Source organism: Mytilus californianus, unplaced genomic scaffold (genome assembly GCF_021869535.1).
Source record: "Mytilus californianus isolate M0D057914Y unplaced genomic scaffold, xbMytCali1.0.p SCAF_10, whole genome shotgun sequence".
NCBI classification, from domain to species: Eukaryota; Metazoa; Mollusca; class Bivalvia; order Mytilida; family Mytilidae; genus Mytilus; species Mytilus californianus.
The window spans coordinates 60,651,351-60,711,169 of record NW_026262582.1 but is presented as its reverse complement, the minus strand read 5'-3'; the positions used below and the strand labels follow the sequence as shown (position 1 = coordinate 60,711,169).

At 30.9% G+C, this 59,819-nt stretch overlaps 2 long non-coding RNA genes across 5 annotated transcripts; one reads left to right on the top strand and one right to left on the bottom strand.

Moving 5' to 3' along the window:
* Positions 1–4,270: 4,270 nt before the first annotated feature.
* On the bottom strand, positions 4,271–19,476 carry LOC127718319 (uncharacterized). Of its 2 annotated transcripts, none has more exons than XR_007989732.1 (7): positions 19,349–19,476; positions 15,838–15,985; positions 14,867–15,041; positions 13,723–13,935; positions 11,055–11,167; positions 7,545–10,333; positions 4,271–5,587 (listed from the first exon to the last, which is right to left on the bottom strand). It is a non-coding gene; the product is annotated as an uncharacterized LOC127718319 (long non-coding RNA). The 2 variants fall into 2 exon arrangements; XR_007989733.1 differs by having other exon boundaries at positions 11,061–11,167.
* A 15,921-nt stretch (positions 19,477–35,397) lies between these two features.
* On the top strand, positions 35,398–51,081 carry LOC127718320 (uncharacterized). Of its 3 annotated transcripts, none has more exons than XR_007989735.1 (5): positions 35,398–35,668; positions 38,976–39,164; positions 39,586–40,018; positions 40,942–41,004; positions 50,954–51,081. It is a non-coding gene; the product is annotated as an uncharacterized LOC127718320 (long non-coding RNA). The 3 variants fall into 3 exon arrangements; XR_007989734.1 differs by lacking the exon at positions 50,954–51,081 and adding an exon at positions 41,592–44,889; XR_007989736.1 differs by lacking the exons at positions 38,976–39,164; positions 50,954–51,081 and adding an exon at positions 41,592–44,889 and having other exon boundaries at positions 35,402–35,668.
* Positions 51,082–59,819: the final 8,738 nt, after the last annotated feature.

Below are 59,819 nucleotides of genomic sequence, written 5' to 3'. Positions count from 1 at the left end.
TGGTGTTTATATATCTCAACTTGTTCGATTCGCCCGTGTATGTAACAACGTATTTGATTTTAACGAAAGAAATCTCTGTATTACTGAAAAATTATTACATCATTGTTTTCGATGCCGCAAACTAGTCAAAACATTTACTAAATTTTATCATCGGTTCAAGGACATCATTCGTAAATATAAATCAACATGCAGACACCTTATACGTTCAGGTATTTCACATCCAATCGTTTATGGTAATATTCTATGAGCAGCACAAAAATGTCGTCATTTACCTCAAAAGGTAACCAAACCAGTAAACAGACTTATTCAGAAAGGATATAGTTACGATACTGTTGTCAGGTCATTAAAGATGGCATATGGCATATATTTTTGATGGTATGATACTTAACCACTAACGGGAGGGGTTGTGCTTGATTTTCATATGATGAAGACATAATCTTTCAATCAGTTTAATTGAGGTTTGGAGCTGGCATGTCAGTAACTGTTAGTAGTCCTTTGTTAATTTATGTATCATAATCATTTTGCTTAGTTTCTTTTCTTTCCTATTCTGACATCGGATTCTGACTTCTTTTAAACTGAGTTTTACTGTGCGTATTGCTGTGTGTTTGTTTATTCTACATTGGTTAGGGGTATAGGGGGAGGGTTGAGATCTCACAAAACAAAAGCATTTTTGCGCCTGCCCAAGTCAAGAGCCTCTGGTCTTTGTTAGTCTTGTTTGCTTTTCTAATTTTAGTTCATTTATATGTTTTGGAGTTTAGTGTGACGTCCATTTTCACTGAACTAGTACATATTTTTGATTATGGGCCAGCTGAAGCCCACCTCCGGGTGGGGATTTTTTCGCTGTGTTGAAGACCCATTGGTGGCCTTGGGCTACTTTCTGCTCTTTGGTCGGGTTGTTGTCTCTTTGACACATTCCCCATTTCCATTCTCAATTTTACCCATTACATTGTTTTTAAATGTTTCATGAGTTTAAAGATTGAATAATGTCTTATTATGACTATCATTGATTAAAACGGTATTATATTACACATGAAGGCATACATACTTCCCAAGGACTACAAGATGCAATCTGGTGTGATACTTGTCTCTGTCACCACACACATGACATATATTCTTATAATTAACAAGCTGAACGTTTCTTGAGAAAAAAAAAAACATTTACAGGACACAGATAGTGGTACATAAAACTCGTGTCATCGATCTTGCTTATCAACGGAAATGTTTGGTTATTATAGTGTTAAAACTTTAGCAACTCTGTGCATAAAAAAACCAAGTGCATTGAATAAACTATAATTTGATGGTTGACTATACTGTTCAATGATTTTTTTTACATTAAGACATTATTGATCAATACTTTTACAACTTATACACATTCTAAATTCAAAAATCAAAATGTTCGATTTGCAAATAGTTAAAATATTGTTTGTTTCAATATGTCTAATGAATTAGTAGTGTTGGAGTTAACATTATTATGTGTTTTTTTTATACTTTTTATGGCCGTTTGTATTTGATCTTAACTGTTATGATTCGAGCGCGTCTTAAGAAGACAAAAGCGCATCAGGCGTACCACCTATGAACATGACAGCTTTACGTGTTTATTCCTCCAAACACAGGTTGTGTAAAATGATATCTTATATACATCCCAATGCTGATATCTTACTTTTAGTTATTTTCTTCAATTTTGTCCCTTAAAGATCTTAGTGTTGAGAACATATTTCACATACATGCGGCACTATGTTACTTTTTTGGAACCATCTTACTGATATGTTCTTATAACGTTACGACACGACAGACAGAAGTCAGAACGAACATGAATAAACGGAGGGACGAATACACAACACTATTAAACTTATTTTGAACTGAAGCGGTCATTTTGATCTGAAAATCATTTAGAGACTGAACCATAAACTGTTGGGTTATATTCAGTCTTTCAGTCAATTGTCAGAAAGGTGTATGTAAAAGATAAGAAAACGCTCATTCATATTCCCGTAAATGACAACCCTATAGTAAAAACAAATGAAACGAGTATCCACTGAAGATGCTTTATCTTGTTTTAAGTTTAGCTAGCTATAAAATCAGGTTTATCCACCATTTTCTTCGGTAAATGTCTGTACAAAGTCAGGAATAATGATTGATTGCTCTCGATTTCATCAGTTTTTATGGACTTCCCCTTTTTGAATTTGGAGTTCAGTATTTTTGTTATACTTTTTTTTACATATTTAGCAGAAACAAAAGTGTTATCTAAATTTCAAACAGAAAAAACAATAAATCGAATTCATGTTATATGTTACCATTATTTAATGAATTACAATATCACTACACTTTTGTATAATTTACAAAAGTTATTAAACGGATCTCGATTGCAGAAAAAGAGATAATGTGTTATTGGTATCTGCTTTTTAATCAAACTTGCCATCTACATGTACTTATCTATCACGGAACTGCGATCTTTGCTTGTGATGGTTAATCAATGTTTTGTTCAATACAGTTTTAACGTTTAAATATAGTCAAATTTTACTAGAAAATAGTTTTTGACTTTTTGTCATAATATTTGGAATCCTCTAGAGAATGATTTCAATGTTGTCAGCACAATGCAGTCTCCACGAACATAGTCATTTATTTCTACGGAAGCAAAGTTTACTGTGCAAATGGTAACACTATACTCAATGTCACAGTAACAACTACAACGATAAAGAATGTTATATACTCAGATGCAGAAAGAATTTTTAGTGTGATTTTCTATAATGAAAAACGATCAACCAACTCGTGATGGCGTCCGTAAAATTTACGAAGGGATGATTTCAACTTCACCATTTGGAACTCTTGGTTTAAAAGCTTCCTTCTGAGCAGCAATCCTCTATCAAGGAAATCATGATAGGAAATACATCCCGAGAATATCGTATCAATTGGGAGATATATACTCCGTATGCATGCGCTGCTGGAATGTTGCTACATAGAAATGGAAAGTTCACAATTGAGAAGCTGAAATCATCTCTTTTGTCGTAAAGTTTTATTTTCAACCGACCCTCATTGTCAATTTCTAGATGTAAGTCAAGATATGAGGCAGACTTAACTGTATCTGTAGTATCCTTTATCTCTGGTTCGATGGGATAGATTCGTTCAACATAGTCACCAAATTTTGTATTATTTAGTGAGAGAACATCATCTATATAGCGGAACGTAAAGTTAAAGGATATTGCTAACTTCTTATCTTTCTTAATAATAAAGAAACAAGTCGGCAAGAAGTTATAGTTGATGTCCTCATATATATAACATGTATAAGGTGCCAATATTTTTATTCTTGAATTTATGTACCAGCATTAAAATTCTGTTCTTTTTGGTACCTCTGAATAGATAATTTTAAACACATTGATAGCCATTTAAGTCTACGGCTACTATCGCCAATGTTGAGAATAATAAAAGTACCAATATTTCTCTTTTTTTAAATGTTGTTGTACTTGCCTGATAATTGAATAATGTGTGTGCCTTAAAATGGATTGTTTGTTATTGGTACATAATATCAGGTATAGATGGTATAGATAGAAGTTCACATTTTTATTTAGCTGATGTCTGAGTCCTGGTGTGGGATTTCCTATCTGTGTTGAAGACCCATTGGTAGCCGTGGCCATTTTTTTGCTCTTTGTCTGTTTCATACATTTTCAATTTTATGTCATATTCTGAATGCAGGTAATTCTTAGCTATGCATATTTACCAATACAACAAAATTTCTACGAACACATCCTATTGTCTAATACTGTTTATGTACTACATATTGTACATTGTGTTCCCTGTCATGATTATGATAATAACAATTAAAATGATTTATTTTATTTTTAGACAATCTCGCTACAATTGAATTTTGCATCTTATTGCTAGAAATATGTAGGCGATATATACTGATTAAAATCATAATGTTTGAACTTTTGTCATCCTGTAATATTATCAATTACAATGTATACACAAATGTAAAACAGAATATGTACTTATCTTTGTAAAGATCATGCCGGGTCCTGTTGATTCATGATTCGTGACCCTTCTTCAAATGTCTTTATATTTTGTGTTTGACATACTATGACATAAAGTTTCTTTTATTTTTTTTTACTTACACTTGTTTCCAGGGAAATCGTCTACACAACATGTTGCCTACATGCGTGCAAAACGAATCATTTAAACATTTAAAAAAGGGAAAGTTAAAATGCAATGGACATAATGTTTAGCAATAAATAAAATATGTTTTACAATGTTGATAGACAAAGCAACAAACTACTCAACAATTAAAAAAATATATTCTAAAGTTTCATTCTATAGTAACAATTTTAAAACACGTTAAACATGTTAAAGTTCCACAATCAGCAAATTAACCATAGTTTATATACATGTATATCTATCACACAAGACCAACACTAAGCCATCATATGACTGAACATTTTTGAAAAACAACATGTTAGATCTGTATATAATGATTAATTACAATATCGTCCATTTTTACAATATAAAAATTGTCACGTATGTGAACAGTCAAAATTTTTGAACTTAAAAAGTCAAAATCTTCCCTGAAATGTACATTTCCAATATAATTTTAGTAATGATAAACGAGAACCTATGATTATTGATGTTATATTGGTTCATGATGAAAACTAGTCGATAATCACCAAGTCTGAATTTACATTAATTAAGCCTATTGTAAATTACCAAAATGAGACTGAATGATAATAAGAACTCGTATTCGAATATCTGATAAAGATATTGGTATATATATGTTCATGAAATAGCAATAATTAACATGATTAATCTCGAATTTTTGTCCATTCTTCAAAAATCGCAATATAATAAATGCAAGGAATAATTTCTGAATTTACATTATAAATCATTCCATAATATATTTTATAATATCACAAAATATAAGTATGACCTGAAAAAAAAATGTAATAACAGAGCTGAACTAAAAAGACGCTTCTGACTATAATCATAATAAAATTAAAAAAAGAATCTTTTTTAATATATCAGAAACATGACTTACAAACAGTAAAACCAATTTCAAGCAGTTGTATAAGTCACAATTACTTACTAATATTTACAATGTTAAGCAAAGACTGATGAATTTTTTTTTTAACATTATCATTAAGTCTTATTTATTGTTCTGATTTATTAAAAAAGTAAAGAACCCATTGCATCATATACATATGCCTCTAGTTTCTGCCATGTCGTTGTCGATCAAAAGTGTAATTGCTAGACTTCATATATGATAAACATTCCTTTTTGTTTATTGTCTATCATAAAGATTAAAATATACATATGTATGTATACATCTTCTGGCAGAAAAATATTGTTATTGTTCAGTTTCTTTTCATCAAAGTTACCAGTATGTCACTGAACAGATCCATTATATTACTAAACAATGATTGTTTATTGTATCTAAGTGCTATTAATATCACAAGAATGATAATGGTCACAATTATCGTTTTGAGCAATGTTAAGAATGTGCACCGAATGTTCAATATTTTGTCTCTGTCAAAAATGCAGCGTTGGTAACTGCATGCATATTTCATCCCATATGTCTGTGTTGGTGATTGCAACTCAGTCATTTCTGTAAAACAAACAAAAAATAAGTTTAAGTTTCTAAGGATTACTTCCATATGATTGATTAAAATTATAGATAGATTTATCATTGCTATTAATCATTTCGAGAGATAGAAACTAATATTCATTTGAATCTCTGGATAGACGAAAAATAGTCGCATACAACACATGCAATATATAAATTAAATAAACTGATGTGGAAATGTATAATTCTATAATATAGATGTCTTGTTCAACGGGAACAAATAGACAACACATGTATCAAAACACGCACACAATATATATGAATGCGCCAGTGAAAAGGAAAAAAAGGGGTCCTTATATGAGGACAATGTCGATTTTAATATGATCGGTTTGACAGGCAAACGGTGTGACATCAAATGCAAATTATCAATGTTATAATAGGAATATTCTCAAATTTGTTAAAAGTATTATGTTTTGTTATAAAAAAAATCTTGTTCTATCCGTTGAAGCATAAGGAATCGCTTTTTTGGAGTTCTTTAGATTCCCTCAGTTTGTGTTTGTTACATTGATTCGTCTCGTTCAAATCAATGAACGAGAAACGTTTTGTTCCAATCAATTTACGAGATTTGTCTCTTCCTGATACATTAACGAGATTTGTTCCTTCCTAACCGATTTGAAAGATTTGGCTCTTTTTGATTAATTAACGGGAGTTTTCTTTTTCTTATCGATTTACTAGATGTGTCTCTTTTTCTAATCGATCGACAAAATTTGTTTCTTTCTAATTCATAAACAAGATATTTCTATTTCTAGTCTATTTTTGACGTTTCTTCCTTCTGTAAGAAAATGCCTGTACTAAGTCAGGAATATGACAGTTGTTATCAATTCGTTTGAAGTGTTTCAGCTTTTGATTTTGCCATTTGATTAGGGACTTTCCGTTTTGAACTTTCCTCGGAGTTCGGTATTTTTGTTATTTTACTTCTTATTAGATTTACGAGATTTGTATATTTAAACCAATTTGCAAGACGTGTATCTTTAAAATGAAAAAAAAAAAAGATTTACAAGAATGACGTGTTTTCTCTTAAACGATTAACAAGATTTCTCTTCATAATCGATTACGAGTTGTGTATCTTCCGGATCGATTAACGGGATTTTTCTCTTCTTTAAATTTTTAGAATTGTATTTTCCCTATCCCCTATCAATTTTGACATTTATCTCTTCCTATTCGAGTAACAAGTCTAGTTTTGTTTTCATCGATTGACGAGATATGTTTCTTCCTGATGAATCAACGAGATTTGAACATTGATAAACTACCGTTGCCTTCATTTTAAAAGTTTGAACTTATTTCATAATGTTTTTAAGATTCACATTCCTGTATTTGTTTCAAAATACCTAACGTGTTATATCTATCATTGGCATTAAGATACAAATATAAAACTCTTTATGTTCAACATTGCAACGAAAATACTTAATTAGTGTATAGTTTTATTGGTGGCAACATTTAGATGAGATCAAGTATAATGTTGAATATTGCACCACCACAATAATCATGATAATATAAACTCTACATCTTAGTATAAGAAACAGAACGTCTTATCTTTATATTATCACTGTTATTACTACTTTTAAACAAATAACAATTCTACTGTCAGCCTTACTATCTTTTTTTTATACTGTAATCGGATATTCGTATCCGTAAAATTAGCACAGTTTAGTGAGGCACGAATGCAAAATTAATTTTAAAAAGCAAAACCAAAATCATGTTTCCTTTATGTTTAAAGTTCCACTTTATTGACTTTTAATTCCAGAAGGAAAAACGTATTCGAGAACGAAGCGAACACGTTTTTCGTGAACACCACTATTTACATATTTAATATAATTGTCATCAACTACGAGAAAGTTTTAAAACAGATATAGATAATCCGCTGTTTTTTTTTTTTGTATTATTCCTGAGACTTTAAGTTATAAAAAATCTGAGCAATATCTCTTTTTAAAATACTTACAATGTATTATAATAAAAAGCTTGATTTATCATTACTTTAACAACTGGGAATGTAAGTCAGGTATGTTCGTGGTAATCCCAATCTGAAACATACGTGGTCATAATTAATAGAATTGTTAAAAGATAGTTAATTACTATTTTGAATATACAAATAGTTTTAGTATGAACATACACATTTACTCTATCGATCAAAAACCTTTATATAATCCACTGTCCCCTTAATTGTTCAATTTCCAGATAACAAATATTATAACTTAAATATCTCGAATCTTCACCATTAAGCGATCCCGATGAAGGTTAACCCATGAAAGCGCTTAGACGTGTTACAGTGTTGTTTTCGTTTTAGTTCAGCACTTGGTCGATACGGTTTGTAGTGGATTATTAATTCTTGAAGTTATCATCAACGTATGAATTAAAACAAACCTTTGTAAAGTTTCCGTTCACGAACGGTTAAAATTGGCCGTCAGATTTGGATGTATTTTTTAATCAGGCCATAATACTACAATTTTTTCATAGAAATAGTTATGATATTACAATTAATACAACACAACTTAATTTTGGCACATCATATTAAAAATGACAAAGTATTGGCTCTTATTTGAGTTGTAACGTCATTTGAGGTAAAATTTTCAATAATTCTTGACAGTTTTTACCATAATTTACTTTGGCCGCCACCCAGTATCTAGAAGGTTTTTCTGTCTAGGGATTCAATATCATCATTGGCAATTCTTGTTTACAAAACATTTTGGATCCTAGGTTGCGGCCAAGGGTTTCCACAAGCTTTTAGGTCGGAAAAAGCACAAATCATTGAATTTCGAGAACATATTTAAAATGTGCTGATTTTGAAGTGTTTTTAATAAATGAATACTTAAAAGATAATTACTCACATTTGGATGCCCGTGAAGTCCAAGATAGCTAAAGGTTTTCAAACATATCTAATATGCAATTGAACATTTTTTCAAAGCAAAAAAAAAAAAAAAATAACAATGCGTTTTCAAGTTTGAAACAATTTTACTTAGATTAACTAAAACATTGATAGAAAGATGCATGTAACATGACAATATAAAATAGTTCTTTTCCTTTCTCTAAAGTTCGTTAGATTATAGAACTGCTTTTATGATTAAGTGAACCAGAATACAAATAACAGGAAAATTATGGATTATCGTTCTATTAATAATGCTAGAGCAGACAATTAAAAAGGTTAGTAAAGCTTACAATTATATGTAGTAACATCTCGTTAAATATAAAACTAATAATGATACCGATTTGTATGTGCAAGCACGTTTCTGTAGAGTAATTTTAGACAGCGGAACTTAAGTTACTGATCCTCGTTTAAGAGAATACAGAGAACTTGAGCGCTTTCTTTTTGTATATCAATAGGTTTGTAAAGGCAAGTTAATTGTAGCTATTGCGATACCTCACGATGTAATTTTTCGAGGTCGTACGTGGTTAGAGTCAAGTGAGCTGTACTTTATATGATTGCGTAGTAATTCCCCTTTTGTGACATTTTTGATCAAATTACCATTGCTGATCTACTATTACATACATTGGAAACAATTTCTTTCTTGGTGCACCCGGTCCTATTACATTTAACATCTTTCGCCCCTCTTTTAAAGTTCATATGGTTTCTTCATGTTTTATTGGTTTGTATATACAAAGATTGTTTACATCAATAAACTACTGTTCATCTTTTTCATGGTAATGAACTATAGCATTCAACGTACTTGATACATTTTGCGGTTTACCAATACGTTTCTCTTTGTTAAATCATGTAAGTAAACAGAAAAAAAAGCAAAATAACTTAATATATCAATTAGAACATACATAAAAACGCAAGCAGCACCCAACTATTGCACACAATTCAGACAAACATTTGTTTAACAATTCAATATAACAATCGTAATATCTTCGCAATGTCATATTAATGCAAATCAACAACAACACCATTTCTAGTGTTTGTTCATCTGTAACACATAATAATGAAATTGAAGAACAAATACAGAATTTAAAAAAAATGTCATCATTCGTTTTACCAGCTTGTATCGCGTCGTGCATTTGATAATCTATTCTAATTAAGTTTAAAATCCAATTTATCTAAATATTTTAACAGTTTTTATGGATATTTAATCATTAACATATGTCCTAATTGTTCCTATCATTGTCACCACAATCCCGTACCCGTTTCCTCGAATGTGCCTACCAAATTAGACTTATCACCAGATCTTTTCTTAGATTTGGAGAAGGATCTTCTTACCCGTTCGGAGCACCTGAGATCACTCCCGATTTTTGGTGGGGTTCGTGTTGCTCAGTCGTTAGTTTTTACTATGATGTATTTTGTATACTGCTGTTTGTCTTTTGGTCCATTTCTGTTGTTTTTTCTTTCTTTTTTGCCATGGCGTTTTCAGTTTATTTTCGTCTTGAGATTGAATGGCCCTTTGATATGTGTCGCCTCTCTTTCAAAAACAATTATAAAACAAAACGAGGAGATATGTTAGGTAATATCAATGTTTCCTTCATAATATTTAAATATATACCCACCATCATACAAAAGGACACCATGAGTTGTTGCTGTATCTGTGTGTAAAACATACGCCGTTTTTGCTGGCAATGTTGTGACCTTAAGTAGTTGGAGGCCATTTGTACAGTAGATATTGCTATCATGTACATAGATACCTATGCTTGTTGAGTTTTTCGTATTGAAAACTTTAATGATATTTGTTCCATTCAGAGTTGAGGATCTCAGTTCACCTATGTTATGTACCATCCAGTAAAGTCGCCATCCATTGGTATCTAATATAGAAAAAAATAAAATCACAAAATTACTGAACTCCGAGGAAAATTCAAAAAGAAAAGTCCCCAATCAAATGGCAAAATAAAAAAAAACCAAACACATCAAACGAATAGATAACAACTGTCATATTTATGATTTAAATGATTTATGCACTTTAGATGCATTCACCACAAAACTTTGATGCTAAATTACCTATCAGAAATTGTTTTCACATCTGTAAAAATCACATACCTGTCTTTGGGTCTGATACTTATTTGTATGTAAACGTGTATACAAACATTTCTATAACTATAGATAATACTATACTCTAATTAAAGGAAAGGGGAAATATCAAAGAAAGAACGACATACCAACAAGAACACTCTCTTCAAAACGACATTGAATTACGCTAGAACTTTTCCACGTAGAATAATACATTAAATGAGTTGTGCAACACATTTGATTCTTTGATTTGAACATAATATATGAATGCTTTGTTGAATATCAAAAAATTAAAACTTCTTACACAATTTAAGTTTAAAAGACTTAAAAATATTAAAGTACAATTATAAGTATTCCAAGAAATCACAAACATTGATAGTAAAGAAAATTTCATCTGCTCCCTTACTTCGTGTATTTTTCAATCAATTGCATCAACATTGTTTAGTCATTACTGATATTATATTTATTGCCCTTCATATTCCATATCATGTTCATTTTACAATCATAAAGATAGCATACTTATACCCAAACCAGTTACTTCTACTGAGTCTATAACTGTCCGTATTTCGGTACCATTTAACCTTGCTCGCCTAATTTTTCTTGTCGTTCCAAAGGTACTGTAATACAACCATCTGCAGTTCGAATAAAAAAAGAAAGGCTCAGAATGAGTTATAGTGTCTTGGAAATATATCATCTTAGGAATTTTATCCCGTCAATTGTTCGTTTAAGGCTAAAATTCAACATTGAGTTTAGGGGTCAGAAATTGTTATCATCCAGAAATTTATGTTTCTCAATAAAACATTGTTTAAATTGGTATTAGACGAATAGAAAAATACTTGTAAAGTCACTTTGGCCAAAAAGCCCCTATAAATCCCTAGATATTTATCTGAATACAATCATCTAAATCGATATATTTTGTTTCAATATTAGTGATTTAAGTGAGCTAAGTAAAATAAAACCATCAAGAAAGGTCTCTCACAATGGACATGTATGTGATTGGTCAGTGTTGATCACTTCCATATCTCTCTAAATAAAACTTTAGCGTAGGAATGACAGTAAAATTTACTTTATATAGATATAGGAAGATGTGGTATGAGTGCCAATGAGACAACTCTCCATCCAAGTTACAATTTATAAAAGTAAACCATTATAGGTCAAGGTACGGCCTTCAACACGGAGCATTGGCTCACACCGAACAGCAAGCTATAAAGGGCCCCAAAAAATTACTAGTGTAAAACAATTCAAACAGAAAAACCAACGTTCTAATCTATATAAAAACGAGAAACGAGAAACATGTATGAACTACATAAACAGACGACAACTACTGTAATCAGATTCCTGACTTAAGACAGGTGCAAACATTTGCAGCGGGATTAAATGTTTTAATGGTACCAAACCTTCTCCCTTTTCTGAAACAATAGTATAACATCACAACATAGAAAAACACACTATAAAATATCAATTGGAAGGCTTAACTCAATCAAAAAACGTAAATTAACACACAATGAACGAATAAATTTGACCTGTGACACCTGAATGCAAATACACAGTTAATAAAAAATTACAAGGGATAAATAATTAAAGTCAAAAGTAAATAAACAGGTTTAAACAAAGTTAGAGTATGTTATCACTGTGAAATTTCAAACAATTTATAGAAAATCATCACTTTTGAAGAAACCTGCGTCATTTTATACACAGGTAAATGAAAATAATTTTGTTGTTATGTATACTTCTTCTTCTGTGTGTATACAATCTTCCGTTTAGGAATACCAAGAAATTTCTTTAATATTTAGTTTGTTTTAATTCTGTTTCATGCATTCATTATTTAAGGTCTTGGTAGGCGTTGCTATTGTCATGTGTAGTACGAAATGAAGGAAAAAGTCATTTAACACGCATAATAAACAAAATTGCATTCAATACAATGTAGTTTGGTATTTAATTTGAAATGTAGTTAACTATGTGATTGTCTCCCAAATCAAGAGCCTGTAATTCAGTGGTTGTCGCTGGTTGCTTTTTTGTTTGTTTTTTGTTTTGTTTTACATTTTATTTACAGTATGAGTTTTACGCATTAATGAAGGCCGTACGGGGATCTATAGTTGCTTACATCCATGTCATTTGGTTCAAAGTTGTCTCATTGACAGTTATCATAGTTTTACAATATATCCTTATTTTATACATGTTTGACTTTTATCCGGGTTTTTGTGAACAGTGTTTGTTGAATAATCAGAAGCTGAAATCATTGTTTGTCATGATGTTGTTTTATATTCTCTGGAATGTTTTGTTTTCTTTCCTTTTTTTTTTTTTTTTTTGCTTTCTTATTGTATTAATATACATTAATTTAACAAAGTAAAGAAGGTTATATTAGTTGGGTTTGATGCAAAAAAGGGAAATGCCTAAACTTTTACAAGGAACCTCTAACAGTTGCTGATTTGTTAAATGTCTTTCAGTAAAAAAGAAGCAAAAATGAACAGGAATGCATTTTTAAATATATTTCTGAGAAGATATCAGCATGATCAGGGTCAATGATATTATACAACCTACAACAAAATGGAATGACAAATACCAATAACGAATAACAGTCGAGATAAAAAAAAAACCTTCATGATATTTGGAATATAAGTTAAGAAACATTTTGAGGGCATTGTGTGTGTAATACGCTATTCGTTCCCGGCTGTTACGGTTACATTCAATTTTGATGAGTTAACAACATTATTATCATACAAGCAAGTACTTGATGCTGGTGTTATTATGAATTTCACTCTTATCATTAATCGAATTACAATATTTAGTTAAAGATTCGGACATTTTCTGCAACGAGTAACTGTAAAAATTATCGGAAGAGGCGGTCGGCCTATCGTAGACATCTCGCCATGAAAAGAAAGTTGCATTTATAGCCGTATCTTTTTAATATAAAATATGCATATCACGTGCGTACATTTGTGCATATGTGTGAATGGACCGCATTATATTTTCTTTCGTGTTTAAAGAGGACCCTTTTTATTGTCTTGAGCAAAATTGTTTGATTTTGCATTTCATAATTTATATTTAACAATTCTGATTCCTTTGACATGTTTGGCGTCTAGTTTTATACAAACACGTTTCGGTATTTTATAAACGGTATCTTCAGTGTTTTTTTTTTTTTTTTTCTTCTCATAGTAAGCCCTTACAAAAATACATAGATACAAACCTGTTCCGATAGTCTAGTGTTATAGCATATAGTTTGTCATCTTGAAGTATAAAGGTTTTATTTAGGCCATTTAAATCACATCTATAAATCTTTCCTGTGTATAATTCTGTCCAATATACATTTTCGTCTAATGGATCAATCACTAGTGCTATTGGTTCCGCTGCAGTTATCACATTTTCTACTATGTAAGGTTCATCAGCTGGATAACGAAATCTGTGAGTAATTTTAATAATTTAACATTCTACGAAGTATTGGAAAATGTAAGAAATACTAGATCTAAAGCTTGAATTTGTAGTTATTACTTAGACTAAATGATCACAAAAAAGCCAAGTTATATGAACTCCGATTTTGGTACACCTGGCCCTGACACTATGAATATAAATAAAAGAAGTATTACAAAAATACCGAACTCTAAGGTAAATTCAAAAGGTGAAGTCCATAAAAATGACAAAATTAAACGTGATTAAATAAACAAACTCGATCTCCCTGCCTATAGATCCTATTTTCTATAATTTTCCTCTAAAAAAATAATCTGACACATTTAGTAGGTCTATCTAGATTACTATTGAAAAAAATTCTATGAATAGAAAGAAAAGTCAAATTAAACATTATTTAGAGAAAAAACGTTCAGCATTTAGATTCATTTTTCTGAAGCAGTATACAAACCTAATATGATATGGATCTCATATAGTTAAATACGTTAAATAATATGACCGTATATTTCACTGGTATCTTACCAAATTTAATTTTACCAACAAGAATATGTTTATACTAATTTGTATCGATGTTTTTGAAATTTGAGAACGTTTTATGTCCTATTTCAGCAGATCGCCTCTACTATAAGTTATATGGTTTGCTACGAGGGGGTCAGTTGTGAACTTTATAACAATTTTCTTGCACACGGGATTTTTCCTGCCAAGATTTGTTTAAAAATATGTTCAAATTGTATGCAGTATTTCATATGCATTTAACAGGTAGCAACTATCTGGAAGTATAACATTGTATAATAAGTATGTTTTTATGATAACAAAGTTAAGTACAAAATTCCTCAAGCTAGAATTAAAAGTAAAGAATAAAGCAAACTTGTACAATTTAAAAATATATAACATTTAGTATATACCTACAAAATACTCCTAGTACTTACCTCGATATGACGTTTAAATTATGTCTCGGAAAATAGATATACCCAGTTTTATAATCACAATCCAAAGAATAAATGTTACTCATTAAATTTGACAAGAGAACTGATACGTTCCCGGAGCGCAGGTTGATTTCTTTAATTGCATTTTCAGTCGAATAGATAAGCTTGTTTTGAAGACCTGGAATTTAAAATAAGAAAACATATCAGTTATATCTTTTCTCTTTTTTTATCAGTTATACATATATACATAACAGCATACTACGTAACGTTTTGATTGCATCTAACACATGCATAACGTTATTATTCCCTCTGTCATTACTTATAAATATAAATATAGAGAAACCGCTGATTTCTGGCTTTGTGAACTGTTTGTTTTGAAAAATAATAACGTATTGAAAGTTAATACGTAAAACTATTTGAATAGTCATTTTACGATAGTTTCCCTTGAAATAGTAAAGCGTATCGCCTGTTATGATGAAAGCACCGTATGTGGGTGAATGTGTTATACTACATGATTGTGTCCTGTGATTCTCTGATGGTTTATCTTTTAGCTGTTTATTTGTAATGTACTCTACGGCATCTTCTATTCCTTATAACTATCCTTTAAGAATTTTGGCGGTATATCTCCTGTGCTCTTCATGCTCCGTTTGATTTGGCTACCAAATTTTAAACTACTGCTGTTGGTTGTTTCAATTGAAAAAGGATTTTTGAGTTATTAAGATGAAAATACTGTAATAGACTCTGTACGTTATCCAGTAATCGATGTTTATTGCCACCATTTTATTTTATTTCGTTATGTCTTTTTTAATTAATCGAAAAATTGTTTTCTCTGTTGTTTGGCATTTTGTAATCGAGTATTTTTTCGTCATTTCTCTCTCTGTGGTTGTGTTTGTCAATTTGTTTGTACATCTTGTTTCATGAAAACACATTTAGTAATATTAAAAAATATGTTCGAAATAAGAGGAATTCCTTACCTTGACTAATTAAGCAAACAAATATAACCAATGCAGACAAGACCAAAACATGGGATTTCATGTTGATGTTATATACAGAACATAGACACAAATTAGGCTTCCTAGCAAAAGGTGATCATCTTATACATGTTTAAGGGATTAAATACTTCTGAAACATAAAATGAACATTTGTTAACGGTTTTGACATTCATTAACGTACATGGCTATACTCGACGTTTTAAAGTCTTTTATTTTCTATGTCGTTTAAATTAATTATTCTGTGACACCAATTCTTTGTTGACATGCAATATCATTGCCACGGTGATATTTATAAATTAGCTGTTAACAATACTTTAAATGAATCAAGATACTAAGGATTGTTTAACCTAGGAAAAGTTTACCTTACCTATATTTGCCAACATTTTTGGAAGTTTTGGTCGTTAATGCTCTCTAACATTGTTCTTGACTTTGACCTTTTAACGTTTTTTGATTCAAGCATCACTGTTGGATGTTTTGTAGAAAAAAAAAAACGTGCGTCAGGTGTACAAAATATAAGCCTAATATCTTTCATGAGATGTTTTTTGTTTCTAAGTTTAAGAAATTAATGCTCTTGAAAATAACAGACAAATATATGGTCCGAGTACACAGTTATCGTCCTTTGATTTTCGTTGTCCACGAATAAAGTCCCTAGTGTGGACAGTGTGTTGCTTGCCAATTATTTTATTACCCCTTCCAAATGTATTCCTTCATGTTTTATGCCTCAAATAGCAAGTAGGGGGATGAAATTACACTGTAAACAAATTTGGGTCATGAATTGTAAGGTAAAGTAGTGATTTGGTCCAGCTGAAAAAGGTTAAAAATTAGCACTTCGGAAGCTTTCAAAAGATTTCAAGAACCCCTTAACATAGAATTGTCCATATTTTGAGTTAGAGCCGATGAAGTTTTCTATAATTTTGATATAATTTGTCCCAAAAGTAGTACAACACACTGTAAAAATATTATTGAGAAAGCGCAGGTGGGATTTTTTTTATTTTCATTTATTGTCTAAAAGAAATGCACTACGAAATAACTGTGTACTCGGACCTAAGAGGCGAAATCAGTAAATATAAAATCTGTGCTTTGGCAACTTCCCTGAACGATTTAATGGTGTCAATTTGTCAGATAGCATGAAACTAAAGGATTTAAACTTTTATTTGATAGATATTCTGCAAAAATTACCCATTTTGGCATTATATGGTCAAAATAAGCATTTCAAAGCTTTTTCAATTTTGATGCATAAGTGGCATTCTGACTTTCTATGTGACAGGTTTTCCTGTGTCAATATTTGTGTTTCTATGCTTTAACCCAGTTGTATTACTCATTTGTGAACTCTGAATCTACAGAAAATAAGATTATTTCAGACAATATGTGCAAAATGTGTTGTATAAATGACCCTCGAGTAACGACCTGTTTGGATCAAGTTAAATGTGAGGACCTAGGTACATAAAAGTTGAAGTCAATAATAAAGATTTCACTAAATTTGTATTAAAAGCACTTCACAATGTCTTTTGTACCTGTTTCATTTCACATAGTATCTTTCTTTTCTTATGTTAAATAGCAAGTGGTTCAAATATAAGCCTGCTGAGGCTAAAATTGCATGCAAGTTTTTCACTAAAAAGTGAAAAATCTTTGTATCAGACCATACTGTCTGCAAAAAAAGTTGAATGCAAGAGTCCTTTTATGCTCAGATTTATTGTATCATGTAACCTGAGTATAGAAATTATAAAAAAGACACAAATTTTTATTTCCTATAGCTTCAGTATGCATTGTTAAATGTAAATATGTGCTACGGCCTAAATTGACCCTAAATTATTTTCAGTCTTACTTGGTTTAAGACCCTTTTATACTAATATGGTATGCTATTTGTAATTTTTCTTTCCATTTAAAGTACATTTAATACATATGTAAGGATTATTTATAACCAAAAAACTCCACAAATTTAAAATTGCTGGAAAATAATACATCTTCATGTAAGGCCCCCCTCCATTGGAAAACCTCCATTTTTTGGCACAGGCTCATATAAATTTGACTTTTAAATAATTGTGATAAGTCTGATAAATCAAATGAGTATTCTATTGCTTTGAATACATAATATGTCATATATTAAGGCCTTTAAAATGTATTTTTTTGCAATATTTTAATTTTTAAAGCCCCAAATGTTGATAGTTGAAATTTTTCAATTTAAACGTCAAAATTTAACACGCGAAGTTGAATATAGAATTTATCATATTGTCTATAATATATATCCTATTGCCATTAAACTTTGTCAGCAGTCTCATAATTTATTAACCTTTAGTCATACCAAGTTTTATTAAGATTGGTCAAATTTTTCTATCCTATTAGGTCCGAGTACACAGTTATCGTCCTTTGATTTTCGTTGTCCACGAATAAAGTCCCTAGTGTGGACAGTGTGTTGCTTGCCAATTTTTTTAGTACCCCTTCCAAATTTATTCCTTCATGTTTTATGCCTCAAATAGCAAGTAGGGGGATGAAATTACACTGTAAAAAAATTTGGGTCATGAATTGTAAAGTAAAGTAGTGATTTGGTCCAGCTGAAAAAGGTTAAAAATTAGCACTTCGGAAGCTGTCAAAAGATTTCAAGACCCACTTAACATAGAATTGTCCATATTTTGAGTTAGAGCCGATGAAGTTTTCTATAATTTTGATATAATTTGTCCCAAAAGTAGTACAACACACTGTAAAAATATTATTGAGAAAGCGCAGGTGGGATTTTTTTTATTTTCATTTATTCTCTAAAAGAAATGCACTACGAAATAACTGTGTACTCGGACCATATTATCTAAGATACAACTGCTAATTGTGACAGTGTAACGGTCAGATCATTCTAGCTTAGAATATTTAATTGCAAAAATAACATCCGCAAATACTATGGTTTGTGATTATACTTAAATTGTATAATAGTAAACATGTGTGAATATTTAACATCAATACAACTTGTGTTGTAAACTATATTTTTCCGTGTCAAGGTACACTCAGATCAAAGATTGACCTCATTTCTTTCATGGGGTTCTTTTGTATAAAATATGTTTGATATTCTACATCCTTTGTCGTATGAAAAGGTTTAAATTCATTGACTGACATGGAAACTTTTCTGTCCGTATTTTAATGTTATCGTACACTGTATACATACATGAATAAATAAATGATATGAAGATCACGATTACAATGAGGTGTTAAGGTTGTAAAAAAAGCCTCAAAGTCTACATCAACATGATCATGATCAAGCGAAAACATTTTTTTAATAATATAATATATATAGTAGCCTTATTTATTTAAATATAGTAACATACTATTTGAATATGAGTTATACTATTAAATATTAATCATGCAACAAAAAAAGACTAGGGACTAGCAATGTTACATTGTAACATCTATTACAAATTTACTTTTAGATTTAGTTTGTATTGTGTATAATGAACACAATTAAGTTAAACAAAGTAGAATACGACAGCTATTAGTATTAACAACTTACCAAGTTTCACGGCAAAGAAGTAAATAGTTTATTACTAATGCGTTCACAGCAGGTACACATAATTATTTCCCTAACGACAATTTCCGAAATATCGGATGACAACTTCGATGCGATTCAGAGAACTCCATTGTTTGTCAATACGTATGTTATAGATAAAAGATAGGAATATGTGCATTCATTTGATACTACACGTATTTTTTTTTATCCTTTTGTCGATTATTCACCAATACAGAAAACATATATAAAATTGAATACTGACAATTTTGATACATCTACTTGTAAAATACTACTTATGACAAGTTATTATGAGGGAAATGCATTGAAAGAGGTCGAAAATAAACTCATCATAGATACCAGGATTAAATTTTGTACTTACACCAGACGCGCGTTTCGTCTACAAAAGACGTCATCATTTCGAGATTGTTTTATTATAGATTAGGCGTTAGTTTTTTCAATTGATTTTTCATATTTTTTATGTAGGGCCTTTTATAGTCAACTATACGGTGTGTGTTTTTCTCACTGTTGAAGGCCGTACTGTTGCCTTTATTACTTACATCGATGTCATTTGAACTCTGATGGATATTTGTTTCATTTGCAATTGTACCACAACTCCTTATTTTTATATTTAACGTAAAAGACAGAAACAATCATTTCCTCCGTTTATTTGACTGAAATATCAGAAAATGCGTTACCGCACAGTTTAACTTTCGGAGCAAATAATGCTAGTTTTGAAACTAATTTAAACATATCGCTACAATATAGGGAGATACATTTAATAATGGAAAACATTTCATATAACGTTTTAAACAAACCAAATTTAATCACATTCGCGTGTAGGATTGTAAAATAATAAATGTTATCAATTGTGTTGCTTCACACTGTAATAGATATCGTATTAATTATATGTGCACGTTTTTCGTGTTACCATGTAAATTACGATGCTGGGCCCTCTTCCTGCTCTCCTTTTTTATGTTTATGTGTCATTGGCACTATCAAATTGACAAATATTCCTCTTGTCCCTCTTGTTCGAAAACAGCCATGTTATCCAAAAAAAGTGGGGTGTTTTAATATAGTATCCTTATTCTCAGTTTTGAAGAAAAAAATGCATTTCCAGACAAATAAGGGAAAAGAAATGTGCCAAATACTTAGTTTTTACCTGTTGAAAACATTATCTGCTTTTCCCTGTTAAAAATGTCTAAAACAAGATTAAAACAAATACCCTCCTTTGTTTAAGCTAAGAAAGTAAATGACTTACCAAGTGACTTGTAAATGTTTTTGTCATACACCGATATATTTAATTTGTTACTTGATTCAGACAGTTACAGAAACATGTGTTTTGTAACTACATAGTAATTTCTAACGTTTATATCTATAATAATGAATGAGTTTTAATTCACATTACAAATGAGCCATTGCGCGTGGTTATACTTAAACCCATGAAACAAGAATATCTAACATTAATGTGATCGGTAAAATGGGATACAAATTTCTGCAACTATTTGATGAAAAATAATGTTTGTGGACGGTATATAAGTCAGATAATGAATATTTAAAAGCTTTTTTCTTGTCGTATAACACACATAAAAGTGTCGGGATTTCCTAAAGAAAAACTTCCCTACGATTGGTCTATCATTTGATCAATCTTTACACCCCAGGTGTGTTATACGATGAGAAAAACAGGAAATATGCATTAATCCATATGTTTCTTAACGTCATACTACCAGCTATTAATGGCTCTTCCACAATAGCAGGTTTAAAAGACAATATATCTTAAATCGAAACAATTATATTTAATTGACAAAGAGTATAACTAAGAGTCAACAATATTTCACGCTACTTTGGGTTTTCATGTTCAGTTTTCCTTGTATTGAAATACTAGGGAAGTTTGTTTATACATGAGATGTTCACTATGTAATAATATTGATTAAATATTGAGACTAAATCATTTTCTCGTATAAGACGAGGACTTAATTTTGGTTGTTAACTCTATGTTTGTCGTTGTTGTTGTAGTTAAATTATAAAACTAAGGTTAGAAATATATGTGTTTCAACAATTGTTCGTGAATCGATAAGACTGATGTCGAAATGTTCATTTTTTTAAAAAAACCAATCAATTATGAATCCCATACAAGCAACACGATTAACAGAATAATAGCACAACTGTTGTTGTTAATCACCGAAACTGGGCATCAAAATAGGACTCATTCTTCGTGTATTAAGCAAACACATTTGTTTGAAGTTGAACTGATGAATTAATTTGCACAGGTGTAAAAGGAGTTTTATTTTTAGTAAACGTATTTAGTTTGCAATATGTTCTGTGATTGGGCATTTCCTTTTTTATACAGGGGATTTCTTATTAAAACAGATAATACTTCGATTGTCGATTTGAACAAAATTTAAAAGATGTGTTTAATACTTTGAAATATATAAATGGCTCCAAGTGACTTATATGTAAGGTTTTAATGTACTTTTTCTTTGTTATGTACTGTGTGCAATATTCACCCATTTGCTCAATACTGTTAGCCCTTTAAATTACATATACATTTAGCTTATACGACAGTTTCTAACAGATACTTCCTAAATTTCAATGTAACCGAATCCTACAAAATGTACAATTGAAAGAAGACATATTTTTATACAAATGACCATTACGAATAAGGCTGTTGTCGTCATCATGTACATTTTATATTGTTCCAGAAAACAATTTAAAAGTCATAATCATAGTGAAGCCTTTAAATTGAATTAAGTACCACACTAAAGTACAAGTTCAAGACGTCCTCGTGCACTAGTTCAGTTAAGGTTTGTGCTGGATGTCGATCCTACTTCAAGTATGCAGAACAAAGCTGCATGATAATATTAACAAATGTAAATGATATCTTCCAACACAATATAGTATTGTCATACATTGACGTCAACTCTGACTATTAAAACAAACATTGCAACACAATTATAACACACGAAACAGAAGAAATTACAATATCAGAATCTGGTACTTAAATGAAACACACACAAAATTAATTACTGTTATATCAGGAATATGCTATCTTAAACTATAAAACATAATAATATACGTGTTAAGCACGGCAGAATGTTTCATTTTTACATTTTAATGTTGTGTTTCTGTTGTGTCGTAGTTCTCCTCTTATATTTGATGTGTTTCCCTCAGTTTTAGTTTGTAACCCGGATTTGTTTTTTTCTCAATCGATTTATGAATTTCGAACAGCGGTATACTACTGTTGCCTTTATTCATGGCATCCACACAGTACAAGACAAAACACTGTGCATATAGTAGACTGGTTTTACTATAAAGCCCTTTACGTGCTGATGCTAGTTAAAAGTGTTAAAGCAGTTTTTTTTAACTAAGAGTCCACGGTAGCCTACAATTTTATTTTTAAGAAATCGCGTCGCGTATATGCAAATTGTTTGCATACGTTTGTCTCGGACACCTGTTTAATTTTCACACTTGTTCGTGTCTTATTAGCCTTATTCACGACAGAATTCATGTCATAAGCATGAAAATATGTTATGTAATTGTATTCGACGTAGGTCTTTACACATGCAGTTGAAAGAAAATCATTCGGCATGACTCTTGCTCATGTTAAATATTGAACATTTTTATTGTTTTGTCTCAAGATTTAATTTTATGAATACTTATAACAAAAGTTGTTACTTCAGTTGATAATCTTCCCGACATCAACCTCAAACTGACCTTATATTGATTCTGAAATTATTGTTATGTTTACTTTGCTAATAATACGAATGTGCACCCGGCTTACACACTGGCACCTTAATTATAAAAAGATACCGTTGATAATAATTGAGTCCAAAATAATGTGATTTTATGTTTATAATTAAAGGAGTGCAAACTTAAAAACTGGTTTCATTTTTTAAGGTTGTTTCGGATTAATTCTTGTTCAACGAAACACGTCTTCAATTGTAATTAAACAGATTAATTTGAAGTAACTTCAATAAGTTTTTGGGACGAAATTTTATTAAGGTGATTATATAAGCGTTTAAACAAAACCAAATCAATGTCTCCGTGATATACGTTGATGTTTTACCAGTTATTTTAATTATCATAATGCCTACGATTAGAAAAAAAAACCGAGTTCTTCTGCTTTATAGTCATTGCTCAACTTCTTAATTTTGACCGTCTTTAACCAAGGTTCTATACTCATTGCTGTAATTAACTTTTGGACATCCAAACTTTTGATCACAGGCGTATCTGGTGTAAAACAATGTTATATCCATAGAAATCGATTCCATACGTTTCTATACAAAATCAGATGATAAAGCTGTTTTATAGATTTAAACCGTGATGATGCAATCCGCTAATTTCCAGTTGCTGTGTTTTATTGCTGAAATAAATGTTTCATGTGTCAATATACAACTCAATTACTATTATTTACTTAAGCTGAGGAAGCAACACCACAAACTGATAGTTATGTCAATTAATAAGTATTTTTTTTATTTGTAAGTGTTTACATCTCATTTCACAGAGAACTTGAGTTTAAGATACATCAAACAATAGACGATTTACTTCATGTCTCGATATTAGCCTCGATATTGTCCCTGAAACTAGAATATATGATAAACGTGGTGGTTTCAAAAGACATGCGAAAGATACCAAAGGGATAGTCTAATTTATAAGTCGAAAACAAACTGACAATTCCATGGCAAAACAGAAAACACAACCAAAGACAATGAACAGTCTACAAAACACAATATAGAAAATTTAGGACTAAGCAACACACCACAAAAAAACGCGGGTAATTAGTTTTTCAAAAATTCACAAATTCCTTTTTTTCACCAATAAATATGCTCAGATCAATTGTTTAGCGTTTTTCTCAATTAAAACAAAGTTGTGCATTTTACTCAAAAAAAGGCTCAAACATAGTTGTATTGAACAAACGAAATTAGATACCAGTATATTCATCTGCTCTCCAATTTTACCGATTGTGTATATATATACCTGATATTGACATATTGACCGTATTGGGAATCACATGGCGGGCTTAACACACATAGCAGAAGACGCTTTGGCTGTCATCGCACTTGGTTTTGTTTCTGTTGGAGCACATGTTATTCTCTCAACAGTTATTCTGTTTGTCACCTTGTTTCGTCTCTTCTGAATTGATTTACGAGATTTAAATATCAATAAACACCAGTCCTCTAAAATGACTAATTTTTATTCAGTTTTAATGTTCATATGTTCCCATTATTCCTAATTTTTTCATACTTTCCATTTACACTAGAATATCATAACATGAAATCAGAATAGTATTGAAAAAAGACTGTTCGATAGCTGATGTTGACATTGAATGTTTCTCTGAGAGGAAATATCCTTAAAATGCCATCTAACTGTCACCTTTGAAAATGATTGTACATACCATTTGAGATTTGAAAACTATTTATAATAGTTTTTGTTCTAATTGTATGATCATGATGATAGTTTGTCTTCTCTACGGACAACTTGATGGACGTCAACACATTTTACTCGACATCAATGTTCCTTAATGGTGTAAGATATTACATTTCATCGATGAACTGTGAAATCAACACAGTTTGCTGCGACAATTTGTTAACCATGTATCAAAATTGTTTCATAACTTGTGTATAATGAGGTAGTCATCTCTATTTGTGTGGACATTTGTCTTTAATAAATAAGAGATTGAAATGTTGGCTGCATTGTACTAACAAATCAGAATAATTATACTTATATAACAGGGGAGATATCAAATTCAATTTTATCTTCCAAAAAATACCACTATTTCTATAATACAAAAAACAAAGTTGGACGAAATAATAAACACAACTTTTGTATAAATTGTGGCTACATTGTGATGACGACTAGCTACATGTTGGTACGTTTTAATGTGACAATAATCAATGATGTTCTAAGCATTATGATGCTATAACATTTCCTCAGTAGCTAATATGTACCAATTACTAGGGTACACCATACACCTCGTTTCTGACAGGTTATCTACCAGATATGAATAAACAACGTCTATCATTTGTTTTAAACAATTAAAAATTGTACAAATGTATTAAACTCTTTAAAGAGGTCTGTACAAATGTTTATTTTGAAAGTATATGTTCTGTATCTTTAATGTACCTAAAAGAAGTTTCATCATCGCTGGTAGCCTGACCAATTGTTTGCATTAATTAAAAAAAAAAATGTAAGATATATCGAAATAATGGGACATTAGAATCTACATAAATAAGTACATTGAGATGTTGTAGTTTTCTGATTAATGTCTAAAAACCACTGAAATCAAAGTTTCCGAACTCTATTACTTGACGCGTTTGTAATACTTTTCACAGAACATTTGCAATTTACGCAGTTTTTACTTCTATAAATTATTTGAAAATAACAAAAAAAATATCAATCACTTGAATGTGTGTTTTTATGAGAAAATAAAATGAACTTATTTTAATTATGTAGCTACAATGCATCATAACTCTACTTGCACTATAGTTTTATTAAGGGCACTTCAGGGCACTACAGAAAAAAAACTCCATAAACAGTTTGATACAGATAAAATATCATCGCCTAATCAAAATTTGAGAAGAAATTACAACAGGCTTAACATGATTTCATAATGATATAATTATTTCGATCTACTGGTCATTTGTGTGTTTTCATGATTAAGGAAAGCGTATCTTTAACAAAAACCCCTGTATCCTTGACATAAAGCGACATCGATGACCGAATGGACATACACTTAATAGCACATATACCGTTAACATTTGTCAATCCTGAAGTAAGATGAAAACAAAAGATATGCTCGACTACGATGTCAATCTACAAGAAAAACTAGTTTTGTTGAGAAAGGCAATATTTCTCTTCGATACTCTGGCTTCCACGGCTTTCGCACTTTTTTGTATAAAGAATACCATTCATGGTACTTTTTGTATATTCTTTACACTTTAAATCATAGTGAAAGGGTCAATTTTTTTAAAAACAAATATACTGATGTGATCTCATTGACAGAGGAGAATAGGAAAAATGCAAATAAGTTAGTAGCGTTGCTTATGTTTGATATATATGCTACTATATTTCATTAATAAGTCGATTCTTGGATGCCACTATTGGTTACATTAATCTATTAATGCTTACATATCAAAATGATTTGGTTAGTTTTTAAACGTTTTCTCTAATGAAATAAATGTGTCTAGCATCTAAATGAATATCAGCAGAGTCTAAGAAGCCGGAGCGTCATTTTATTCTTTAATGTTATAAGCATATCTCTTATTTAAAAGAAATGACATTACAATGAACTTGTCAAACAAAACAAAATCACGAAAACAAAATTGAACTCTTATATATGTTTATACTTATATGTATTCATATATAAGTTAAAATCTGAAAAAAGCAGCCGTCGTTCAAATTAAAGATAACGGTTTTGTGTATATTAGCATATTTTTGCAACTGTTACAAACACTTGTCCTACCTCCATGACAAATATGTTATTGTCCCCGCAGATAAAGCCCCAAACAACATCGTTTTTGTGTGTAAAAATCATTACATAAACTGCTTGATAAATGAATTAGGTATTGACAATTCATTTGGAAACTCAACATATACCCTCACGACACTTACCAAAGAGGAAATCCTGGATAATCATAGGTCTGTTCTATGTTTCTTTGGAATTTCAATCAAAGATGAAGAACTGGATCTTCCATCACTGTATTGGATACCTAAACTACATAAGTGTCCTTACAAACAACGGTATATTGTTGGGTCTTCCACGAAACCTCTTTCTAAATTATATACATCTATTTTATCAGCAATCAAAGCCGGGCTCCAAAGTTATTGTAAAACTGCCTATTCTAAAGGTGGTGTGAATCAGATGTGGATACTAAAAAATCGTTTAGAGTACATACAATCTAAGACTCTCTCATCTTGCAATAGTATTAAAACATTTGACTTTTCTACACTCTACACAAGTATTCCTAATTTCAAACTAAAAGACAAATTGAAAGAGTTGGTATTACTTTGTTTCATTAAAAAGAATGGCGGACGTAGATACAAGTATCTTGTCTTGGGGAGGGAAAAATCCTACTTTGTAAAGAATCACTCTGATTTAAACAAAAAATTCTCTGAAACTGACATTATCAAGATGCTTGATTTCTTGATTGACAACATATTTTTTACGTTTGGAGGACGTGTTTTTCAACAGACTGTCGGAATTCTAATGGGATCCAATTGTGCCCTCTTCTAGCCGACTTGTTTCTTTATTATTATGAGGCTGACTTCAGACAGGAACTTCTTAGGAAGAAAGATAAGAAGTTAGCAATATCCGTTAACTTTACGTTCCGCTATATAGATGATGTTCTCTCACTAAATAATACAAAATTTGGTGACTATGTTGAACGAAACTATCCCATCGAACTAGACATAAAGGATACTGCAGATACAGTTAAGTCTGCCTCATATCTTGACTTACATCTAGAAATTGACAATGAGGGTCGGTTGAAAACAAAATTTTACGACAAAAGAGATGATTTCAGCTTCCTAATTGTGAACTTGAAAAGTTGAAATCATCCCTTCGTAAATTTTACGGACGCCATCACGAGTTGGTTGACCGTTATGGAATAACCGTTTCGCAGATGATATCGGATATGTTCCTTATGTCGTAACTACAACACCCTTCCCTTTTCACGAATGTGAATAACCGAATTCGACTATTTACCGGATTTGTAATAACATAAGCAACACGACGGGTGCCACATGTGGAGCAGGATCTGCTTACCCTTCCAGAGCACCTGAGATCACCCCCCCCCCCCAGTGTTTGGTGGGGTTCGTGTTGCTTAGTCTTTAGTTTTCTATGTTGTGTCATCTGTACTATTATGTGTCTGTTTGTCTTTCTATTTTTGGCCATGGCGTTGTCAGTTTGTTTTCGATCTATGAGTTTGACTGTCCCTCTGGTATCTTTCGTCCCTCTTCTATAGTTATTTTAAACTTAAATTTCTTCCCTTTTATGTCAATAACATAAACGGTATTAATTTTTCTGCTTCAGATGCGCATTTCGACAATCAATGTCTCTTCAGTGATGCTTGAGGCCAAAATATTTGAAAATCCAAAGCTTATTAAAAAGATGAAGAGCTATAAACCAAAAAGTCCAAAAAAGTATAGCCAAAGCAAACAATCCATCTTGAGGCAATACAAAAAAAAAGTATTGGCTCTTTTTATTATTGTCGATATAAGTATTAGTAACTATTGACTTAATGAGCTCTCAGTTTGTGTAAAACTATACATACTGAGGTACAATAAAGCCAAACTTTGAATACTGTTACATAATATTCTAGAAAAAGGGAAAAATATTGGCACCTTGTATTGATGCCGAACACACATTTTGCAATTGAAACTTACATTCCTTCCCTTTTATGACAAACAATCCATCTTTATCTATAAAAAGGGCTCAATTATCGAACCAGTGCAGGACTATTATAAGAAAAATCTATCTTCAATTGCAAATAGGATATAAATGAGAATCGCTTCACAAAAAATATACCTGTACTTCCGAACCGTATGTAAATTCAAAATGACATTTTTATACAGCATCTATACATGAAACATTGCAGGATATTGTTAGAAAGCGTCCTGAAATACTTTATCAATACTTCATAGTAATTTGTTTATATCAAAATATCTGTAAACAAAACATTTCCAAAATACCTCTGCATATTGTAGTTGAATAATTAATGTTTCTCCAAAATACATATTCCAGGTGTATTCATAGGATGTATGTTTAAAAAGTGTTAGGCTAACGCTCAGGATAAAACTCGAATTTCACCGCCCAGGCCATGTGTAAATTTCCAACAAATCTATGGCTTCCATGCATTGTTTCTTAAACAAATGATGTGGGTTTATTCTATAAGTTCAAGGGATAAAAATTTTTTTTTTTAAATTTTGCAATTAGATAGTTAACACCCTATACTGGTCTTTTGCCCTTTGACCTATGAATGTTTGCGCTAGAATTTTTTATCAAGTAAATTGTGGGTTTAGTCTGTGTAATTATGTCATAAGATCTTAAAAGCGGGATTACAGATAAATTAATGATTGCATGACTGTAAGTAAACATTAATAATATAACCATTAAGTAACATGTTTATCAAATTTCAGTCATAAACTTTGTGATTTCCAAATATTTATATGTCTTTTTTTTATTTTGTATTTCAAAATAAATACGGCTAAAATTTTTGGATTACAATTATACAAAAAAAACCGGCCCAAATGTAACCTTTTCAAATTATTTGCATGTAAGTGACTTGCTCTAAACGTGAGTATATGAGATATTAGGACAAGACAGGTCAAATCAACGTACAAATTATTAGCATGTATACACATGTAGCATCCTTCTTTACGGTCACCTCACTGGTTAACATTTTTCACATATTCCTCTATGTAACATTTTGTAAAGTTATAACTAAAATGAACAAAATCATTATACATTTCATAATTGTTGTGCTATACAAATGGAAATATGACATGTATTTTTATAATTTAATGCATTGAACGTTGTAAAGAGCATGATATCCCCTATAGCCATCTGTCTATTGCTCAGTACTATATATTGACATTAATATTTGTTGTTTTTTTGTGTCTGTGGCTCACATCCGGTAGAAATGAAGACGTTAAATGTGATGCATTGTGTAAGGGATGCATCAGGCGTTCAACACGTAAAAAGACTCTTGCAACAACTCTTCGGGGGTTCTGTTTTTGGCGTGTTGTAAGATCAGATGTCAGTGGCTCTTAAGATTTTGTTATCATGATCCCGTTCGAGCTGCCGTAATGTTTGCCCCAGTACGTTAAGTAATGAATCATTTTTTATTCATATTTCAGGCTAGGGTAAACACACACAAATTTGCATCGTAAACATTGTAAATGTAATTTCTAACTCGTCTGTATAAGAGATAAGAGAGTGAATCGTTCAGGTGGTCTTTCATTAATGTACCTTCATTTTGACAGCACCTCGCTGCCATTAATATTTAAACTTCATCAAACGAAACCGTTAAGAGGCTAATTGATATACAAACAATGCAAATGACCAAATTCAGCAGTGGACTCCTAAGTGAAGTTTTTTGTTTGCTTTCAATGACAATTTTCTTTTATGTTTTGTTATTTTTGACGAAACCGATATAAGTAGATAGAGCATAATTATAAACAGCAGAGATGACCCACACGACTAAACTTGCAATATAACTTAAAATGACTGACAACGTCAGTCTGCAACTTATAGGGGAATATTATGCTTCAATAACGGCGAATTATTTTTTTGCGCTTTTTACTATTTTAAAACATGAAAACTATAATATTAAGAGAGGCTTTTAATGCAAAACTTTTTCCCCCCTGAATTTCTTCTTGAACACACTCATCATAGACAAGATAGATAACAGGCTTAATACAATCATCGCTCGAATCAAACTGTCAATGCTTTCCTCTAGAATATAAATTCAGGGACTGACAACATTCATGAAATATTCAACATTGAACTGACATTTTCAAACAGTTATTCTCTTCAAATCTAATATAATTTAGAAGATATACCAAACATGCTAAAGGTTGTTATATATTTTTGTTATTTTTTTTACCACAATATTTTGTAGTGTCATCTTTTTTTCACGTTAAATTTATCATTGAAATTATACTTTACTGAAATTAAAGCAACTTATACGATGTAAATTGTATATGTTAAAGGTGGATAAGTTCAGTTTTTAATAACTCTTATTTTTCTCATATCAACACTAAAAATAGCAAATTCAGCGGGGATTTTCATTTATTCATAATCATCAGTGCATGATACATATTATACTTTTAATTGTTCGCTGACTGTACACATAACCCATCTACGTGGCGGATATAGTTTGTCATTATTCCTGACCTGATCAATTGGTAGATCGAAAAGGTAGGTACACAACCACTTTTAAAACTAAAAAACTTTTGTGATAGTTCATAGTAGTTAAAAATAACGTGCTATAGACTGAAACATCTCAAATTTCCAGGTACAAATACAGGGTTAATAATTTTATTATCACAATGAGAAAGGTAAAAACATCTGGGTACATTATTCAGAGAGCAATAAGATGTGTTTTTTAACTATCAAATAGTAACATGCGCAATTCAGGAATAAACATGTATACTTTATACTTATGTTTAAAATTGCTATACGAAAATAATCGTATATCCTAAATCAAAAGGTGTCCTTATTCAAACGCAATAAAATGCCGTATTTCAATTGTTAAAAAAACGATCCAATTTAATATCACTTGCAAATCCTAAGCCTATATCATTTGAACTTAAGGTGAATTGATTGGTTGATCGATGATTGCTTTAAACCACATCATCTTTAACTGAAGATAAGACAGTAATAATTCAAATTTGTTATATATTGAAAGAAAGTATGAAACACAAATCACACAAATACATGTCTTTTCTTTTCAACCCGAACATATAACAAATATGTTCACATACTTAGGGTCCATTGTTAAACATTGAAATATTAGTAAGTATTGGTCTACATAACAAACTATGAAATACTTTATACATTGGACAAAAAACTTCCACAATCTGGTTGTTAATTTTCTAAGTCAAACATGCGTATAATCCAATTCTGTAAAGAACAATACGTTATTATTCTGATGAAACTTTATAGGCTATTTGTACTTACATGTTCCTCTTTTTCCTTGAAATGCAGACGTGTAAACATAGCATGGGTAACGCGACTGGTGCTAGCTGTAGTGCAGGATCTGTCTACCCCCCCCCCCCCCCAAAAAAAAAAAAAAGAGTGTTTGAAATCAAGTTTTTTGTTGTTCAGCCTTTACTTGTATATGTTGTTTTTTCCTTCGTCTGTGTAATTGTACACTGTATATTTTCTTTAAATTATCCTCATCATACACATTAAATTTCAACTGTATTGGACGCATGATATCGGATATGTTCCGTATGTCGTAACTACAATACCCTTCCCTTGTCACGAATGTGACCTACCGAATTAGACTATTTACCGGATTTGTAATAACATAAGCAACACGACGGGTGCCATATGTGGAGCAGGATCTGCTTACCCTTCCAGAGCACCTGAGTTAACCCCCCCCCCCCCCAGTTTTTGGTAAGGTTCGTGTTGCTTAGTCTTTAGTTTTCTATGTTGTGTCATCTGTACTATTATGTGTCTGTTTGTCTTTTTATTTTTGGCCATGGCGTTGTCAGTTTGTTTTCGATCTATGAGTTTGACTGTCCCTCTGGTATCTTTCGTCCCTCTTCTATAGCTATTTTAAACTTAAATTTCTTCCCTTTTATGTCAATAACATAAACGGTATTAATTTTTCTGCTTCAGATGCGCATTTCGACAATCAATGTCTCTTCAGTGATGCTTGAGGCCAAAATATTTGAAAATCCAAAGCTTATTAAAAAGATGAAGAGCTATAAACCAAAAAGTCCAGAAAAGTATAGCCAAAGCAAACAATCCATCTTGAGGCAATACAAAAAAAAAAGTATTGGCTCTTTTTATTTTTGTCGATATAAGTATTAGTAACTATTGACTTAATGAGCTCTCAGTTTGTGTAAAACTATACATACTGAGGTACAATAAAGCCAAACTTTGAATACAGTTACATAATATTCTAGAAAAAGGGAAAAATATTGGCACCTTGTATTGATGCCGAACACACATTTTGCAATTGAAACTTACATTCCTTCCCTTTTATGACAAACAATCCATCTTTATCTATAAAAAGGGCTCAATTATCGAACCAGTGCAGGACTATTATAAAGAAAATCTATCTTCAATTGCAAATAGGATATAAATGAGAATCGCTTCACAAAAAATATACCTGTACTTCCGAACCGTAAATAAATTCAAAATGGCATTTTTATACAGCATCTATACAGGATATTGTTAGAAAGCGTCCTGAAACTCTTTATTAAGCGGTATGTTTGCATGATCAACTCCGTGCTGCATATTGTTATCCGTACCTCTTTCATCGTCCTGACTACAGACTGTGTAAACTGGGGATATTAGACTTGTTCAATACTTCATAGTAATTTGTTTATATCAAAATATCTGTAAACAAAACATTTCCAAAATACCTCTGCATATTGTAGTTGAATAATTAATGTTTCTCCAAAATACATATTCCAGGTGTATTCATAGGATGTATGTTTAAAAAGTGTTGGGCTAACGCTCAGGATAAAACTCGAATTTCACCGTCCAGGCCATGTGTAAATTTCCAACAAATCTATGGCTTCCATGCATTGTTTCTTAAACAAATGATGTGGGTTTATTCTATAAGTTCAAGGGACAAAAAGACTTTTTTTTTAAATTTTGCAATTAGATAGTTAACACCCTATACTGGTCTTTTGCCCTTTGACCTATGAATGTTTGCGCTAGAATTTTTTATTAAGTAAATTGTGGGTTTAGTCTGTGTAATTATGTCATAAGATCTTAAAAGCGGGATTACAGATAAATTAATGATTGCATGACTGTAGGTAAACATTAATAATATAACCATTAAGTAACATGTTTATCAAATTTCAATCATAAACTTTGTGATTTCCAAATATTTATATGTCTTTTTTTATTTTGTATTTCAAAATAAATACGGCTAAAATTTTTGGATTAGAATTATACAAAAAAAAAACCGGCCCAAATGTAACCTTTTCAAATTATTTGCATGTAAGTGACTTGCTCTAAACGTGAGTATATGAGATATTAGGACAAGACAGGTCAAATCAACGTACAAATTATTAGCATGTATACACATGTAGCATCCTTCTTTACGGTCACCTCACTGGTTAACATTTTTCACATATTCCTCTATGTAACATTTTGTAAAGTTATAACTAAAATGAACAAAATCATTATACATTTCATAATTGTTGTGCTATACAAATGGAAATATGACATGTATTTTTATACTTTAATGCATTGAACGTTGTATAGAGCATGATATCCCCTATAGCCATCTGTCTATTGTTCAGTACTATATATTGACATTAATATTTGTTGTTTTTTTGTGTCTGTGGCTCACATCCGGTAGAAATGAAGACGTTAAATGTGATGCATTGCGTAGGGGATGCATCAGGCGTTCAACACGTAAAAAGGCTCTTGCAACAACTCTTCGGGGGTTCTGTTTTTGGCGTGTTGTAAGATCAGATGTCAGTGGCTCTTAAGATTTTGTTATCTTGATCCCGTTCGAGCTGCCGTAATGTTTGCCCCAGTACGTTAAGTAATGAATCATTTTTTATTCATATTTCAGGTTAGGGTAAACACACACAAATTTGCATCGGTAACATTGTAAATGTAATTTCTAACTCGTCTGTATAAGAGAGTGAATCGTTCAGGTGGTCTTTCATTAATGTACCTTCATTTTGACAGCACCTCGCTGCCATTAATATTTAAACTTCATCAAACGAAACCGTTAAGAGGCTACTTGATATACAAACAATGCAAATGACCAAATTCAGCAGTTGACTCCTAAGTGAAGTTTTTTGTTTGTTTTCAATGACAATTTTCTTTTATGTTTTGTTATTTTTGACGAAACCGATATAAGTAGATAGAGCATAATTGTAAACAGCAGAGATGACCCACACGACTAAACTTGCAATATAACTTAAAATGACTGACAACGTCAGTCTGCAACTTATAGGGGAATATTATGCTTCAATAACGGCGAATTATTTTTTTGCGTTTTTTACAATTTTAAAACATGAAAACTATAATATTAAGAGAGGCTTTTAATGCAAAACTCCCCCCCCCCTGAATTTCTTCTTGAACACACTCATCATAGACAAGATAGATAACAGGCTTAAGACAATCATCGCTCGAATCAAACTGTCAATGCTTTCCTCTAGAATATAAATTCAGGGACTGACAACATTCATGAAATATTCAATATTGAACTGACATTTTCTAACAGTTATTCTCTTCAAATCTAATATAATTTAGAAGATATACCAAACATGCTAAAGGTTGTTATATATTTTTGTTATTTTTTTTACCACAATATTTTGTAGTGTCATCTTTTTTTTCGCGTTAAATTTATCATTGAAATTATACTTTACTGAAATTAAAGCAACTTATACGATGTAAATTGTATATGTTAAAGGTGGATAAGTTCAGTTTTTAATAGCTCTTATTTTTCTCATATCAACACTAAAAATAGCAAATTCAGTGGGGATTTTCATTTATTCATAATCATCAGTGCATGATACATATTATACTTTTAATTGTTCGCTGACCGTACACATAACCCATCTACGTGGCGGATATAGTTTGTCATTATTCCTGACCTGATCAATTGGTAGATCGAAATGGTAGGTACACAACCACTTTTAAAACTAAAAAACTTTTGTGATAGCTCATAGTAGTTAAAAATAACGTGTTATAGACTGAAACATCTCAAATTTCCAGGTACAAATACAGGGTTAATAATTTTATTATCACAATGAGAAAGGTAAAAACATCTGGGTACATTATTCAGAGAGCAATAAGATGTGTTTTTTAACTATCAAATAGTAACATGCGCAATTCAGGAATAAACATGTATACTTTTATATCTATGAAGTTCTAGAGTAAATATTTGAGATTACTTCACGCATCTGAACAAAGACATCTTTCGGCTGTCTGATGAAGATAAAAAGATTATTTCATAATACAAAAAATCTCCTATTGGCCATAAAATTAACAGTGTTGAACAGTAGAATGCTCAGCATATTATGTTTAAAATTGCTATACGAAAATAATCGTATATCCTAAATCAAAAGGTGTCCTTATTCAAACGCAATAAAATGCCGTATTTCAATTGTTAAAAAAAACGATCCAATTTAATATCACTTGCAAATCCTAAGCCTATATCATTTGAACTGAAGGTGAATGGATTGGTTGATCGATGATTGCTTTAAACCACATCATCTTTAACAGAAGATAAGACAGTAATAATTCAAATTTGTAATATATTGCAAGAAAGTATGAAACAAAAATCACACAAATACATGTCTTTTCTTTTCAACCCGAACATATAACAAATATGTATCGTGTGCTGTGTATGGATGTACCACGTGCTGCATATTTTGACCCGCAGTTTCACGCGTGTAATACAAAAAGACACTGTTACAGCATCCGAATAGAGTTTTTATTAGAAACTAAGAAATAGTATCACTTGAATCAAAGAAACCTTAAACAGATACTGCATTTGGTTCACATACTTAGGGTCCATTGTTAAACATTGAAATATTAGTAAGTATTGGTCTACATAACAAACTATGCAATACTTTATACATTGGGCAAAAACTACCTCAATCTGGTTGTAAATTTTTTAAGTCAAACATGCGTATAATCCAATTCTGTAAAGAACAATACGTTATTATTCTGATGAAACTTTATAAGCTATTTGTACTTACATGTTCCTCTTTTTCCCTTGAAATGCAGACGTGTAAACATAGCATGGGTAACACGACTGGTGCTAGCTGTAGTGGAGGATCTGTCTACCCCCCCCCCCCTCAAAAAAAAAAGAGTGTTTGAAATCAAGTTTTTTGTTGTTCAGCCTTTACTTGTATATGTTGTTTTTTTCCTTCGTCTGTGTAATTGTACACTGTATATTTTCTTTAAATTATCCTCATCATACACATTAAATTTCAACTGTATTGGACGTATGAGTTTCATTACCTATTAGTGAATGAATGTCCGAATAACATCAACTCAATGAATTGTTTCATGTATTTCTATACGAAATAGCATTACTTTATCCCCCCTGAATTTCTTCTTGAACACACTCATCATAGAAAAGATAGATAACAGGCTTAAGACAATCATCGCTCGAATCAAACTGTCAATGCTTTCCTCTAGAATATAAATTCAGGGACTGACAACATTCATGGAATATTCAACATTGAACTGAAATTTTCAAACAGTTATTCTCTTCAAATCTAATATAATTTAGAAGATATACTAAACATGCTTAAGTTTGTTATATATTCTTTTATTTCCTTTACCACAATATTTTGTAGTGTTTTTTTTTTTTCACGTTAAATTTATAATCGAAATTATACTTTACTGAAATTAAAGCAACTTATACGATGGAAATTGTATATGTTAAAGGTGGATAAGTTCAGTTTTTAATAACTCTTATTTTTCTTATATCAAAACTAAAAATGGCAAATTCAGTGGGGATTTTCATTTATTCATAACCATCAGTACATGATACATATTATACTTGTAATTGTTCGCTGACCGTACACATAACCCATCTACGTGGCGGATATAGTATGTCATTATTCCTGACCTGATCAATTGGTAGATCAAAATGGTAGGTACACAACCACTTTTAAAACTACAAAATTTTTGAATTAGTTCATAGCAGTTATTTAATAACGTGCCTTATTTCCAGGTACAAATACAGGGTTAATAATTTTATTATCACAATGAGAAAGGTAAAAACATCTGGGTACATTATTCAGAGCCGCAATAAGTTGTGTTTTTTAACTATCAAATAGTAACAAGCGCAATTCAGGAATAAACATGTATACTTTTATATCAATAAAGTTCTAGAGAAAATATCTGAGATTACTTCACGCATCTGAACAAAGTAATCTTTCGGCTGTCTGATAAAGATAAAAAGATTATTTCATAATACAATAAATCTCTTATTGGCCATAAAATTAACAGTGTTGAACTGTAGAATGCTCAGCATATTATGTTTAAAATTGCTATACGATAATAAGCGTATATCCTAAATCAAAAGGTGTTCTTATTCAAACGCAACAAAATGCCGTATTTCAATTGTTAAAAAAACGATCCAATTTAATATCACTTGCAAATCCTAAGCCTAAATCATTTGAACTTAAGGTGAATTGATTGGTTGATCGATGATTGCTTTAAATCACATCATGTTTAACTGAAGATAAGACAGTAATTATTCAAATGTGTTATATATTGCAAGAAAGTATGAAACATAAATCACACAAATACATGTCTTTTCTTTTCAACCCGAACATATAACAAATATGTATCGTGTGCTGTGTATGAATGTACCACGTGCTGCATATTTTGACCCGAAGTTTCACGCGTGAACTACAAAAAGACATTGTTACAGCATCCGAATAGGGTTTCTATTAGAGAAAAGTTCCAATTAAGACTTTTACGGGAACAAATATTCGATATGATGGGCATGAAATGATTTTAATGATATATGGAATATTAAGAAAGAAAAACAAATAATGATCAGCAAAAACTCTTTATTTGAATATTTGAATATCCCTTATATTTTGTGTTTCCGATTTACACTCTTTTTTTTAGTTTTTGCGACTAAGTGAAACTTTTAATGTATCTTGTACATGAAGCATGCTTTATTCGTGTTATTGTTCTCTTTGTTCATATTTTGCTCTGCACCATTTCAGAAATCGTTTTCATTTGATTTCTTCATCATACATATTGGTAAAGATAATAAGTCGTGTTTAACTTTTACCCACTTACTTGAACAAGAGGGATACAACTGTTGCAGTAACTTATATTTGACACCTGATCTGAAGATCCAGGATAAACTTGTCAAAATGATAACTGATTCAGAATATTACATCATTTGGATTTCATCCGAAAATAATTATAATAGCAATTCCTTGTTAGATTGGTGTATAGACATTGTTCGACATACTTCTGCAAGCAAACATGGATACTTTCTACCTTACATCTTTCGTTTGAATAAAACCTTGGTTCCAGAAGATCTAAAAGAATATGAAACATATGAACTGTCATCAGATTTTCCATGCAAAATTCTAGAAATATTTGACTATTTGAGGAGGGGTCCTTCAAAAGGTATTTATTGGTAATAATATTTGTCTTCATATTTTTTGTTGGTTGTCTTTTCTTTTTACACTTCTTGGGCATTTAAGCAAGGCTAATTGTGTTTACTGTAAGATAAATAATACAGTCTGTTCTTGTGTATCATATACTCATTCGAAAAATTGACTTAATTCAGATTTTAATTGGTCAATAAGAGGGAGACAATGTACTCTATCGTAAAATTCCTATACCAAGTAAAAAATATAACAGTTGTGTTACATTCGTTCCGTTGGTTGATAAAGTCTGAAGTTTCATTTAGTCTGTTTGAACTTCTCCTTTTTGGGTTAATCTTGGAGTTTGGTATATTTGTTACACGGTTATAAGTTTGTTTCGATATTTTTTATAAATATACAACATGTTCAAGTTTATAATGCAACATTTTTTTTTATTTTAGAATATGCCTGCAAATATACGTTATATGGGGTATATTTACCACGCTTACGTAGCAGTGGGTGCATGGCAATCTAAAGTTTTTTTCAATTCATTTTCGGAAAGGTTTACTTGCGACAAAATCAACTTCTGCTATGAGTTTAGAGATATGGAAATTGGATCACCAAGTGTAGATGAAATAGAAAGAAACATGCGTATATCAGATTCTTTAATTGTGGTGTATGACAATGCCTTCGGTGATAGCAAGGCAATATTTACAATTGAAATAGGAAAACAAATCCAACTTGGAAATCATAAATTCAAGCTCATTGTTTTAGAATTTATGCCGATATCTTCTGAACATTTAAGCCATTTTGAAACATTCAGTCGAATAACTGTCAGGGAATCTTATGAAGACCGGGCATATCAACATATTTTGAGGATTTTTACTGACACAGGTATTTTATTTATTTTTGTCCCGCCTGCCTCGGCAGTCATAGAGGTTTTACAGATAGGTACCGTATTCTGACATTATTTATATAAATCAATACAGATGTTCAATTTGACACGGATTTTGTTTACTAACAAATTAGATACAGTCTAGAATCAATGTTGTTCTCCCTCAACGGATGTTTACGAAACATGGACATAAGCTTCGTCACAATTAAGTTCATAGTATCTTTAGCAAAAAATTAATTTGTTTTTCCCATTGTTCTGTCTTTTGCTTATGAATTGATTTTTTTTTGCAGTCATTATCAAGGTGCAGTCTTTGGGGAGATTCTTTAACATTTGAGTACCTCTGCTTAACATTCATGTAATTTGACCGAACTAAGGCACAAAATGCTTCATAAACAAGATTTAAAGGACACACAGCATTTTGTAGCATTTTATTTTTATGTATTTTACTGAAAATTTTGATTTTTTTACCCTCAAAGATGCTTTTTTTCCACAAAACCATATGTCTTTCTTTCGGTTTTCAAGCATATTGTATTTCCGGCCTCAAAGTATCATTGAATGACTTAATAAAAGAGTAACCGAACAAAACGTTCTTAGAACAGAACGCAATTTTTTATTCACAAGAGAAATATATCAAAAATATTGGATCGGTTTGCATGATATAGATAAAGGGACAATCGTTCCTAAACTTCGTTTTTTATTTGTTTAAACTGTTTTGTTTCCAGTGCCATTTGCGGTACGTTTTTATTATAAAAACACGCGCGTTTGAAGTATTGGTTTATACTAAAGCAATATCTAATCAGTTTTTACAGATAAATAAGAATATGAGCTTAATAGTATTATATACAGAAGGGAAAGAATAAAAAAAAAAAAATCATAAAATAATTTCTAAAATCGACTACTTTTACAATACATTTTATTTCAGATTTTACTGAAGATGATATAGAAGTTGAAAACAGGACAATAAAGGATCGCAATGACAAAATAGGTACATGTCGGTATAGTTTTTTTCTCTTCATCGTCGATTTTATGATCATAATCCTTACCTAATCCCTCTGTATATCATATTTTAGATGTTGGCTATACTTTTTCACTGCCAAACAAAAACGGATCATAAAACATATGATCGAAAGTTCATTAAAAAAATCATGGCAAAGTGTTGTTTTTAAAGATAATGCATAGAAAAACAGCTTCAAAGGTCCATCATTTCACATTTTGTGCTTTTTACAGTTTCAGACACATTTTTATCACTACTTATATTATCTATATTCTTTGCCATATGTTAGCGCAGTGTAATTTCAAATACTCTTTCTGGGAAACCAAAAAAAAAAAAAACGGTATGCCCTTGTTCTACTCGTTTTTATGAACAACTCTTCAGTATTTCAGTTAAATCGTGGATTTTAAAACGCTCAATCGACCTTCAATGTACCAGACGAGTTACTCACCTTTGTTAACTGAGAACGCTGATTTTTTCCTTTTAATTATCGAAATAAGCTGCTGTTTTTCTGTCTGTATGATATATTTTTATTTTTTATAAACAATTTCATCTTAATTTGTATTTGTTTGTGTTTTCAGTATGAATCATGTGGTTGTAAAAAGGAGGAGGGTCCGGAGAACAACACATTTCATCACAGAATTTTGAAATCTTCGTTTTCATATCTAACATTGTAACTAAGGCACTGCTAGTTTATGAAATTTATTGTATGCAGTAAAAGTCAGATTCTTTCATTTATACGCAAATATAAAAATAAGAAGATGTGGTCAGATTTCCATTGACCATGCATGTTGACAACTATCCAGATAGGATATATTCAAATATTGTGGATATAAGCAATGATAATGATAGGTCACTGTATAGCACTCATCGCGAGGGTTAGGGTTAGTATATCAATCGCGAGGGTTAGGGTTAGTATATCAGTGCAGTGTATTATCTAAAGATAAATTTGAGTCTAGGAATGACTAAGGGGGTCCTTTATTTCATTCAATCTGCATTCTTTAATGTCTAGGTAACCTTTTCTGTTATTTTTTTTTTGCCTTATTGTCACTATAACAGACAGACAATAATCAACACTATGATATTCTCTTTTTATTTTTTGCGTAGTAGCCATAATAATATTCTCTAGTATTCTGTAAACCCCTCTCAGACTCTGATACATGTATCATAAATTCTTGCTCCGAAAGTTGTTGAATTTGTTCTGTTGTACTAGTAAATGTTTCATTGTTTATGGTAATAATGTCATGTTGCCCCTATATCATCATAAATAAACTATATTTAAATGGTCTGTACTTTAGGTACACTAATGAGCAAATACATCTTCCAGGTTAGGGGAGGGTTGGGATCCCGCTAACATGTTTAACCCCGCCACATTCTGTATATATGTGCCTGTCCCAAGTCAGGAGCCTGTAATTCAGTGGTTGTCGTTTGTTTATTTCTTACATATTTGTTTTTTGTTAATTTTTTTGTACATAAATTAGGCCGTTAGTTTTCTCGTTTGAATTGTTTTACATTGTCATTTCGGGGCCTTTTATAGCTGACTGTATGGTATGGTCTTTGCTCATCGTTGAAGGCCGTACGGTGACCTATATTTGTTAATTGATGTGTCATTTGGTATCTTGTGGAGAGTTGTCTCATTGGCAATCATATCACATCTTCTTTTTTATATTCAATGTTTTAAAAAAAATATGAACACAATCTTAACTGTCCAATTTGTACATTTATCCTTCAAAATAATACCAGAAGAGAAGGTTTCACTTGATTTGTATGACTGAGTTGGGGGAAAAATAGCAAGCAGGGGACCAGTAGCCAAGGGTTGTACAGGTTTTTGACTTGGCCCCTAGATATTTTTTAATTGCAAATATCCATAATCCTTATGCTTATCTCTCCTTTTTTCACAAGTTGGACCCTATATTGATAATGTTAGTCTTCCCCCTCGCTTTATACCCCTGTTATGATATTCAGTTGGAGAGGTTTTTGCATAGTCATAGATCCGTATACCATGCTCAAATGAGGACCATTTTGATAGAAAGGTATAAGTTTAAAATCAGCATTATAGGAGTAGTAGTGGTTTTTCTCAGAATTGGTCTATTTGTGTAAAGAATTGGAAATAATGTCTAACATAAGAACATTTTCATTTCTATTGCTCAAAGTAAAGAAAATTATATTCAAGTTTCGAATAAAATACATTTGTAGTTTTAATAATGTCATAGACAAAGAATGTCGCCAGTCAAACTGTTGATAAACATTTCAAATAAAACATAGCGTAATTAACTAGAAGGAATAATGTATACTTCCTACCTCCTTAATAATGAATGATTTCCTACACTTTTATTGTAATCACTTAATCCTTGTAGTACATGAATCACATTGAATTTTTTGTTCCATTCACATTGCTTTATTCTCATAGCAATTTTGAAGTAAAAAATAACACATTTGTGATGAACATTTATGAATCCATCCTCCCTTTTTACGGTTTATCCAGTTGACATCATAAAAGCTATGTTTTACGTTTAGTGTACATATATAGGTCACTTTATCACAGTATGGATATATTCATTTGATCTGAAATATATAATAATAATGACAATTAACAACTTGTTGGTCATAATGCATGTAACTCACTGTAAACAACCACCATAATTAAACACAAAATTTCACACATGTTCATTGTACATGTATGAAATAAATTGGAATATTTCAACTTCATCTAGCCTCATTAATCAAATCATTAATCAATATATAAATATACTATGATCATTATAACTTTTCCAAAGATTGTGATATGATTGTTCAAAACACACTATCCAGTAAATCATCCTGTCAACAAGGCTTGTGAAATCAGGACCCCAAAAAATAATACATGTATAAAGAGACTGTTTGTAAAATTTAATAATGTGCAGCTCTAAATTATTAAAAATCTTGCCTGTTTTGAAGTCTCTACAAAATTTAACTGTTCATATTCAAATTCATGCATATTTAATGACAGCAATGATCATGAGCTTATATGCTTATAAGTTATATGCATAATTAAAGAGATGCATTTTTTCAATTGTAATTTCTATAAATTGAAAATATTTTACCAAATTTAAATTATAATCATTAATGGTTGATGCAAATAGTTCATTAGCACCCATGCCATTTGACAATATCTAGAAAATGGACAAGATACCTACTGCTTAACCATATATTGTTTTGTTGACATTTCAATAAGAATGACTACACACAGTGTCTATAATTGTTTACATCCACTTTATTTGAATTTTGTTGGATTATTGTCTCAAATGCAATGATACCACATCTCCTGACTGTTATATTCATTGAACGAAAATGTAAACGTTTATGACAATGAAAATAACAAAATATTCGAATGAGTATTGGCGAACACATTTAAAGATAGTTTCTACCTTTGTTCCCGCTGGAACAACAATTGAAATTTTAGTCAACACATGTTTCATTGTTTTAAAGAAAAAACGAAATCTACGTTTCAAAACAAATGTCTTATCTGTATATTCATTGCCATTTCTTTGGATATTTTTAACGTTAAATTTGCAATATAATAAGGATAACAAAGATTTCAGCTATTATTATTCTTCAATTGTTCAAACTGCGCGCAAATGGTCAAGATTGATAACCATACATGACAAAAATAAAAATAGAAATGGCGATATGAACGTAAACGGACACTGTATTTCAACATTATTTTATTTTATACATTTAATTATACATCGTACATTTTGGTTGTTATGTTTACGTTTGTTGTACTCATTGAGTTGTTGTTGTAAACTATGTTCACAGTTGTCTTCTTTGTCAATCGGAGACATTGCAATTACTTTTTCTGAACGAATAAATACCCTTTTGTGATTTTTATTAACTGTACGTGTAGTTTTTATTATTATAATAACAGTAGAATGTCAAAAAATAAAAAAAAAAAAATCTTGTCATGAAGATGTAATATCCTACGATGGTGAGCACTTTGCAGTTACATTAATAAAAGATGTTAATTTAAAATATGTAGCCCAGCTTTGATCATACTAAGTAACTATCCTCTGTGATGAAAACTGTAACAAATAGGCAAACAACTTAAGTTTACTCGACAATCGCATGGCGTATAGAAAGTATAACACCAGACAATTTAGGAAAGTGTTTGGTGACTATCCTACCGATGATTAAAAAAATAAAAATAAAAATAAGAACATGTGCTTTAACCAACCACTTATTAAAAAATAATTTTATTGACCTTAAGTTACATTGTCATTTATTTAGAAAAAAAATAATATCAAACTATGCAATGGCAGACATGTGTTTTCGAGACCTTTGTTTGATAGATTTTGGGCAGCAAGATAGTATGTGGTCTCTATTGGTGCCGGCTGAATTGCTCCTTGGATGTGTGCCACTTTAATGTGATAAACTCTGCAAAAAAAAAAAATCCTGCACAGAGATGTAAATAAAATGGAAGATACCAAAGGATATTTAAACTCAGAAGTCGAAGTCGTCATAATAATTCAATTGTCACAAAAAAACGAAAATCGACCAAAAAAAAAAAAAAAAAGTCTACCAAACACAACATAGAAAACTAAAGACTGCACTTCACGAGCCCTATTGAAAACTAAGAATTGTCGGTTCCATAATACTGAAAGAGTTTAACAGACTTTAACATGGAATATAGTAAGCAGATCATATCATTATACATTGTGATCAGACTAAAAGTATCGTTTTTAGTTTATGTAGTTACCCAACATCAATATAATCGCTAAATCATGCATAAATGTGGAACTGTTTATACAAAACTAATAAAACGACACGAATATTTTTTTTTAATTGTTTACAACATTGTGTACAAAATATATTATTTATCGTGGTTATAAATATAGATAGGAAGATGTGGTATGAGTTCCAATGAGACAACTCTCTATCCATGTCACAATGTATAAAAAGTATACAATTATAGGTCAAAGTACGGCCTTCAAAACGGAGCCTTGGCTCACACCGAATAGTAAGCTATAAATGGCCCCAAAATCACTAGCGTAAAACAACTCCAACAGGAAAACTAACGGTGTAATCTAAATTATAAAAAAAGAGAAACAAGGAACACCTATGAACAACACCAACAAACGACATCCACTGAACGACAGGCTCATGACTTAGAACGAATGCATTGAAATGCAGCGGGTTCAAACGTTTTTACATGCGCCAACCTTCATCTTAACCTGACACAGTTTTGTAACTTTACAACATAAAAATACACACTACAAAATATCAATTCTAATGCAATTAGTTTGTATCAATGGTGCTTATTGCATGACAGTAAGCGTGAAATAAAACGTGTTTACGTTTGACGCCGGGAGCATACCAATGACGTCACCTAGTTAAAGGGCAAAAGAAGATAACATCTTTTCGCGGAATTTTCTTTAATGAAAATTGTACACTGAAATAATGCTTGAAATTAAATTAAGTGTTTGTTTTGCATTAGAATAGAAATAACTGTATTGTATTTCAAGCTTTGCGGACGTCCAGGTAAACTCAATTTGCGACAGTAAAACTACCGATGGAAGTCCGCAAAGCTTCAAATACAATACAGTTATCTCTTAATCGAAATGGCTTAACTCGATCAAAAAGACATTTAACCAAAAGAAAGTAAACATACACTGAACGATTAAGTTAGATCTATGACACAATATAGAATTAACACAATATTAAAACGTAGGTGCCTATATAACATAGACGTTACAGGTAGTATTAAAACAAATGTAGGAAGAGTGTCAATAAGAGAACTCCTACCTGGGAGCAAATGGCGTTAAGTAAAACACCATATGCAGGTAAATTCAAATATAATTATTTTGTTTTCAGGAGTACGGAAGAAAACATGTTTTAAAAAATTAATAAATTTGTTGTTCAGAGTACGTGTACAGAAGTGAAAATTTATCGTCATACTAAATACACATATAACTTTTGTTTTATCTTTCAAATTCGAAGTTACGGAAAGCTCGTGTTTTTGTTCGCGTTTAAACTGGAGAGTAATATATTCAATATGGTTTGTCTTGCTTAAAGAATGTGCCTCAGCTCAGTTGGTCACACGACATTCAAACTAAGGCAAATAACTTTTAAACTTATTTACAAAGCTTTCAAAGTCAAGCGGATGACCTTCAAGTTAGTGCATCATATTTTTAAAACTAGACTTAAACAGGCGCACATAATATTGAAATCGTTCGTAAAAGTGTTTAATTAATGTATATGATTAGGTTTAGTATTATCACATTATTTTGTAAGAATGCACACTTATGTAACTTAGATGATATTTGTTTTTAGATTTAAAGATATATCATTCTTAGCTCTTTTTGTTATGGAGTTTCTTCTTTTATTCAATACTACCAGCTTTTTCCAACAAACTTTTATTCAATACTACCTGCTTTTTTCAACAAAAAATACTATGCGATTGATAACTAACAAATAATGTATTGGCTAAATTGATTGCGTGAAGAACAAATCAATACATGAATAAATTAACCGCTATTGTATTATTTTTTATGTGCAATATATTTGGCAAATGAACAAGCTAGTTATTCAATCCCATAGGTCTATTTATAAAGTAATGACAAACATATTTTAAATCGTTTATCATTAAAACAGACGAAGTATTAACGCAATATCATGTCATGCCAAGATAACTTTATTTGCCGAAAATGAAAATAGTTTTGATTAGATTGAAATTAAAAACAAAAACTAAGAAATTAAAAAAAAAAAATAATAATATTACGGTGATTTCAATTTTCTAGGGGATAATTATCTTAGTTTCTGAATCATCTTAAAAGTAAAATGTCTTCAGTATGTAAATATAGTAAATTGTGTTATATAAAATTAAGGAGATGTGGTACCATTGCTAATGAGACAACTATCCACCAAAGTTTAAATGAAGTGGATGTAAAGCAATAATGGGCAACCGTACGGCCTTCAACAATGAAAAAAATTCCATACCGTGCGGTCGGCTATAAAAGGCCCCGACATGAAAAATATAAAACAATTCAATTGAGAAAAACTGACGACCTTATTTATAGCAACTTATAAATCTAACAAAAACAAAAAGGTGGACGTGGACGGGTACTTGTACATCCCAAAAACAAAGATACACTCAGTACATATCTGAGGGTCTATGCTTTGTTTCCTATGTGATTGTCGGTGCATTATTACATCTATGGTTATATATGTATTTGGGGGTACAAAATCCTTAGCTTTTTTGTAAAAAATCAAAGATGAGTTAACAGTTGATTATTAATTTTGCCGATATCAATGACATATACATGTCAATAGTTTATCTGCAAATAAAATATACATGGTTTTATTATAAAAAGATGAGGTAAACGGTAGGTTAGCTAGCGTGAATAGGTAAAAACATAAATGCATTAAGCTTTTAAAGCATGTAATACAAAGGGCTTTTGATCGTGTATTGATTGAAAATTGGTAAAGAACCTCTACCTCAAACACAATCCCTTTTTAGTAGCAACAATATCAGGTGTAGTGAGACAATTTCAATGACCGAATATCAGTACGCTTACAATGTAAATATTCTTTAAATGTTGGAAGATTGTGCACAAATATTAACATGATAAAATTCTTTACTTACCTTTGTAGTGAATAATGTATTTTGTTCAGCTATTGATTTGTTCAATTCGTCGTATATAGGTCCAGCATTTTACACTGTTAATATCAGTAATGTAATGAACTGTTATAAACTGTTCTACCATCTAAAGATTTAAAGACATAATATTACCTAGGTAGTTTATAACATAGCCAATTGAATATTTTGATCGTATTTAATCAACTGTAGATATGGACGCAATGAGAAATTTATTTATAAACTTATCATGCATGGAATTAGAAGTGAAATTGTCAAGGTAGTGTTATTCTTCCTTACAATCTGAAATTTGCTTCTTACAAATTTAAAGTATTATTCTGAAACAAAAACACTTTCTCTTGTCCTTATCTACCAAAATATAGTAAACATATATTTTTCGTTCAATTGTCGATTTCATGTTGCGTCACTTTTCCTTACAACTTGTGGTTCGTTTAGGAATATAAATTAAAATGTGTTTTAAGCGTTTACAAATTTAATAACTATATTTGTAGAAGGTTTAGCTGCTGTATAAACAAGTATTATCTTTGAAAAAAATATATCTGACACATTCAGATTGGAGCATAGAGTTTAATCTTTATTAGTTTTTTTTAATTATAGTTTAAAAAAATGTATAAACATGTTGTAGCATATATCTTTTTTGTTGGGTTTTGTTGAACTCAGTTATTTCGTCCAATCATAATAAGTATTTGTGACAACATGCATGACTTTACCATAGTGTAGTGTCTATTTCAAATGGATCACAAACCGAAATTATACTAACCTAACTTACGAGGACGATATAGTATATATAAAAGGATGCTAGTGATATTCTCAAAAGTCGGCAAACAAAGACATGTTGATGTTGGAAATTTAAATATTCTTATACTACATGAACGTTTATAATAAAAAAAAACTAACTTTACTCTTGTACAACAATAAATAACGATTAACAATAATTTATTTTCGAAAAGAAAACAGCCCAAGGCCAACAATTTTCTTCAACGGAGCGAGAAACTGAGATCACCCCCAGTTTTTGGTGGGGTTCGTGTTGCTTAGTCTTTAGTTTTCTATGTTGTGTCTACTGTACTATTATTTGTCTGTTTGTCTTTTTATTTTTGGCCATGGCGTTGTCAGTTTGTTTTCGATCTATGAGTTTGACTGTCCCTCTGGTATCTTTCGTCCCTCTGGTATCTTTCGTCCCTCTTTTAACATACTAGTTCAGCGAAATGGACGCCACACTGAACTGAAACATACAAATATTAACCAAAAAAAAAAAAAAAAAAATAAATAAAAAAATAAAAACCGCACACGAATAACTGTATATTTAATTACCAAAAACAAAAATGACATTTATAATAATATGTGCATCCTTACAAAATCCTGATGTACATTTGTACATGGTTCAGGGGTCATTATGAAAATAGAGTTTTAAAAAAATGTCTAAATGTAGTTTTTATCATGCTTTTTTTCTAAAATCTAATAAAAAGTATGGGTCAACGGACTTTTTTTCACGCTACAGGTTGTGCAAAATTGTCAGATTTTGTATAGATTATGCACGGAAAATCCAATGTTGTGTGATAAAAAGAAAACTACATCCGCAGTGATGTTAAGGTTGTTCGCCACTTGAAAAAATACAAAAATGCAGTGTTTTTAAATTCAGTGTCCGGTAAATAAGAAGTTGTCTTCAATCATAGTAAAGTCGGTGTATATAAAGACATTAGATGTAGTTTTTGAGAAAAAAATCCAAATATATTTTTAGACCCAGGGAAAAGGTCACGTGACCACCCGAAATAGAAAGTAAAATACGGACAAATAAATCGAAGTAGAACACGGGCATGCTGATGTTTAAATATATCGTTGAAGACACCTTTGAATAGCATATGATCGAAAGTTCATTAAAAAAATCATGGCAAAGTGTTGTTTTTAAAGATAATGCATAGAAAAACAGCTTCAAAGGTCCATCATTTCACATTTTGTGCTTTTTACAGTTTCAGACACATTTTTATCACTACTTATATTATCTATATTCTTTGCCATATGTTAGCGCAGTGTAATTTCAAATACTCTTTCTGGGAAACCAAAAAAAAAAAAAAATATGCCCTTGTTCTACTCGTTTTTATGAACAACTCTTCAGTATTTCAGTTAAATCGTGGATTTTAAAACGCTCAATCGACCTTTAATGTACCAGACGAGTTACTCACCTTTGTTAACTGAGAACGCTGATTTTTTCCTTTTAATTATCGAAATAAGCTGCTGTTTTTCTGTCTGTATGATATATTTTTATTTTTTATAAACAATTTCATCTTAATTTGTATTTGTTTGTGTTTTCAGTATGAATCATGTGGTTGTAAAAAGGAGGAGGGTCCGGAGAACAACACATTTCATCACAGAATTTTGAAATCTTCGTTTTCATATCTAACATTGTAACTAAGGCACTGCTAGTTTATGAAATTTATTGTATGCAGTAACAGTCAGATTCTTTCATTTATACGCAGATATAAAAATAAGAAGATGTGGTCAGATTTCCATTGACCATGCATGTTGACAACTATCCAGATAGGATATATTCAAATATTGTGGATATAAGCAATGATAATGATAGGTCACTGTATAGCACTCATCGCGAGGGTTAGGGTTAGTATATCAATCGCGAGGGTTAGGGTTAGTATATCAATCGCGAGGGTTAGGGTTAGTATATCAGTGCAGTGTATTATCTAAAGATAAATTTGAGTCTAGGAATGACTAAGGGGGTCCTTTATTTCATTCAATCTGCATTCTTTAATGTCTAGGTAACCTTTTCTGTTATTTTTTTTTTTTTGCCTTATTGTCACTATAACAGACAGACAATAATCAGCACTATGATATTCTCTTTTTATTTGTTGCGTAGTAGCCATAATAATATTCTCTAGTATTCTGTAAACCCCTCTCAGACTCTGATACATGTATCATAAATTCTTGCTCCGAAAGTTGTTGAATTTGTTCTGTTGTACTAGTAAATGTTTCATTGTTTATGGTAATAATGTCATGTTGCCCCTATATCATCATAAATAAACTATATTTAAATGGTCTGTACTTTAGGTACACTAATGAGCAAATACATGTTCCAGGTTAGGGGAGGGTTGGGATACCGCTAACATGTTTAACCCCGCCACATTCTGTATATATGTGCCTGTCCCAAGTCAGGAGCCTGTAATTCAGTGGTTGTCGTTTGTTTATTTCTTACATATTTGTTTTTTGTACATAAATAAGGCCGTTAGTTTTCTCGTTTGAATTGTTTTACATTGTCATTTCGGGGCCTTTTATAGCTGACTGTATGGTATGGTCTTTGCTCATCGTTGAAGGCCGTACGGTGACCTAAATTTGTTAATTGATGTGTCATTTGATCTCTTGTGGAGAGTTGTCTCATTGGCAATCATATCACATCTTCTTTTTTATATTCAATGTTTAAAAAAAAATATGAACACAATCTTAACTGTCCAATTGGTACATTTATCACTCAAAAGAATACCAGAAGAGAAGGTTTCACTTGATTTGTATGACTGAGTTGGGGGGAAAAATAGCAAGAAGGGGACCAGTAGCCAAGGGTTGTACAGGTTTTTAACTTGGCCCCTAGATATTTTTTAATTGCAAATATCCATAATCCTTATGCTTATCTCTCCTTTTTTCACAAGTTGGACCCTATATTGATAATGTTAGTCTTCCCCCTCGCTTTATACCCCTGTTATGATATTCAGTTGGAGAGGTTTTTGCATAGTCATAGATCCGTATACCATGCTCAAATGAGGACCATTTTGATAGAAAGGTATAAGTTTAAAATCAGCATTATAGGAGTAGTAGTGGTTTTTCTCAGAATTGGTCTATTTGTGTAAAGAATTGGAAATAATGTCTAACATAAGAACATTTTCATTTCTATTGCTTAAAGTAAAGAAAATTATATTCAAGTTTCGAATAAAATACATTTGTAGTTTTAATAATGTCATAGACAAAGAATGTCACCAGTCAAACTGTTGATAAACATTTCAAATAAAACATAGCGTAATAAACTAGAAGGAATAATGTATACTTCCTACCTCCTTAATAATGAATGATTTCCTACACTTTTATTGTAATCACTTAATCCTTGTAGTACATGAATCACATTGAATTTTTTGTTCCATTCACATTGCTTTATTCTCATAACAATTTTGAAGTAAAAAATAACACATTTGTGATGAACATTTATGAATCCATCCTCCCTTTTTACGGTTTATCCAGTTGATATCATAAAAGCTATGTTTTACTTTTAGTGTACATATATAGGTCACTTTATCACAGTATGGATATATTCATTTGATCTGAAATATATAATAATAATGACAATTAACAACTTGTTGGTCATAATGCATGTAACTCACTGTAAACAACCACCATAATTAAACACAAAATTTCACACATGTTCATTGTACATGTATGAAATAAATTGGAATATTTCAACTTCATCTGGCCTCATTTATCAAATCATTAATCAATATATAAATATACTATGATCATTATAACTTTTCCAAAGATTGTGATATGATTGTTCAAAACACACTATCCAGTAAATCATCCTGTCAACAAGGCTTGTGAAATCAGGACCCCAAAAAATAATACATGTATAAAGAGACTGTTTGTAAAATTTAATAATGTGCAGCTCTAAATTATTAAAAATCTTGCCTGTTTTGAAGTTTCTACAAAAATTAACTGTTCATATTCAAAAAAGTGTTATTCTATTCATGCATATTTAATGACAGTAATGATCATGAGCTTGAAGTTATATGCATAATTAAAGAGATGCATTTTTTCAATTGTTATTTCTATAAATTGAAAATATTCTACCAAATTTAAATTATAATCATTAATGGTTTATGCAAATAGTTCATTAAATTAAATTGTAGATTTCAAATTTAGTTTGAAATGACAAAAAACTGAAGTTTAGGCTAAACTACTGGTTAAATTTATAAAAACCAAGTACATTTTGTACTATCATTATTTAATCATTGGTAATCATACCACATCTTCTTTTTTATACTTAAATTTACCTGTCTTTTTTTCCAATTAATGACATAGTTATGCTACTAATATCATATTACAGCATAAAGTCTGGTCACATCCTGTAAGAAAACAGAGAACACATAAATAATTGAAAAACTTTTTAATATGTCAAAATTAAATGGGATAATTTATTCAAACACCCTTGATCAAGCAAATAACAGATCTATACATTTTTCATTACAATGCTATATTTTGATTTTACAGTATCAACCTTTTTTATATATATATTTTCTTATTCATGCTATAGGATAAAGGATAAAAAAAAACTTTTTCCTAATACTATAAATACTTTATACCTTGCTAGTTAGCTACATTTATATAATGTGCACACACTGAAAAAATATATAGCTTGATACTGGATTATAATATAGAGAAATGAATGACACATTTACGAAAAGTGCAATTATGTATTTTTATAGAAAAAGATAACATAGTATTACGCGAATTTAACATGTCGTATAGTTAAGTTATATTGTACTTACAGTTGAATACTCGTGAATGATTGTGTATGAGTCTTGTTTTCTGTCAGGAACATCATAAAATCCTGTGAAAACCTCGTCAACATCTGACTCGCACTTGTTTGTTTTGATGCCTTTTCAAGCTTTGAAATGACGTTGAATGTAAGAATAAATGTGACGACAACAAATAGAAACGACAACAATGACGTTACAATTAGATTACAATAGCATCGTTGAAAACTTATGGAGATGTGCCTTAACATTACTGCGTCATAGAATTTTAAGAGAACATGTGAGAAGATAGCTCTCAAATAAGAAAAAAGAAACAAATAGGGTCACCGGACTTGTTTTCTGGCTACATATTAAACACAGGTAAATTCACAGCACTTTATTATAAAAATTACATTATCTAAGTTATTTCCCCTACTAACTGAGTTATCTCCCCTTATGTGGTAAAGTTGAAAAAAAAATGAATCAAACAAAAATATTGTGTTTCGTAGAAAAAAAACAGCCGGTATTATGACAAAACACATAATTTTCTATATAATGACGGACTTTAGAAACGCAACACACATTTTGGTATTTTTTTTCATCAAATCATGATTGATCTTGATAGATGCACTATGCATGCTTTCCATACTTCTTTATGCTTAGAAAAAATCAACACCTGACTTACATAAGGTTATTGAACATACCGAATTCTTGAAGTCGCACGAATTTTTTTAAGCCAAATTTGAAACCCATTAATGATTTTAAAATTTTTTTTTTTCGTGAAACAATTCTTTCAATCCATACCCATACTTAAATCGTTAAAAACATGGTGCATCTCCATATTGCCGTGACTGAGAAATGACATTCTGAATCAGGCCATACTAATATTAAAGGCAGGAATACGCGAACGTGCTGTTTGCAGACAATTCCGCGTCAGAAACTCATCTTACTGTCCTTACAACAACGGTACAGGCAGACGGCATTTGTTGATTACCACCCATGACCAGACCAATATGTAGTGTCGACGCAACGCCAATAACATTTGATTATGCAACATCATTTGAGAGACATGTTTACGGCCGGTACGTCAACTTCTAATCAAATCGCCGAATGCCATGGCAGACAGATTCATGCCAAAAAGGTTTCCCCTATACTGAAGTGCCCCCGAATCGACTGCAGAAAAACTTTTAAAAGTCCTAAATTTTAAATTGTGTAATTGCCAAAACACACTGTAATGCATGGGATAGAGCCAAAACAGAGGGTACAAAACAGAACTCAAAACGTGCCAAACAGAATTGGTTGACCTTTCTGACAATCATTTTGGTGTTTGTTACAAGCAGCTATTACCCTCGACGATGACACCTCAATTGATTAGGAGAAAACCAGGGTTTTAGTGCACACCACTTGATTTGAACATTTAAAATGACGTAATCAATTCAACGTTTTTTTTTTTCAATAAAAAAATAAATGAAATTTATGATTATACATTAATTTTACAAAAAAAATTACATATTTGAAGATGGGAAGTATGAAAAGTATTACACATGCACTACATACTACTCTCAAAATTTTACATTTCATTAAAGATCTAGACCAATTGTTATCTGCTACTTCAAAATCCAAGATAGGAGAAGACACCCTACCACCTTAATCATATCTTTAATATATCAGTTTTGTTCATATCGATAATCTATAAAAAAAAAGATTATCGTCTGTTTTGATAAGAAATAGCCCGTACACAAGAATTTCCTCTCACAAAAAAAATATACATAAACTTTACTACCTGTACAAATTAATCAGCACAACCTAAAATAAATGTGTTTGCTTAATTCACATAGTGTGAGTCCTATATTGATGCACATTTTCGAGGTTTAAAGTAAAATTTTTATTTTTATTTTATTTAAAACGATTTTTATTTTTTTGTTGTTAATTTTGTATCGTACATGCTATTCATAGCTGAACATATCAACTTTATTATTATTGATGCACGCAAAAAAAAAACAATGTTTCAACACATTTTTTTCTTACTTTAGTTTTTGTAATCTAATTACAGCAGCAAATGACGATATAGTATTAACAAATGTCTTAAACGAAACAATGTTTTAGTCTCAACATTGTACCAATGTTGTTGTATAGCTAATATCTCATGTATTAAAACTTCCTTAGTATTTGTTGACTTATACACGTTGTTAGTTACATATAATTTTTCTATTTAAGGTATATTGTCTTTTTAAACCTGCTATTGTGTAAGAGTCCTAAATACCAATTATTTGTGGCGTTAAGACATATATGGTTTTCCTTTTAATCTACGGCGACTGATATCATGTTAAAGATAATGCATATTTGTCGATATTTCTTATCGTATAACACACCTGGAATGTAAGAATTGATCAAACGAAAGACCAACCGTTCGAAAAACTTGTTACTTTAACTGGACGAATCACGGAACACATTAATTGTTACAGTGTATTTAAATAACAAACACTTTGTAAGTAATTTATTGAATTTACTCGATAAAATGGAGGTGCTATTTTTAAATTTTGCTTGTTTCAGAACGTTTTCCGCGATAAAACGCAGTATATTTTTCAACAACTTTAAACTGACTAGTCGGCATAATTAAAACCTCACTTTTTGGTGGCAATCCTTTTTTTCTTCAAAAACTTAAAATCAGAATATATTAGTCTAGTCCCCAATAGTTGCCATTTTTTGGTAGGGCTACTAATAACCTTGCATAAGCCATTATTTTGTTCCTGTATCAAATTTCATCTATGTTAAACTTGGTATCGTCCGGATTGTTTTTTAAAACATCGTCTTAAAAGGTAATATGCATCTGGCGCAAATACAATATTTAAATCCTGGTATCTATGATGAGTTTATTTATCATATAAGTAATTAAGTAAGAGTATTTCGCCTCGAATCCAGGTGTAATTTGTTATTGGTCATATAGATATTGTTGACAGACTGCCACTTATATTTTAAATCTGGTTGATAGTTGGTCCATTGGAAATCATACTTTATGTTTTGGAGTGTTGTAGGACGTCTATCTTTACTGAACTAGTACACATTTTTGTTTAGGAGCCAGCTGAAGCTCGCCTCCGGATGCGGGATTTTCCATCTATGTTGAAGACCTATTGGTGGCCTTCGGCTGTTTTCTGCTCTTAGGTCGGGTTGTTGTCTCTTTTACACATTCCCCATTTCCATTCTTTATCTATCTCTCCTCATTCCTATAAAGATTGTCCCGATTCTAATTAAAAATAATTATCAAAATATTGGACATGTTCAACTGATAATTGAATTAAGGGACTTAATCATTTTATAATCTTTACAGTAACCCCACTCGTACGGCCCCTTTCATTTGATTAATTGTAAGATATGTGCACGCAGCACTCAAATGTAGTGACATATTCAGATTTCATTACGTAACCATTTGCATATCACACCACGTTGCTTCATTACGAATACGTTTGAAAGCAGTTCCTAATCATGTACCTGCTTTAGTGGTACAACGATTCATAGCTATTTTCTATATGAATCGTATTTATGCAGAAGTATCACAATAATACTTTCAGACATATGTTCCATCCCTTCAAAGGCATTTCACAAATAGAAACTTGTCATATGGAAAAGAAGTAGTATACGTGATTGATTTTGATTTAATAATATAGTCAGCTTATATATATATATATATTTACTTTAATATTCAATAATCAATAGAAAGAATAAAACAACTATATATCAAATGAATGCATTTACATAAAAGAGATGATCTTATCTTTTAACTACCACATACGGATCAACACGCAATGGAATCTTCTGAAGCGCATTTAAATAGCCATCCGATATTTTTGGTTGAAACATGGTTTAAAATGTCGTTAGGGAAATGAATATGTTCACCCGATGTGAAAGCATAATGCCGAGAAACTTGTTACGTTACTTACACAAACAGCTGCTTAATTCTTATTGGTTTTTACAAAATAATTTTCTTTATATAGCAATGCATTTGTACACATTACAAACTAAATATGAAAAGTTAATTGATAACAGGAGTAACAATGTGACATTGCTTGAGCCTCGTATTCTTTTGTTAAATGATTAATAAATAGTATGTTAGTATATCTAAATAAATCAGGCTACTTTATATACTATTTATCATTTAGTTTTCCTTTGCTTAATGAAGTCTTTTTTCTTTTTACAACTGTAACCTAGGAAAACATTTTTCAAAAACTTTAACGCTTCATTATAATCCTGATATTCAAGTCATTTATTTATTTATGTATGTATTCAGTGTACGATTAAATCAAATACGGACACACAAGTTTCCATGTCAGTCAATAAATTCAACATGATGAGGAAAATCAAACATATTTTATACAACAGAATCATGTGAAAGAATTAAGGTCAATCTTAAATTGTATCTTGTACTTTGAAACGGCTGAATGTAGTTTACAACACAAATTGTAACTGTGTTGACATTTCATACATGTTTACGCTTACTAAATATGAGAATAATTACAAGCAATTGCATTTACTGTTTTTTTTTTTGCAATTACATATTCCAACCCAAAATGATCTGTTCGTTATAATATCAAAATTAACAGTAGCATGTTAGATCATAGTTTAGAATGCTATTTTTCAACAGCACTAGTTTCCTAAATTTAGAAGAGAAAATAAAATATAAACAAAAACAGATATTTATTTTTACTTCGAACAAAGGAAGTATAGTAATAAAAATGCAATCCGAGACCATGTTTGAATTAATCGATATTTGATACTCAAAAAAATTTACGAAGAACAAAAAAAAAAAAACAAACAAAAAAACCTCATATATGATATAAGGTCTATAATATGTTACGCCTGACGCGCGTTTTATCTACAAAAGACTCAACAGTAATCAAATCAAAATTGTCAAAACACCAAAATGAAGAACAAATTTATAGAGCACGAACGATCCAAAATTTCTTACGGTATTTACAGATAAAGCTAGGGTAAACTAGTCCTGGGGTAAAATATCCTAAGTATCTTGTTCAGTTTTGTTAATATTTACTTTATAAATATAACCATAGCATTGATATTGCATGTCAGATCAGTTTTATTTTAAAAATTAAGATGTGTCACAGAATTATTTACTCAACATTACAAACAAAATAAGACTTCAAAACGTCGAGTATTGCTATGCACGTCAATAAATGTCAAAACCGTTGAAACCTGTACATCTTATGTTTATGAGGTATTTAATCCCTATAAGAAGATCACCCTTTGCTAGGAAGACTAATTTGTTTCTTTTTCATGCATATAACATCAACATGCAATGCCGATTTTTTGTCTTGTCTGAAGTGGTTATTTTTGCTTGCTTAATAAGTCAAGGTAAGGATTTTTATTTCATTTCATGCATATGTTTGTCTTAAATTATCAATCCGGTTTAATTAAAAAAAAGAAAAAAAAAAAAAAAAAAAAACACCGGAAAATAGTTAAAATGGCGGTTATTATCATCAATTGTTGGACAACGTGTCTTTGACAGTATTTTCATCTTAATAAAAAGGAAATCCTTTCAATTGCAAAAAAACACCAGCTGTAGTTTAAAGTTATGTTACCAAATCAAACAGAGCGTGTAGCGCTCAGGAAATATACCGCCTTAGATGATAGCAATGATACTACATGAAAGATGCTGTAGAGTA